This window comes from Erpetoichthys calabaricus, chromosome 11 (genome assembly GCF_900747795.2).
Source record: "Erpetoichthys calabaricus chromosome 11, fErpCal1.3, whole genome shotgun sequence".
Taxonomy (NCBI): domain Eukaryota; kingdom Metazoa; phylum Chordata; class Cladistia; order Polypteriformes; family Polypteridae; genus Erpetoichthys; species Erpetoichthys calabaricus.
In genome coordinates, this window is record NC_041404.2 from 23,010,449 (window position 1) to 23,082,537 (window position 72,089).

The 72,089-nt window shown below is 37.3% G+C and overlaps 1 protein-coding gene across 1 annotated transcript; it reads left to right on the forward strand.

Moving 5' to 3' along the window:
- Positions 1 to 7,402: 7,402 nt before the first annotated feature.
- LOC114660243 (solute carrier family 22 member 4-like) lies at positions 7,403 to 58,249 on the forward strand. The gene is made up of 10 exons (XM_028812802.2): positions 7,403 to 7,974; positions 11,993 to 12,096; positions 13,232 to 13,386; positions 21,662 to 21,833; positions 48,824 to 48,950; positions 53,179 to 53,279; positions 55,866 to 56,080; positions 56,331 to 56,513; positions 56,961 to 57,096; positions 57,496 to 58,249. The coding sequence occupies exons 1-10, from the start codon at positions 7,579 to 7,581 to the stop codon at positions 57,569 to 57,571; spliced, it is 1,665 nt and encodes a 554-aa protein (XP_028668635.2). The 5' UTR covers positions 7,403 to 7,578; the 3' UTR covers positions 57,572 to 58,249.
- Positions 58,250 to 72,089: the final 13,840 nt, after the last annotated feature.

The following is a 72,089-nucleotide window of genomic DNA, read 5'->3' on the forward strand; positions in this document are numbered from 1 at the left end:
GACCGCATGGATAAAAAGAAACAAAAACGAGATCACATGGATGCGCCCAAACAACACAACCTGTAAGCTAAACTTGCTCTAATCCACTGTGCCAGCAGTCAGTGTGGCATATTTGAATCACATAACGGTAATTCAGTATTAAAAGTAAGAGTTGTACCTAATGACACAGCCACAGAGAAACAAAAACGAGACCGCATGGATAAAAACAATAAATGGAGGCTCCTACAACGCGCTTCAGAAACACCAGAAGCAAAGAAGTCATGGCTCCAAAAAGAAACAATTCAATGATTAGAAATACAAAACCGAGCCCGTATGGATAAAAACAACGAACGAAGGTGCCTATTAATATATGCACAGACAGCGGACGCACCGAGGCGCATGCGCCAGAGCGCCCCAGAGTCAAACCCAGCGGCTTCCCAGAGTCTGATTAACTATTTTGGATTTACCATTTTATGAATGTTTTGTTTCCAATTTACTTCATTTAAACCCTTCCACTCCGATATTGTTTGTATTTATAAGTACAACAACTCAAAGACATTTTGGACTTAAATGATGTAACAATTAAAATTCAGTTTTTGTTTTAATAAATTGATTAATTTTAGTACAAATATATGTATTTAATTCAATGAAAACTTGACCAGGATGCTCCCACCCTCCATCACTTGTCATTCCTCCAAATATCGGAGGGAATAGAAACTGATTGCCATTCTTGCATTTGCGATTCTTTAGAGAATCGGGGGTTTACTGGTATACTGCTAATTGGAAGTCAACCAATGAGATGAAGATGCATTTGTTATTATGACTTAGGTACTTCAAAGTTAAACTTTTTTTCATTTGGAGTTTGTTTTTTTTCCCTTTACAATGGCACAATTGATTCAAACACATCTTAAGAGAAAAAATCTTTTTCTGGAAATTGTATTTAGTGATGCTCCTATCTAAGTCAGCCAATTTTCACTATAAGCACTTGATCACAAAAAATGATCTGCTTTTATAAGCTTTACATTAATTTAGTTGTAGTGTTCCTTTACAAAAGGTAATACAATAGTTGATCCAGCACACATATCTTGTTTTGCTGTGTACTTCCTATAAAGAAAGAGCAACAAGGCAGACTTTATCAGAGGGAGAGCGATGACTGTAATATTAGCCTTTACATTAAAGAACGTGGAGTAGTAAAATGAGAAAAAGGAATTGGAGGAGTTTTGTGCAATTCAGAAAAAGGCAAAAAAAAATTAATGAATTCAGACCTTTTTATTTTGTCTTTTAAATAAAGCAGATACTGCTTATCTACATGTGGACAATGGGTGAGCTTGTGTTAATTACAGCAGTTCCCATTAGAAAAGGAAGAGATAAGAAGAATGTGAAATTGCTGCTTAGTAAACAATAGCTTAACAGCAAAATTTGTTTACTTTACTTGTAAACTTGTTAAGCATGTTAGGCTCGTATGTGTAGCTCCTTAATAAACATATTCTGAGCACTTGATAGATTTGCAGCTTTAATAAAGGTGTTAACTATTCTTGTTATTTGTTTGTGTGTACCATACCGTAAATGTTTTGGTAAGAAACAAGTATTGCATAATTAAAATGTTAATCCATATTTATAATTCCTCCTTAAGAATTAGGAATGTCTAACTAGTACTCTGCAAGAAACACTTTTATAAATATAGTGAATGCATATTTTAACAAAAAAAAGCTGATGAAAAATGATTAAAACCTAACAATGCATGTTGGACCGCCAATATCAATTAACTGAATCAATGTGTGAGAATATATATATATTTTTTTGTTAGACAAATGGTAAAAACTGCTTTTTTTAAATTAAGCTTTGCTTCAGATAAGCACATTACAGAAATGAAATAATATGACATCTTACTAGTAGGAGAAGCATTTTTATCTTATGGCATATGTATTATGGATGAGTATTTTCTGTACAAATTGTATTAGTTAAAAAGTATGTATTTTAAGGGAATTTTACTTATTTTAGTATTTTTATGGACACTGAACAATAAGCCTACAGAATTTCATTTTGTTAATAAAATATTAACAGGTAACACCTGTGTTCTATTGTTTACAGAATAGTTCTAACCCGCTATATCCTAACACTGGGTCACGGGGGGTCCGCTGGAGCCAATCCCAGCCAACACAGTGACATGAAATCCGTGATCAGCATCAGCCCTAAAAGACCTGACCAGAACATCCTTTGTATTATTTTTTTTTTGTGAAATTGTCTCAAGACTAAGGTGTTTTACATTTCTGATCAATTTTCTTTTCCAGTGATCTTATCAAATAGCATGCATTTAGATCATTGTTCCACCCACTGCCTCTTGTTTTGCTTTACTCTGATCTTTATCAGTATGGTAAAATTATGTTTTTGCAGAGCTTGAAGTTCCATCTGTGTACATAACTAATTTGCAATCAGTAACGAGAGCACTCATTCTCATCTTTATTCAATAATATGCTGATTTATAATCTAATGATATTTTCCTAGGTTAATTACAGATGAAACGTTAGGTTAACAGATTGAAATCCTCTGAAACTGAAACACTTGTCTGCTGAATTATCTTCAAAATGGGTTAGGCTGTTCTACCAGAAAAACAAGTTATTTAGGACAAAATGTATAATTATTCTCTCCCATTTCCCTCTCCCTAAAATGATTATTTTGTCAATTTCAGACATTAAAGAAATGTTTTATAAGCCCAATTTTATGGACTTACTCTTAACACCTCTTAAGTTGCTAAGAGCTGGTGATATCATCTGATCTGCTATGAATGACTGGGGAATTTAATTCCTTCTTACACCTATTTACTCAATAATTATAAAGATAAATAAAACAAATTTAAAAATAAATATAATCCAATCATTTTTTTATTTAACTGCACAAAGTTTAACAGATCAGACGGCAGGAAGACTTACAGTCACCAGGAATAGCCAAGAGCTTATAACTTATACGGACTCTTCTACAAGTATGTTAATTTTAAGTCTCAAATTAAAATGAATGACATGCACTATTTGACTCTTTTTACAGAAAATATTTCCACATTTTTTGCAGGGACTTTCTAAGGACTTTGAATACTCCCACTTCCTCATTTCATACCTTTGTAGCAATGACTTCTAACCACAATAGATACACCCGTAGAACAAAAAGTTACCAAAAAAATCTCATTACCTATCAAAGAAAGTTTAATTACAGATTAATATCTGGTGAATCAAACATGCTAATATGTTTTTTTCCAAAAAGAAAACAAACATACATGAGATTATTAAAGTATGTCCTCAAAAAGGTAAACAATATTGTATATTTGACCACAATATGAAAACATACAAGCAAAAAAAAAAATCACATTTTATAATCACATGATTAATGAAGATGTGTGTTGCTTTTGAATTCTTTTTTGCCTATGCATTCTCACTTTCTGGCACCTTAATCAGGGTTGACAGGCATGATATCCTTTGCTTATAGGATGAACATGTAGCCAATGAAATTCAAAACAAAAATTAGGAAAAAAAAATTAACAATGCAATTCAACATAGGAATGAACCAAATTATTGGGAACTATGAAATACAATAAGATAAAGTGTTTAGTATTAAAGCTGAATAGTAATTCACAAAAACCATAACTATATCCAAACATAACAGCAATACTGATCTAGCCTGATTAAGAATACAAACTTTCGGAGTTGTATTTTTGTATTGATAACTACTCATAACTTTAATGACACAAATACTTTTAGCAATTGCTGAATGTGTTTTATCAGCTTGACTGCCTTACAGATGAACACCTTTAATTAAACTCGAAAATAGCATCACTATCACCAAACACAAACAAAATGCCATACTGTATACGATAAAAAAAAAAAAATCACTCGGCACATCCTAGTCTTGTCATATTGAGTCATCTTTGAATGCATTCTCACTTACATTGGTGTCTACCAACATAAAGTGCAAACCACATACAGACTCTCACTAAATCCAAGGAGCAGGTCATTTCAAAGATTCCTGGTACCAAAATTCACCATACAGAAGTAAAAAATATCTACTGTAGTTCCCTCATTAGCTGGTGTTTGTAGTTGTATCAATGTAGCTGTACAGTACATCGCTCTACATCCCTTTTTGAAAAGTGTGATTACAAAAAAAATATATTTTATCATGATCTATGGACTCAAAGTTACTATATCTTATTTTTTTCTTAATTTTTCTGTCTTTTTTCACATATATTGTATACGTTGTACAATTTGGTATGAATATATACATTAAATAAAGTTTATGTCCTTCAAGGATTTCTTTCATTTTCTTCCATTTTGTACTTTGTTCTACACAGTTGAATCAATAAATGTATAATATTTTGGCATGTGACTGATTTTGTTTCTTTAGTTTTCTGTGACTGAGTGATATTTGCTTTTGTTTTGGGTACATACATACATACATAAGTTTTCCTGAGGCAATTGCCCTTTGCTTTGGTGTCTGTGCATCTGCTACTTTGAAATGGTCAAAAACTGGTTTTCTTAAAATGTATTATGTTATGCAAGTTAGGCATTCATGGATCGATTTGACTACTGTATGCAAATGTCCAGTTTTTGCTACTAAAAGAAAGCTACATATGAACCATCAAACTATAAAGTGGAAAACTGATGAAATCATTAATGTTAAAGAGAATAAATGAGTAAAATAACATTTATTTAGTTTCAGTGCTTGATGCTCTTATCCAGGATAACCTATAGGCAGGAATCTCTTCAGCATAAAAAAGGACACATTTAACATATTTCCAATTACATATAAAAGTAATATTTGTATGTTATTAAAAAAAATTCTTCTAACACTAACATGTATATAAACATATCAAAATGTTATAAAAACAGGTTAACAAATGTAAAATAACTTACATACGCATATAACCATATTTACATTTCTAGTTACTTATGTCCCTGAAATGAAGAATGCAGTGCTCTACAGAATAGGTCACCCTGAGAGTACCCTGGGATAGCATCAAAGTTTATAACATTTCATAATATTTACTTCATAAAAAAAACCAAATGAATTTGGCCTGATTTAAAATTATATGTACTACACTATATGTACTTGGTATAAATATAATTAATATGTGCAAACAAATGAAATGTTACTGCTTATGAATATGTTGCGAGCAGTTTCAACACTGACACTAATTGGGGCAGTATCTGTATGAAAGCTGGTCTTGGGTCTGTATTTTTTAGTTATAAGGGGCATGAAAATTAGATCTTTAATTAGGTACAGCTAAGGAGCCTGGCTAAATCAAAAGCAGTTCTCTATGTTTGTAGATATCTATGGATGGGTCCTCAGTCACTGGCTACTACCTATTACAGAAATTTATCTTAAGCAGACACAGTGCTGGTCTATTTGAACCAGAACAAATTGAAACCCAAACTGCTTCTTTACCAACAAGAGATCTGTCATTAAATGGTTCTCCATGCAGTGGAATTTCTTTCTACTCAATCTCAATTTTGCACATTTCAACAACACTAAGAACAAGTAAATAATGCATGTGCACTATGCCAAACACCTTGTGATAAACACACCACTTTTCTATGGGAATATTATTTATTTATTATTTCTTATTTGGCATATATATTTAGTTTAAACACAGAAATGTGTTACCTATAATGCATTATTAACAGCACCTATTACTTCCTCCTCATGCACAGTAGAATGTAAAGATCCGTCTACATAATGTATAATGATTACTAATGATTACTACTGAATTAAGGGTAGATGCATGTACAGTTGTGTCCTGCAATGGATCGGTAGCTTGTCCGCACTTCACAGTCCTCAGGCTGCTTGAATAGCTACATGCTCTCTGTAATTCTAACCTGGATGAGCCAGTTAGTAAGGGGCAATGCATCCAATATACACTCCTAGTCAAAAGTCTGGACATATCCAGATATTTTCATGTTTTTGATATAAATTTAAACCTATTTTTATCAAGGTATTAAATTGATTTAAAAATACAGACATTACATATGTTGCATGTTGCAATTACTGCTTGAAATTACCTTTTTTTTTTTATTTATTTTTCACATACAACTGCAAAGCCCCATTTTCAGCAGCCATTCCTACAGTGTCCTAATGCTTAATTCCCTTAGCATATCCTTAAATGGTAATTTTAAATACTAATCGGTTATTCAAGAAACATATATTTCAATCAGCACTGCGGATACCTGTTATCCTTTTCAATTGGTTTGCAAGACAATGGCATTCGTAAAGTTCAGTTCTGGGCTTATCAATGGCCAAAATGAAACACCTTTCTCAATAAACGTCAGTCTGACATAAACATTTTGCAGAATGAAGGTTATTCCTTGTGACAGACTGCCTAGAAAAATTCACGTAAAGGTGCCTATTACTGTGTTTAGAGGGTAGGGCAAACTGGTTCTAACAAGAACAGAAAAAGAACAGGCCTGTCCAGATGCACAACTGCATATGAGGACAAGTACGCCAGAGTCTGTAGTATGAAAACGAAACACATTACATATCCTCGGCTCATTTCTACCATAAACACACGCCAAATACCACAGTTGACAATTAGGACAATTAGAAGTAGTGGCTACTGAAAATGAGGCTTTGCTGTCATGTTAATTAAAAATAAAAAGCAATCATTTCAAGCAGTAATTGCCATTAGCAAGAGTAGTAATCTGTGGTCTATATTTTTTCATAAGCTTAATGGCATCTGGATAAAAAGGCATCAATTTCTATCAAAAACATGGTAATTTCTGGGTGTGTTCATTCGTTTCACTGGTAGTAATTGCACATAAACCAGCTTCTGTTACATGTTATAATTGTAATAATTTTATAACACGTTATAATAATTAGCATTTAACAAGCTGTTTTTACTATTTTGTAGCATAAGTTGCCATAGATGCCTTCCTTATTGAATTGCTAATCTGCGGAGTACCTGCACAAAATATTACATGGGACTCAAAAATTAAACTTTTCAAGAAAGATGCAAAAAGTTTAAGTTATTTTCCCGAAACAAATACTTTTTAGTACTGAAAACCTTGGGACACAGTTCACTTTTAACTGGGTTTTAAATAAAATGAGAATTACTTTTCAAATGACTGCGAGCGAGAAATCTTGTGGCCTACGACTTTAAAACAGAGGTTCACGTTATGCAGCCATGCTAAATGGGAGCGCGAGTTCTAAGTGGAGTGGCAGTTACCGCCTCGTTTTTAAAATCACCCTTATATCAGGAATAAAATATGGCGAGGGGGCGTTATAGTGTTACAGTAAACATTTGTTTGTTTTGGCTTTAGCGACATAAAAACTGCAGCAATATGACTAAATTATTCTTACTGCAAATACTGGTGAGTGGGAGGAGTGTTTTATTATAAAAGTCTGGTTCATTATTAGGTGAACTATAGTTTAAAAGATAACCGAGCTCCTCCTTCGGTGGGTGGCATAAATAAAAGTGTCAACGATCTGAGTTGACAGGCATTAAGAGTTAGGAGTAAAACGGGCACCAAAAGCTTTTTTTTTACCTTTCAAGTCTCAGGTTAATGCTGCGTTTTCTTTTTCTGTCTTCTTCTCTCACGTTGAAGGTTTGCACAGGCAGTCATGAGAGACTACGATGAAGCGACAGCCTTCTTGGGAGACTGGGGACGCTTCCAGCGACTCATGTTTATCTTTCTTAGCGCCAGTACCATACCTAACGGCTTCTCGGGAATGTCAGTAGTTTTCTTGGCCGACACGCCTGAACACGAGTGTATCGTTCCTTGGGATGCGAACATCAGTTTAGCGTGGCGGAACGTAAGTATTCCCCTGGAGTCAATGAACGACGGAGCAATGAGAAGAAGCCAGTGCACGCGCTACAACCTGAGCGCGCTTCGTGACTTCACTGATCGGCAATTCTTGCCCGGCGTGGACGTAAATGTGAGCACCATCGCTCGGGAGCGCTGCCTCGACGGTTGGGAGTACAGTCGGCAGAGGTATATATCAACTATTGTGTCTGAGGTAACTTTACTTGCTTCTCAGTTTTGGCTCATCAAAAAAGTGCAGCATACTGTATGCGGCACCCGGGTTCAAGTCACAGTATAATTTGTGTGTAGTTTTGGACGTCAAAATGAATGGAGAAGTAGCAGTGTATTTGACGAGTCATGCTGTTATAAAGCAACTGAGTTTAAGTGCAGTATCGCCCAGCTTCATACGAGGAAAGGCGCACATGTAATAACATGACTGGAAAGGTTCGCCTACGGTAGAAATGAATTCAGAGCGCCTCGCCTTCTTACTCCAGAAGCAATATATCTTTACAGCCTTAAGAACCAAACGTGCTGTTGTGAACAGTAGTAGCTTAGCGTCAAGCGGCTGGCACCCTGAATTTGTTTCTCGTGACTGGGTGTTTTTTAATCAGGGTTACCGTCAAAATCCCCCAAAACACTGTTCTATTGTAAGGAAAAGTTTTGTCATTTGTACAAGTAAATTGTTATGCCAGTGCTATTGTAGTTATTAAGTTAGCACTGGCAGCAGTTGTTTTGAATTTATTTTAATTATTCTGAAGAAGAATCCCTTCCGACTTTTCATTGTGCGTTCCTGTACACGATCGGCAAAAGAAGGGCAAGTTTTGCACTACATGAGGGATATTAACAAAAGAACACCTTTTGTTATCCAAAACAGGTTAATGTGTTTGAGTTGATAAACAATCTCCCTAATGAAGAAACATAGTTTTTCTTTACTTATACTAAAGTTTAATGACCTTACTACATATAAATATTTCAAAACATGTAAACTCCACTTTAAAATTGTAAAGGAAGTGTTCTGCGCTCTGATATGACCAATTTCATTTTGAAATGGGAGAACTCAAAATGTAATCAGTTTCATTTACAAGCCACAAAATGTAGAAAAGCAAAGGTAATCATTTAAATAATACATGTACTACCTATAAACTCTGGTTCTGTACTCTGTTTACTGCTGAATATCTACCAGTAGCTGGATGCATTGGGATTTGTCATTGCAAATGGTAATTGTTACAACAATACGAGTACAGGTGGGAGTGGCCCAATCCATCCCAGACATCTCTGATGCCTAACCAATTATACACGAGCTTTGAGATGAGTGGGAGGAGCAATGATAAGTGGCTGGTTCAGTATGTGAGCCTAGTATCTATGTATCCCAGAGCCATCACTCTAAAGCACCAAGTGAAGCTGACTTACTCTATAGCACTTGGCATTACTTGAGTCTGATAACCCTCCCACAACAAAAATCTTAACCACAGTGTAACCGAGCAGGGCTCTAAAGGTATGTACCTACACTCTTTGGTGGCCATTGGAGTCAGCTCCACCTTTGTGGAGTTCTAGGGTGGAGGCTCTGGGCTGCAGAGATTTAATCTGGCGGTATGTTGGTTATTGGTAGTTGACTTCCCCCTATTTTTCCCCCATTGTCCCAGATTTCCCTCTAAAAATGGCATGAGTACACCTGACTTGGCAACCCTGTTTTGTGGAGTTTGCCAGTTCTCATCGTGCATGATTTTCTGCCCAGCACTTTTCATATGTTCCAGATGTGAAGGTTAGGGAAGCTAGCAATTCAAAATTGACTGCACAATGGTCCTTCAGTATACTTGGAGTCTTGTCAATGGCTGCAAGTATAAGATCCGGCTTTCCATTACCCTGAAGTTAGATTATGCGGGTGTGAATGTTCATTTTTTTTAACTAGATTATGCAGATTTTATGAAGTATATTTATTTTATTAAGTATATTTTTATTAAATATATTTCAGCCTTCGTGCAGATCTGCCACTAAGTCTTAGAGGCTGCAACAATAAAATACTGAATTTAAGGGATAATGCCTTTGGATAGCCAAGTTTCAAATTTGCATTCCGAAAATAAGAGGAGTAACAGAGGCACCTCAGTACATGAGCAGCAGAAGTGGACACCTTTTGGGTAGATTTTGGCACAATACCTATTAGACTACAATCTGGAAAAATGAAATTATGCACTCTTACTGCAATATCTGTTTTTATATATACAGTTCCTTTTTAATAACTAAAGCTTGTTTTGGTCTCTAACTATCAAGAAACTGGCTTTTATTATGCTAGTTTTATGTTGTTTTATTTTGCTGGTTAAACATATAGCCCTAGTACAAAGCACTACTGTAAATGTTTTTTGTTTCAAAGATTGAATTCTTTGTTACCTGTTAATTTTGTACTTTCTTGCCAATTACTCCCATATGTCTGTAAGCTCTTTTGAAATATCTTAGACAAGTAACATCCAGCCATCCATTTTCTAAATCTGCTTTAAACTGAGCAGGGTTGCTGGGAAGCTGGAGCCTGCCTCATCAAGTTTAGAGCACAAGGCAGGAACACTCTCGGAACAGGGCACCAGTCCGTTGAAGGGTGAACACAGAAATACACATGTATATGCACAAACACTAGGGCCAATTTGACACCACCAATCCACCTAACCTGCATGTCTTTGGACTGTGGAAAGGAACCAGTTGGACACGGAGAGAACATGCAGATTCAGTCATGGGAGGACCAATGATGTGAATCCCCGTATCCTTGTTGTAAGGCAACAGTGCTACTCTGTGCCACCCAAACAAGGAACAGTAACACTTACAAAAAAAAAACAACTAGTGTGGCAAATCAGATTAGTGGCTAGTTCTGCTTCCTCACAGCTCTCTTAAGTTTTCAGTTTAAATTATAGGTCCAAGAACTTCCTGTGGGGAGTGTAAATGCTCTCCCTGTGTTTCCATGGGTTTTCCTTTTACTTCCCAATCAAGTAAATTGGATATTTTACATTTGTCCTTGAATCTTTAAAGAGATAAATGAGTTAGAAAATAAATACGTTTTTATTTACAGAACACTGAAGGTCTTGCTCTTTAGTATTTACATATTCAAAATGTTTACTAAAGCAGAAAAAAGGCACCTGAGCTTAGAAAGTGAAACTCAGTGTTTTGTGTTATTTAGCAGCACAGATGCTTATTTTACCAGCATGTTAAAAAACAAAATTGTTCCCTGTTAATGTTATGAGTTATGGCTGGTAGAGTTTTGTATTTATTCCATTTTTTCAAAATGCATATACTGAAATTCAGTGCATGTCCTTCTAAATTGTCAGACACAACAAAGAAGGTCAAAATGTAGCACACTGGACTGTTTGTTAGCATAAAAAAAATGTGTTAAAAGAACTTGGAGTACTTGTTCAGATGTTCCCTTTACTTTTTTAACTAGTAAACTATTTTATGCATATATTTTGATTTGTTATGGCTTCTAATACTTATATAATACTTTATAATATCTACTCAGTTTTAGTGATTTGAAATGAAAATGTTTTGTCGTGGTTTTGTATATCATGCATTTGCTTAGTTGTTTTACACGAACTGCAGAAAAAAACTAAAGCTGCCCATGTCTTTGTTTTGCTTAGTCATTCTAGTTATATGTTTGTTCTTGACAGGATATCTAGAAATATAAAAAAACGTCTTTGATCTTTAAACCTTATACAGTATGTTTCTATTGGCTAACATATAGGGTTACACGAAAATAATAGCACATTGCATAACTTCTATGTTTGAAAATGCCTCACTCCTTGTTTTGAAATAGACATTTATGTATAAGATCAAATAGAAAGAATTTCGTATATCCAGAAAATTCCATTAACTTAATTAGTGATAGTAGAATAAAAATGTATTTTAACAAAAAGATTAGATTATTTAAGAAAGTCTGTATAAAGTAATTTTATTGCCTTTATTTTTGATTCCCCAGTTACTACTAATATCAGAATTGGTTCCTGATTTACAAATAAGGTTTAGTTCTGGTGTTGATATTTTCTGCCTGGAACTGTTTTTACATCATTAGCACTGTACTTCTGATCTCAGGTTTTGGATCAAAAGGTAATTATCCTACTAATTTAATTTTATTTGATTTCTAGACCTGTTTAAACTTAGCATTTGAAGTTGTATGACAAATAAAATAAAAAAAAAACATTGATTGTGCTTTTGTGTGTTTGTATGTTTGTAATTGTCATTTTCTGTTTGTTTTAAAGTGGGATCTTGTGTGTGAGAACAACTGGAAGGGGCCGCTTACAGCATCTCTCTTCTACTTTGGTGTGCTGACGGGTTCTTTTATATCAGGACAGCTGGCAGACAGGTACAGTCTTCACCATTCTATTTACTTTTTAAATACATATTTTAAATTGTGGGGTTTAAATCCCAATAAACAATTGAGGTACGTTTTTGTATGTATATGACATTTGGTTTTTGTTTTGTTTCATGTTGTTCTCATTTTACTCCTGCTGGGCTATTTACTAGTGTCATGTAAAGTAACTGCACAAAGTTAAAACACATATTACAGTAATGATATGCGGGTGTAGTAATGTAAATTGCAGTAACACTAAAACCTATAAGATCTCAATGAGGGTATTACTACATCATAAGTATAATAAGATGTTTAATCAAGAGTACAGGCCAATGCCACAGTGGTTAGTGCTGTTGCCTTACAGATTTATATAGCCCAAACTTTTGTTTGTACCTCAGCTCAGGCACTATGTGATATTTGTATATAATGACTACATATGCATTTAAAAGTCCCCAATGGCATATGAAATGCAATTAACTCCTTTTGAAAAGCATCCCAACAAGTATTCTATGTATGAACACAGGACTGAAGGGGTAGCAAAACTGACACTGATTCACCATATTATTCCTCATGTCTAAAATGTCAAAAAATCTTAAATCTAAGATAAGAATGTATCAGATCTACGAAAAAAAAAAATTTCTACTAGTTCAAAACTTACATTAGTTTCTAATGTCATTGAAGTTGTTCTATGATTGCTGCATGTTACAGTAAATTCTTTGCAAATAGATGCTTTATGAAACTAGTATGTGAAACTACCTACTGCTGTTTTTATTTAAAACAAGTGTACTAAATCTGTCCTGTCCTACTCCACTGACAGATTGAGGAGATCGTTCCTCCCCCAAACTATGCGACTCTTTAATTCCATCCGGGGGGGGGGGTGTAAACGTTAACATTTAACATTATACATAGTTATTGTCTGTTTTTCACCTGCATTATTATCATTCTTTAATTTAATATTATTTATTGTATCAGTATGCTGCTGCTGAAGAATGTGAATTTCCCATTGGGATTAATAAAGTATCTATCTATCTATCTATCTAAATATTTAATCATTTTTATAAAAAATGTTTTGTGATTAATTAGTGATGGATGACAAAATTATAATATTAACATAATTTATTTTATCTCCATTTTATTTTGTATTCAGATTTGGGAGAAAACCAGTTCTTTTTGGGACAATGGCAGTTCAGACAGCATTCAGCCTCATTCAAGTTTTCAGTCCAAACTGGGAATTATTCTGTATTTTATTTTTCATTGTTGGCATGGGTCAGATCTCAAACTATGTGACAGCTTTTGTACTGGGTATATCAAATTCCTTTATCATTTTAACTAATAATAATAATTCTGTTTTAATTTTGGACAATTTAAAACATTATTCATATATTCTAAGAACTTTTATGGTAGATGCCTGCACTTTGACATCAACAGTAGTAAGAGCTGCCTGTATGTCCAGTGATACACTCTGCAGTTTTTAAAAATTTCTTTCAGCATTTTGCGTTCTGCTCTCTGTTTGAACCTGTAAATAATAGAATGATTATTTTCTGGTTGTTTAGAGATCTTTTAAATCCTTTCCCACACTATCTGTTGCATCTATAAACTTCTTTCTGTAGGCCTCCAAGACCTCTTTCGAACTAGGCGTGGTGATACCACATACTTTAGTAACAAAAAGAAAACCAAACTAAATGTCATAGGTTTAAGTATAATGGGTTCAGACAAGACCCTTTGATGTTTTAATCATTTGCATCTGATCTTGGTTTATTATATTCTAATTCTAGGTATTTTAGGTAGTGATAAATTTGCGGGGTGTATTTACTTCTCCACATGCGAAATTCTGCTTTATGTGTAGATATCGTTTAAATGGAAGATCAAATCTTGATATGTCCACATATGTTAAAGATAAAATATTTCATGGTGTATCCTTACTTTTTCACACAACTATAGTGTGTGTATGTGTATGCTTGAAAATTGGCTGAAAAAAGGCAAAGATTTGATCAATTGGTCTTTACGGACATTAGTCCAAAACAAAACTGAGGAGATAGACAAAATATGGCAGTGACGTCATCAGGCCCAGGTGAAATTTCCTGTGGTTGGTCTGTAGAGGGGAAAAGGAGAAAGGATCAGTGCACTCTGCCACCCCCAGGTCCAGCATGGAATTACCCTCTTGAGCCCCTTAGCTGCCTCCCTTAGCTGTTAATGGCATTTTCATTAGAGAGCCACGATTTAGTCCGCTATCTGGCAGTCTTAGTATTGGCCCTGAATTTCAGAGTGTCCAGTTAAACATGTGTCTGGTGGGTCTTTCCTTCTGATGGCTTTGCAATATTCCTGTACAGTAATCCCTCACCTATCACGGGGGTTACGTTCCAGAGCCCCCCGCGATAGGTGAAAATCCACGAAGTAGCGACCTATATTTATTTTATTACTTATACATATTTTAAGGCTTTATAAACCCTTCCCACACTCTTATAAACCTTTCTCACTCTCTTGTTAACCTTTCCCATGCTCTTATAAACACTTCCTGTGCTCTTAAACAATTTCTACATTCTTAAACACCTCAGACCAACACTGCACACTGCACGCAGCGATCAGACGTCTGTGTCTGCACTCGCTTTGTAAAGGGGGGCCGCTGAACTCATGCTGAGCAGAAATGGACTTTGTGCTGCTTCTGCCAAAATGCCTGCTTGTCGCTCTGCGCGAGGAGTGTGTGTGGGTGTGTGAGAGCTGAACGCACCTTCGCTCAAACCCCCCTCCCCGGAAGCGCAGTACGCTCCTGCCACTTCGCATTGTCAAGGGGGTGGGGAGCTGAATGAACGCTAAGGAGAAGTGGACTTTGTGCTGGTTGTCGCTCTGCGTGTCAATAATTTAAAAGCCTGTACATCACCAATTTTCCTGTCTCACTGTCTTGTCTTGCGTGAAGTTAAAATGTTTTATAATAGTGAGATGTTACTCATATCCTTAGCCCGACATCCACATATCATATGTGTTAACAAAGTGTGTTTTATAAGTTTACATGTGTTTAAAGCATGTGGGATGGGTATTTTAAGGCTTAAACTAAAAAAATGTTTATTTATATGGTCTTTCTATATCGCGGATTTTCTCCTGTTGCTGATGGGTCTGGAACATAACTTCCGCGATAGGCGGGCAATCACTTGTATTTAAAAACCCGCGAAGTCGTGAATCCGCGAAAAGTGAACCGTGAAGTAGCGAGGGATTACTGTATACGTGTTGCAGGTCTTTTAGATGTTTGTTCCACGTATACCGCTGGGCATGCATTGCATGGTAATGCTGTAAACTGCATTTCTTGTCTCCATGGTTGACCTTTTGTTTTTGGCATTGAAATGGAAAGTCCATAAAGTGTTTGCTGGTTTGTGTGCTGTCTTAATCCCAGATCTTGATGCTTGCTGTACTTTCTGACATGCCACAATGATAAGGGAGGGTGTGGTACATGCAGTGGGGGACAGAGTTGGAGTGTTTAATAAATGTCTTGGGGTAGCAGATTGATGTGAATAGATGAAAAAGATAATGTCTTTCATTCTTTTTTTGTGTCCATTGTGTTACAATGGGTGTTAATCCTTTTGAACAAAGTCATAACACAACACCATTTATGTGATGAAGGGTGGTTCCTGGAATAGTGTATTATTTTTTTCAGCATTGCAATCCTTGCGATAAAAACGTGTAATTAAACCAGTGTGGTTACTTCTTTCAATAGAAATGTCAAGGAAATTGATGTGTCTGTTTGTTTCTTTTTCCATTGTGAATGGGATTGTGGGGAATACTTAGGTGATGTGATTGTAGAATCCATTCAGCTAGTTACTTTTTAATATAATGAATGTGTCATTGATGTTGCGTATCCAGAGTTTAAGTCTGAAATAAGTTAGAGCCGTGCTTTCAAATCACTGCATAACATGTTCAGCTAAAAGTCCTGATAACGGAGATCCGATTAGCATGCCTTCTTTCTGACTATAGTATTTTCCATTAAAATTGGAAGAGGATGTTTTGGCAGAGTGATATTCAATGCATTATGTCCTTAGTGGTTAGCTTTGTTTGTGCTGTTACAGTGGGGTCATTATTTAGTTTAGTTTTGTAAGTAAAGTCTCTGTGGCCAGATAAATTGGGATCATTGATCTCATCACCAGCAATGGATATATTCTTCAGACGCTGTAATGTCATCTCAGTACAATTAACGGAATAATCTGAGTCATATGTTAAATGTTTTGAGTATATGAAAAAGTCTTTTGGATAAGTTGTAAGTTGGTCCACCTGTTAGGCTGACCACAGTACTGAATTTTAATGAGGTCTTGAGGATTTTTGGGAGGCTGTAAAATTCCAGGTTAATTTTACATTAACCTTGTAAGTTTAAATGCTTGTTATTTCAGAGTTTACCCAGTGTGGTGTTGATTTTATTTAAGGTGGTTTTTGTATTCTAAAATTTTATTAATTGGATCCTGCCAGGTTTCAAAAAAGTTTTGCACATCGATCCTGTAAGTGCAAATTACATTTTTTCCAATTTCAAATACAGTAGACCCCTGCGAAGTCGCAGTTCAGGGTTTGACTGCTGCCATGTGACACGTCTCCTGGTGAGTGGGTTTACCACCACTGAGGGAAACGCGGTTTGGGATGGTGAAGGTAGCCAATCCGAGAGCGTTATTCATTTCTCCTTGCTAATGATTGACTGCTGCTTTGTGATGCGTCTCCAGGTGAGTGGGTTTACCACCGCGGTTTGGGATGGTGAAAGTAGCCAATCCGAGAGCGTTATTCATTTCTCCTTGCTGATGATTGACTGCTGCTTTGTGACACGTCTCCAGGTGAGTGGGTTTACCACCGCGGTTTGGGATGGTGAAAGTAGCCAATCCGAGAGCGTTATTAATTTCTCCTTGCTGATGATTGACTGCTGCTTTGTGACGCGTCTCCAGCTGAGTGTCCTCGTGTTTTCCATTTTGTTATTGTTTTGTTATTTTTAAAACGCACATGATGTCGTCGAACTGCTCTGCACCTTCTAAGGCTTCTGGAACTGAGCCTAAGCGCCAGAAGAAGTTTAAAACACTCCAGGAGAAGGTTGATTTGCTCCGGGAACTAAAAAGTTATGCTGCAGTAGCGCGCCACTATGGCATTAATGAAAGCACCGTATGCTACATAAAGAAGAACGAAGCAGTTTCTGTGATAGTGCCAGAAAGGAAAAGACCGTAAGGGATAAAAATATCGTCAGGATGGAACCTGCCTTGGCACTTTGGATCACCGACTGCAGGAAGACGGTAACATCATCCGTGAGAAAGCACGGAAATTGTACCAGCAGTTCGCTACAGGAGACAATGTAGAAACTTCCTATCACAATGTTCCTGAAACCTATAAAGAAAAGCAAGCACGAAACCCCACCAGAAGAAGGCCCATACAAAGATACGACTCCTCCTGAAGTGCCTGAAGAAGAGGCGCCACCCAAGGAGTTTTAAATCTACTAAAGTTTTAAAGCTACTTCATCATCATCATCAATATCATTCATCATTGGTGAGTACCTGTACATTTTATTGTATTTTAATTAAATGAATTTATTATGTATTTACTCTACTTATAACCAAAAAAATGACAGCGCATACCAAAGAAAACGTGCTTGTATGAATTACAGTACGTATAGCGGTAACATCGGTATTTTACATTCTACAACCACGGGAGACATAGCAGTACAGTACTGTACAGTAGACGGGTTTACCTTTGCATTCTGTTTTTAGGTAATAAGGTAATTTTTTAAGTAATGTGTTAAGCTGAGTTTGCAACGAAATTAAAGTGCTTTGGGGGCATACTGTATTTAGGGTTGAAACTATAAAAATAGGCATTTAAAAGGCATTTTTTAACCACATCCAAAAGTCTTGGTTTTTCACACTTCATGGGTGCTCTAGGAACGTAACCCCCGCGAATTTTGGGGGTGTACTGTAATATATAACATCAGTTACCCACTGACTTAAAAGAGGTGAGTTAGAATTCTTCCAGTTGAGCAAGATAAGTCTACATGCCAATGGTGAAGTAAAGGCAATTACAGTTTGTTTGTCCTTCTCCACTTTAAGCCCATCTGAAAGTACACTAAACAGAGCTGTTAATGCATTTACATCATTTAGCAGACGCTCTTATCCAGAGCGACTTACAACAGTGTGTGTTAGTTTTTTTTCGCATACCCCTTGGGGTCAGAGCGCAGGGTCAGCCATTGTACAGCGCCCCCTGGAGCAATTACAGGTTAAGGGCCTTGCTCAAGGGCCCAGCAGAGTAGGATCTCTTTTGGCACTGACGGGGATTCGAACCGGCAACCTTCAGGATACCAGCGCAGATCCTTAGCCTCAGAGCCACCACTCCGCTCCGCAGCATAATGCATTAGGAGAGATTGTAACCTCAGTTTAACACAGTATGTTAAGGCACTAACACTTGGGGATGTGGGACAGGATACCAGTCTTGATGTAGTATTTTGTAATAACTAGGATAGAAGTGAGGGTGTAGAGGTGCTTGTACTGCCAGGGTCCAGTGACCATAATATAAAACAATTTCCAGTGTTTTGGAAGAGCGCAGATACAAAAACTAAAACTTAAGTTTAACTTTGGCAGGTGAAATTTTGAAAACGAAGTATTAAAGGGATAAATTGGGCTAAGCTTTTAAATGTGAGGATGCTGAAGGAGATGTGGAACAGGTATAATCAGCGGGAAATAAAAAAAAAATGCAGTGGGTAAGGAGATAAAATAAAGAAGTTGCAAAGGAAAGAATAGCTGTATAAGGCGTATAAGACTAATAACTCTAATAGTAATCGTAGGGCATATAAGAGCATCAGGGTAGTCATTAAGAAGATTTAAAGGCATTTAAAAATGGATATTGCATATACGGTGAGATTCAGTATTTTATTAGAAAAAACAGTCAAGAAAGATGTAAAGGGTACCAGGAATAGTGAAGGGGAATTAAAATATACAGGCAGTGACATAGCAGATGCTCTAAACTTGCATTTTTCTGAGGTCTTCACAAGTGAGGAAGTAGATAACCTCCTCGGGGTAACGGACTATTAAGGAGGTACTGATTTTTTGGAAATTATATGCTGAAATCAAAACATGTATGATGTTATCAAATGGTTTCTGATAATGAAGATAAATAAGGTTCCACATGAGAGTTTGGGCATCAAACTAAAAGAACTAGGAATACTGTGTAGATGGGTACAAGGAAACTTATCAATCTGGTGAAGGTAGAGTGACTGCTACTATTTTTAAATATATAAATGATTTTGACAGGAATATAAAAAACAAGCTGGTTAAGTTTGCAGGTGATGCCAAAATAAGAGGTTTGGCAGGTAATCTAGAAGCCATTGAAACATTACAGAAGGACTTGGACAGCATACAGGCTTTTGTGGATTTGTAGTAGATGAAATTGAAAGTAAATGTAAAGTATTACACATAGAAAGTAAAAATGTTAGATGTTAATATACAATGGGAGGACTGAATATTGAAAGTACACCTTATATATAAGGTGTATATAGGAGTCATATTGGACTCGTCATTTTCATCTTCCAGACAGTGTTCTGAAGCCATTAAAAAAGGCTAAGAGAATGTAAAAATAATTGGGAAATTTACCTTTCCCTCATTCTGTCACTTTCCTGAATGTATAGTATTGTGTAAGATTTTTTTTTCACTATCTATGTTAATCTGAGAGAACCTGCTTTCCAGCAATTTCTTACTAGGTTAACACACTTTCACAATATTTAAATAATTGATATTTTTAATTCTGGATTATACAATCTTACTGTCAAGAAAAGCTGAAATTTAAGTAAGGATTTTAGGAATTACGTTTCCATTGCATATGTACTAATTGAGGCAAATAAACTGACCGGATGATGTGATTGTTATTAACCAGGAAGTTCTTTAAGTGGTATCAAGTGACAAAATCTGAAAAAATATACAGTAGTCTATGTAGGTAAGCAATAAAATAATGAAATTTAATCAATGCTAACTGAATGTGGTTCATAAGCCTTGAGCACCTTTATTCTTTTATAACATTCTATATCTGTGCCTTACAATTCCTGTCCACAGTCTGTGATTTTTCAAACTGTATACCAAGTGTGACATAACCTACACTCAGTGCATTTAGACATTGTTTTTTTTAAAGCCAGTGTTTTTATATGGAGAATACTTCAGGTATTATTATATATAGCCGACGCCCGCCGGAGCATATGGCGGTGTAAGAATAGGAACGGAAAACGGTGAGAAAGGAATTCAGAAATCAAGAAGAAATAAATACTTCTTGAAAGACGCAGTGTGCATGTAGAATTTCCGGCCAAGCAGGATTACATGTGAAAAATAAATCAGGCTTACAGAATTTACGTACTATGGCCATGGCATCCTGATAGTTTTGTTGCATGTATCTTGGACTTCCTGGAAATGTGGATGGTAATATAATTTTTCCTACACGTACATTATTTTCAGCGTTTGCTTGCAGTGCGTCTGATAGCCCTTTGTATTGTTCCACGCGCAGATCTTGTTGATATAATCTGAGATAGTTGAGATGCATGCCCTCTGTTTTAACATACGCATCTACGACGTACTGTTGGAATAGTGTAAAATTGGCATTGAGTAAGCCTTATTTGCTTGGCGCTTCTTTTATCGGGAACATGTTGTAAATCTTTGTGCCAGTCAATGTCTCCATAAGGGAATAAAAGTGGGTAAACTATAGGATCGCAATTCATATTGAGCGTGGAAATCTGTTTACAGGAGTTGCCTATGGGATAGATGCAAATGTCCCTTTCAGCAGGCGTTTCGCCATCTTCTCCGACAAAAATCGCTGCAACATCGGTGTGACATGTCGGGGCATTGTATCGTCGTAAATCCTGCCCAGGGTTTTCCTTGAAAACCATTCGTACAGATGCTGTTGGATTAGACTGAGCGATTTCATGCATGTGTTTGTATGATTTAGCGAAGGGGTTGATGGTTCTGAGCATGGAATCTAGCTGGAGAAGTACATTTTGCTGCATGGAGCAGAGTTTGCTTTATTTTGTAAGCGTACATCAGTAGCTTGCACTATGTCAAAAACATACAACTGTCCATATCCTGGAGAGGTAGAAGTGTTAGCGTATAATGGAGAGATTTGGTGATTAAATTTGCCCGTGTATTTTAAAACGGTATGGTCCGTGGCCAGGAGGTTGAGTTATCTGTGCACCCATGGAAGCAAACGCTAGAGAAGAGTTGTATTCTCGAATGTGTTCATGATAATTTTTAACTTCTGATGTTTGCTGTGTAAGAAGCTGTTATAAAGACACAGGTGGCTCCCGCAAAGGTGGTAAAGCTATTTTACCGTTGTGGCAGCACCTCGAGTACTTGTTGGATGTATTACGCTCAGCCGGCCATTATAGTGCATGACATGGAAGAGGACGAATAGGAATCGAGAAATGCCGTGTCAGCTGGGTGTGGGCGGGACCAGTTTTGAAGTGGAAGCAGGACGAACCAGAAGAGAAATATATATATAAGAGATAATAATATAAATGTAATGAATTATTATTATAATGTTTAACATGAATTGTGCATATTTATTGTGTTTACTTTGTTACTACCTTTTTATCTTATAATAGGAACAGAAATTCTGAGCCCCTCTGCCCGCATCATCTACTCTACGTTGGGAGTGTGCCTGTTTTTTGCTATTGGTTATATGATACTTCCAGGCCTTGCTTTCTTCCTCAGAAGCTGGAGAATGCTTCTCCTGGCTTTATCTATGCCTGGGCTACTGTATATTCCCCTTTGGTGGTAAGTATGCAAATACATTTTAACTATGTTAATTGACACTTTTTTTTGGTATTTTTTAAATGTAAATGTTTTAACTTTTTACAATAAAACACCTGCATGAGAAAACCTTAGTCAGCTGAAGGACAAAGCTTTCATTGCACTAGAAATTAATAAATAAGACCAAATGAATCCTCTACATTAATATGTCTCAAATTATTAGCTGTTAGAAACTATACATAAGTAAACTGGAAGATTTTCATAGATATATTGAAGCATATTTAATTAAAGTATTTCATTATAGTCCTCTCAACAGGTGTGTTGTATCACTATACAGTATGTACATTTATATTCATAATTATTCCTATTAATTTTGTTAATTAATAAGAGGGATATTGAATGAATTGTGCAAGTCAAGAGACATGTGTGCTTTTTGCATATACAGTGTAACAACATTAGTACTGGTTTATAATTAATCAGGAATCCTGGCTTTTACATTTTGATGTTGAAATAATTTGAAGTAAATTTAATACATTACCTTAGTGACCCTAAAATCTGCATTAACTGAGTTCAGTAAATGGATGGATGGATGGATGAATACATCCATCACAACATTGACTTTGCAGTAGAATGGCATATTGACAATGTAAAATAATGTGTGATCATAACATTTTTGAAGATTTGTGCATAGTGGTTGCTGATAAGCAGTTGAAAAATAAAGTATGTTTTTAAGAAGTACAGGTGTAATTTTAGTAGCAAAAGTAGTTTTTGCATTTCTTCATATGCCAATTGTGAATGATGTTCTTCAAGACAAAGTAACATAAATGACCACGGATTTGATGAGGTCAATGAGGTAAACATGCTATTATTATTTTTTATATTAGCCAGGTAGCTTTCAAGAAAAGATCAATTAGTATTTACCTACTCTCTAATTTTATATGTTTTATAGGGTTATCGTTGTTAAATATACAAAGTATAGTGAAATTTTATACTTGCATATACTAATAAACATGTAGCATGATGCCACTCTCCAGTGCAATGGTTAGTGAGTACAAATACCTTACCTTGAAACCTCAGTCTTCCATACCTAAAAAATCTCAGAACACATGAAAAGGTATTGGCAGATTAATATATTTTAAATGTATTAGCTAAGGTACCTATAAAATGGAAAGGTGAAAAATAATTTGAAATTGCAGGTATATAATACCAAACTTTACTGCCCTTAAACTTCTTGCTTTTACTAAATATTTTTTGTAAGTATTGTAAAGCTTCTTTTTCGTAATAATTTTAGTTTTTTTTCTTATGCTTCAAAGATCCCCCCTCCCCCCTCATCATCTTGCAATAAAATACCCTTTGGGCGATGACAAAGATGGGGAGTGAAATGCTTGATTAAATTTAAATGTAATAGAATCAAACCGGGGTTTCATGGTTGAAAATACAACAGAATATGATGGATAGCATGTTTGCCAAAGTGGAAAAATTGAGTACTTTAACCATAAATAATGGATCTTCTCTTTTTGACTGACTGAATTTCTCAGCTTACTCAAATAGCTACTCAATTCACAAAGTAAAAGGAAGCTGCAGTGCCAAGACTGAACTCTTGACCAGCGAATGAGGGGGAGAAGTTGAGTTTTCAATTCAAAAAGTCATTCCCTTGAGGCTTTAGGTTTCCTGTTTATGATATCTGCTGATAATTCTGGAAATACCAATAAAACAATAGTGGCTTCATGTTCCTTGACTTTGCAAAAGGTTAAGGACTACGGATTACTGGATACTGGTTCCAGCACCCTGAGCCGCATTGTTGGACTTGTCCCTCTGGTACTAGAGGTGCGGTGAAAGAGATCGATCACATTCTCGTGGCCAGACACTGAAGGCTCTTACAAAACTGCAGGGTGTACAGAAGTGCCCAGTTTGTGAGTTCTGACCATAGATGTGTTGTTGCTACTCTAAAAATCCAGCTTAGGTCCAATACGCTACCACCTACTAGGAAAATGAGGCTGGACCTGGCCACACTCTAAGATCAGGCTGTTTGCATACAGTTTTTGTGAGGAATTTACCGACTTGGGTGTGACTGCCGATCCTAATGTGATGTGGGTGACCTTCCGTGACAAGATCCTGAGGGTTGTTGCATGCAGTTTTTGTGAGGAATTTACTGACTTGGGTGTGACTGCCGATCCTAATGTGATGTGGGTGACCTTCCATGACAAGACCCTGAGGGTTGTGTTATTGTTACCAGTGTTCTCAGAAGGAGGCATTTCATCTCACAGGGCACTCTGGATATCATCAAGACAAGACTAGTCACAGCGCACAGCTTGATGGCAACTCCGGTCTGTACTGGGAACTGAGAAGGATGGCTGCAAGGGCTCTGAGGGCAGATGAGGCATTTGTTAGAGGAATCTGTGAGCTAGTGATACACCATTTATGGTCTAGTGACCAAGTCCTTCCAAGGAATCAAAGCATCATACATATACGAATCTGTTCCTCGGAGAGTTGCAGTCAGGGCAGCGGCTGATGGAACGGTCCTAATGGGTGACACTGCAGTTGTGACCCAGTGGGCTGGCTACTATGAACCCCCCAATCTCACTGAGATTACACAGGGGATGAACCAGCAGTGGTATCCGGGGTGAACTTCTCCAGGCTGGTGGCTAGGTTGTCCTCTTGGCATTCCAAGCAATCTTTGCTTCCATTTGGTAGATGGGCGTCATCCCAACTGACTGGTAAATGGGACTTGTCTTCCCTATCAGGAAATGGAAGGGTGATCGCCTGGATTGCAGCAACTACTGGGGGATAACACTGCTCTTGGTGCTGGGTAAGGTCCTTGCTAGTGTCCTCCTCAATGGGATCTGTGATCACTCGCTCACCTACCATCGACTGGAGCAGTCTGCTTTTATGCCTAAAAGTCTACCATTGACTGCATCCTGGCATTAAGGGTTCTCATAGAGCGCAGATGCAAATATTGGCAGAGTTTCTTTGCAGCCTTTGTCAATTTTTCGTAAAGCGTTTGACTCTGTTGATTGAGCTGCCCTTTGGGACGTTCTGAGACTTTGCGGGATCCCCTCCAGGTTGCTGGTTATCATGGCCAGCCTGGTGCTGTGAGTGCTGTGCAGAGTGGAGGCAGAACCTCTGCGTTTTTCCCAGTTGATTCTGGGGTTTGTCAGGGTGGGTTCTTGCTCCTACTCTGTTCAATGTTTGCATGGACTGGGTGTTGGGCAAGGTCTTGGGGTCCAGCAGCTGTGGCGGATCCGTTGGTGAAGAAAGATTCATTGATCTTGACTTTGCTGACGATGCTGTGATCTTCAGAGAGTCAGGGGAGGCTCTAATCAGGTGCTATCAAGAAACTGAGTGAGAAGTGTGAGTGTCTGGGCTTGTGAGTGTCCTGGGTAAAAACCAAGATCCAGGCATTTAATGACCTCTTAGGCACAGCCATCAACAGTGTGTCTGTCTGTGGAGAGAGTGTCAACCTTGTCGAGAGGTTTACTTACCTCGGCAGCGATATTCATGTTTCTGGCGACTCTTCCTATGAAGTCAGTAGATGGATTGGAAGAGCATGGGGGGTCATGAGGTTGCTGGAAAGGGGTGAGTGTTGCTCCCGATATCTATGCAAAAGAATGAAGGTGCAAGTCTTTATAGAGTCCTGGTGCTACCTGTTCTGCTATATGGTTGCGAGACATGGACGCTATCCAATGACCTGGGAAGAAGACTGGACTCCTTCACTACTGCGTCTCTTTGGAGAATCCTTGGGCACCGCTGGCTTGATTTTGTGTCGAATGAGCGATTGTTCATGGAGCCCTAAATGAGGCACAGTAGCTGCATTGTGAGGGAGTGTCAATTACTGCACTACAGTCATGTGTCATGAATCCCAGAGGATGATCCGGCTCACAGGATCCTCATTGTTGAGGACCCATATGACTGGACCAGGCCAAGGGGACACCCATGTAACACTTGGCTGCAGCAGATAGATGGTTATTTTCAGAGAATGGGACTCGTCCATGTGTCTGCCTGGGGGGGGTGTGCCAACAAGGATCCCAAAGCGGTTTCATTATGTGGTGGGTGCAGCAATGTACTGTACCAGTGTATGCTCCCCAACTTAACCTGAGCATATGCTAATAGCACGTTGGCGCACCCACCACATGACGAACCACCTGTATTGGGACCTGAGTGCAGTAGGTGAAACCTCTGCACCACAGTTGAACGGTGTGAGGTTTTTTATGGTGGATGGAGTGCCAATCCTGCCACCAACCCCAAAGTTTTCCCTGTAAGTTGGAGAACCTGCGTGCAGGGCCATATGCAGATTGATGTCATACTCAGGACGGAGCAATTGCAGGTTAAGGACCTTGCTTAAGGGCCCAATGGAGCCACTTCTGGTGTTTACAGGATTTGAACTGGCAACCTTCCGATTATCGGTGCAGATCCCTAGCCTCTGACCCACCACACCGTTCCATATAGTCTGAACTTTATGTAGTGCTGCTATATATAGTTTGTATTACGGAGACCAAAACTGCAAACAATGTTCCAGATGAGGTCTAACAAATAGGTTATAAAGCTTTAGTATAACTTCTTACTAGACCTCATAATCTCTTCTACACACTGTCCACTATGACTCCCAGTTTCTTCTCATAAAATTAGTTATGATCAGTATCATGATTATAGGTGCAGTAGGTGAGGTAAAATGGATGCTCATGGCCAAACGACTTTGCAGGCCAACAGCCTCTGCTCTTTGCCATTTTACACGAGTAACCACACCTTTTTTCCTTTCCTAGATTTCTCTTGTTTAATGTTACTAGGACTTAGGAAAGAATAATGGAATGTAAAATGAGGTAAGGCCTAGTTAAGATTACAAGGGCCAAACTAGTTACACATGAACCATACACAAAATTGATTATAAAGTAGGATGAAAAGCTCTAGGATTCAGCAAAGGATCTGTTTCCCATTAACTGTGCGCAGGGAATCGAAGGAAGTAAATTAACCTTTTTCTTTCAAATAAAAAAAAATGTTGGGCATTTAAAATACATTGGCATTATCGGGGGAAGGAAAATATGTGAAGACTTTGTAAGTTCAACACCTAAATAGTATATAAAAAAGAATAATCAAAAATTGTATGATTAGAGGAAGTACTGGACTTTAGTGTCAGTTAGCATGAGTTCTGTGTTTTTGCCATTTAATTTTAAAAAGCTGTGCTTTCTCCGGGAATATATTTCTTCAAGATAAGACATGGGCTGTGAGAACCCTGAACATCCACTTTTTACAGCAAATAATGCTGTGGCCACTATGGGGCACCCAGAGCCCAAACACCAGACACAACTCAGCCACACACCAATAAAACACCTCCTTCACTCTGTGTGTCTCCTCTGTGAGTACTGTCCAGTTTCCTTTTGACTCTGACTCCCCACATGAGGCGAGATGCCTACTTTTATGTTGGACCTGGGAGCACTGCAAGGCATGCTGAAAGCACTTCTGGGTCATATGGAAGCTCTCCAAAATAGGGAGGTCCATAATTCACAGCGACCCCCTGCTGCACCTAACAACATTTATTTATACAGTAATCCCTCGCTACTTCGCGGTTCACTTTTCGCGGATTCACGACTTCGCGGGTTTTTAAATACAAGTGATTGCCCGCCTATCGCAGAAGTTATGTTCCAGACCCATCAGCAACATGAGAAAATCCGCGATATAGAAAGACCATATAAATAAACATTTTTATAGTTTAAGCCTTAAAATACCCATCCCACATGCTTTAAACACATGTAAACTTATAAAACACACTTTGTTAACACATATGATATGTGGATGTCGGGCTAAGGATATGAGTAACATCTCACTATTATAAAACATTTTAACTTCACGCAAGACAAGACAGTGAGACAGGAAAATTGGTGATGTACAGGCTTTTAAATTATTGACACGCAGAGCGACAAGCAGCACAAAGCCAGCGCAAAGTCCACTTTTCCTTAGCGTTCATTCAGCTCCCCACCCCTTGACAATGCGAAGTGGCAAGAGCGTACTGCGCCTCCGGGGAGGGGGGGGGTTGAGCGAACGTGCGTTCAGCTCTCACACACACACTCCTCACGCAGAGCGACAAGCAGGCATTTTGGCAGAAGCAGCACAAAGTCCATTTCTGCTCAGCGTGAGTTCAGCTGCCCCCCAACACAAAGCGAGTGCAGACACAGACGTCTGATCGCTGCGTGCAGTGCGCAGTGTTGGTCTGAGGTGTTTAAGAATGTAGAAAGTGTTTAAGAGCATAGGAAGTGTTTATAAGAGCATGGGAAAGGTTAACAAGAGAATGAGAAAGGTTTATAAGAGTGTGGGAAGGGTTTATAAAGCCTTAAAATATGTATAAATAATAAAATAAATATAGGTCGCTACTTCGCGGATTTTCACGTATCGCGGGGGGCTCTGGAACGTAACCCCCGCGATAGGTGAGGGATTACTGTATAGCACATTTTCATACAAATTAATGTAGCTCAAAGTGCTTTACATGATGAAAAAAAGAGAAAAAAAGACAAAGTAAGATTTAAAATAAGACAACACTAATTAACATAGAATAAGAGTAAGGTCCGATGGCCAGGGAGGACAGAAAAAACAAAAAAATTCCAGACGGCTGGACAAAAAAAAATAAAATCTGCAGGGTTTCCAGACCATGAGACCGCCCAGCCCCCTCTGGCATAAACTTAAAAATTACCTATGTAATTATATTCTGAAAAATGGTTCCAAAACCATTTGGGAACTATTTCATAAAAATTGAGAAGATGTTGTTAGAGTCTGTGATGGTCATCACATGACTCTGTTAATGTATCCAGCCTTTTTTTTTTTTCTGCTTTTCTTCCCTCCTGCTATTTTATTTCTCGCACCAGAGGACTGTTCAGTGTCATCTTAATTTTTGCCCTCATCTCGTGGCCTCTTTCTTTTTTCTCAATAGCCTCTCTTAGCTCAATCCATGCAAATCTCTGTGCTTCACTCACTCACTCCACCAGTAACATGACTTCTTCCTCTTGTGTTGGGAATGCAGGCAGTTTCTTACCAATCAGGTGGTCTATTCTCTGGAACAACTCTACATCATACTGAGTAACAAAAGTGATTGATTTGCCTGATCTTCCAGCTCTTGCTGTTCGTCCCACACTATGGATATAGTCCCAATGACTCTGACAGGGTCTCCCCTCCATACAAAAATTCCCAGGCAAACCTACTGGTTGCAAACTGGGATCAAGCTGGGGGACCAGCTGTTCAAAATATCCATTTGTCCCTTGTCCATCCATTATCTGTGGAGTGTTTCGTTATAAATAGATTGTTAGTTATTCAAAGAGCAGAGCAGTTTCACAGCTATGCTGCACCCTAAGGTCAGGCTGAAACAGTTCCATAAGTTTATTAGAAGCTAAGTAACTAGTGAGTTGAAAAGTTATAACACCATTGAGACCTTTAGTAAGTAATAGATTGGAAGAAAATAATTCAGAATTTTTGTTTGAGGTTACAAAAGCAATTTTGCTTGCATTGGTGGTGTTTTATGGTCTATGTATGTATTTGTTGTTTCTGTAATAGCCAGCATTATTGTATGAGGGCACGATTTCTTAATTGTGACGGGGGTGCCATCCCCTACACAACTGGTAGGCCACCATTTACAGATCAGGTTATTGATGGATGTAGATGAAATTTATGAGAGTTTTATAAAAGCTGAACAGGAGGGAAAATGGAAGAATGTAAGAGAATGACTTATTGGAATCAGTAGATTATTTAGGTTTTTATCATAGAAAAAAATGTTTTTTTCTTATATTCTGTTGTGGAAGAATTAGTAATGGAAGGAATGGCAGGTTAAAATATAGCTTAAGTGCAGTAGTTTTATTAGAAGCAGGGCTTGGGTTAAAACTGACTGACTTACCATGGTCCAACTTCTGCCTCCCCTCTGTGAGGTGAATTGCATCTACATCTGTGCCCTCAATTCTGGGGTACAGGAATCCTCTGTAACTTCTGATTGAACCGGTATTGTCTTGTTTATCACTTCAGCTGTGTATTACTCTAGAGTAGAGATCTCCCAAGAACCGATACTTTGGTATCGAGTCAATACCAAAATACTGAAAAACATAATAGTACTCCCCCCCCCCCCCCCCCCAATGAAAGTTGGTAGTGCACTCATGCGTGACTGCAAGTAGATAAATTACTCCAGAAGGCACAATAGTACATGGGGGGGGGGGGGGAAACATGAGTAAAAACTACACATGAAAATGGTTCACAGTGCTACAGCACTGCATTAGCAAATCTCGAAAAGACAAAACACAGATTTCACATCTAAAAATTCTTTGTGTTCTATGCAGGAGAATTTCATTACATTATTTCCAGAATCATGTTTATAATTTTTTAAAAAAGGCAAAATACACCAACATAAGCTTTTGATTTTGCCACTTTTACTACATTGCAGAGCTAAAACAGAAATAGATTTGTGTATCCTTAGAAAATGCAGTGAAGTGCCCAATTAGATGGGAGTTGTAACTGTTTAACTTGTAGATGATGAAATTAATCACTTTTTAATACAGTGTCCTACACAATCCCGACAATGGAACAAACGCTTTGCATTCATTCTCTGATTGGAAATCTGGAGATGTCAGTCCAAACATCTATCCATTTTCTAAACAGTTTATACAGTGCAGGATTGTGGGGGAAACCTCACATACAGCCACAATTACACATATAGGACTTTCGGGCATAGGAAGAAACTGAACACCATTGCTAACATCAGTTGCAGCCAGTAAAAATCAAAGTGGCTGCTTGACTTGTGTCCACCAAATATGAAAAAAATTGTTCCATTTGTTATTAGCAAAATATTATTTATTTAGTGCTTCAAAGCACATCACTCTAGTAACATGACACTGCTTTAACAGAAATGCATCACTGAGACACACAGAGATACAGCAATGTAGGCAAAACAGCATACTGAATATGAATCTACAAATGCTAAATTCGTGTCACTTGTTTGGTTTCTGAAGGCAAACGTATGGTTATGAGTACACCCTCTAACATGTCAACGACTATAGAAGGTGCACATGTAGCTTGTCATATATTTGAATGGTATGTTGGTGAACGTAATGCAGTCTCTCAGTTGCAATTAATTGTAAAAACAAAGGCTCTTTTTTACAAGAGGTCTTGAATAGTGAATTATCGTAAAACTGACAAGTCTGATTTCACACAGGAAAACCTTGGAGTTGGAACAAATATGTTAAAAAAAAAAAAAAAAAAAAGAACAGATTTGGACAGTTAAAGCACCAGGAGTTTGTTAAAATAAATTACTCATTAGTAAGTTTTTTTTTGCTAGCTGATGATGCAAATATAAACCGTACAACAGTAAATGCTAAGATACCTGATGGAGTTTATAAGCATGTTTTTATAAAAACAGCTTTCATTTAAGCTTAAATTTAAATTAAATTATCATGAATTGGAATTCACTAATTCAAAAGTAAAAATATAGCAATAGTTGAATTTTTATTTTTAGTATTACCTTTTAAGCAGTGTTTTTCAGTTACTGGAGAGAAAATATCAGAGAATAAATTTAAAATGTGCATATGGTGAGATAGATCTGGTACTTCACAGTGTTGTCATTCTTTACAGTATAAATCTTATGCTGAAACTCCCCCATGATTATAACATTCCCTCAGTTTGTTATGTTGGAGTCCCCATGGCCATCACAAGTTAAATTCAAGCTTTGCATTGTAATTTGATATTTATGAATGCCAATACTAGTTTATTTAAAATGATATCTAGGCAAAGATTCTATTTTAAGTTTCCATCTGCCGTTTTTATTTATATATTTTGTATTCTAGTACAGAAAAAGGCACAATATTGTCCACTTGAACAATGGAGGTACTTTTACAGTAATCCCTCGCTATATCGCGCTTCAACTTTCACGGCTTCACTCTATCGTGGATTTTATATGTAAGCATATTTAAATGTATATCACGGATTTTTTGCTGGTTCGCGGATTTCTGCGGGCAATGGGTCTTTTAATTTCTGGTACATGCTTCCTCAGTTGGTTTGCCCAGTTGATTTCATACAAGGGACGCTATTGGCAGATGGCTGAGAAGCTTCCCAACCAGAGCACGTATTACGTATTAAATAAAACTCCTCAAATATATTGTGAGCACGGGGGCTGTTTGCACCCCTAGAGGACACGGCCGCTGCTCAAAAAACGCTGAAAGATTACCTTCACTGTGCTCCCTTCTTTGCTGGGCTTACATGTGGCTGCTTTGCAAGCGATATGCTTCCAGCATGGTGCTTCCCATACTTAAAAGATCAAACAGCACGTATTGATTTTTGATTGTTTGCTTTCCTCTCTCTCTCTCTCTCTCTCTCTCTCTCTCTCGCTCTGACATTCTCTGCTCCTGACGGGAGGGGGTGTGAGCAGAGGGGCTGTTCGCATACTAGCCTAGAGGATACAGACGCACCTCCAAAAAATGCTGAAAAATGCTTGCTCCCTTCCTTGCAGCTACTTTGTCCGGCGGTGCTTCGCATACTTAAAAGCCAAACAGCCCTATTGATTTTTGACTGTTTGCTTTTCTCTCTCTCTCTCTCTCTGATGCGCACTCCTTTGAAGAGGAAGATATGTTTGCATTCTTTTAATTGTGAGACGGAACTGTCATCTCTGTCTTGTCATGGAGCACAGTTTAAACTTTTGAAAAGGAGACAAATGTTTGTTTGCAGTGTTTGAATAACATTCCTGTCTCTCTACAACCTCCTGTGTTTCTGTGCAAATCTGTGACCCAAGCATGACAATATAAAAATAACCATATAAACATATGGTTTCTACTTCGCGGATTTTCTCCTTTCGCGTGGGGGTCTGGAACGCAACCCCCGCAATGGAGGAGGGATTACTGTACCTTGTTTTTCTCTGTCTCACTCTCTCTCTGTCTCTCTCTCTGACATTCTCTGCTCCTGACGGAGGGGGTGTGAGCAAAGGGGCTGTTCGCACACTGGCCTAGAGGATACGGACGCTCCTCTAAAAAATGCTGAAAGACTACCTTTACATTGTACATCCTTGCAGCTGCTTTTTCTGGCGGTGCTTCGCATACTTAAAAGCCAAACAGCCCTATTGATTTTTTTTGCTTTTTTCTCTCTCTGACATTCTCTGCTCCTGACGCACACTCCTTTGAAGAGGAAGATATGCTTGCATTCTTTTAATTGTGAGACGGAACTGTCATCTCTGTCTTGTCATGGAGGACAGTTTAAACTTTTGAAAAAGAGACAAATGTTTGTTTGCAGTGTTTGAATAAAGTTCCTGTCTCTCTACAACCTCCTGTGTTTCTGTGCAAATCTATGACTCAAGCATGACAATATAAAAATAACCATATATACATATGGTTTCTACTTTGCGGATTTTCACCTTTCGCGGGGGGGTCTGGAACGCAACCCCCGCGATAGAGGAGGGATTACTTTATTGTAAAAAGGTAGCAAAAGAGATTTCTGTTTTTGCTATGGCGTCAAATACATATCGCGAATTGTGAAATTTCACTGGTATTGGTATCAAATATAAAAATTCTGGCATTGTGACATCTCTTCTGCTGAGAACAAAGCATTATCATGTGCTCTATGCCATCCTGTTAAAATCTTTTTAAGAAGACTTGGAGTTTTTGCTTCTAGCTATTTAAGAAATGTATGTAATATAACCTTTTGCAGTAAATCAATGTTATTCATTCAGGAATATCTATTAAAAAAGATGTAAAGCTGTCAAAATATTCACTTAAATCTTCTTCAGGTTTCTGCTTATATTGTTCAAATTTTACTCAGTTAAGTTATACAGGATATTTAGTTTCAGTTTGTTTTACAGCTTGGGTAAATCATGGATTGCTGTTTTATATGCTGGTTTAATCCTTTTTAGTCATATTTTTTGATAGTTTTTATTTTAGTCCAAGTATATTTACTCCGCACACCCTTAAATATGCATGACTCTGCACAATATGTGTCGGTTTTAAAACAACTAATTTCCTGTGTGCTGGACTCATCCTCTCAAACAAAGTCTCCGACATATTTAAAAAGCTGACCTAATTTTAAAATCTATAAGATTATATTACCATATTACCAGGCCTGCCATAGCTTTATTTCTCCATGTAATTAGGATACAAGTCAAAGAGTGTTAGATTGTTTAAAATCAATTCATTTAACACATCTTTGGTTGTGTGTGTTATACTGAAGAAACCCAAAAATTCATCTATCAATCACAATATATTGCCCTTGCAAAGCATCTGCATAGTACAGAAACAGCAACTTGTTCGGTATTACTTATGCTGACATTTTTATCAACTGTCAATCAGAACCAACTGGAGTTTTAACATTTATGTAGAGCGTTGTCCTGTATTTGTTCAGTGAATTTATTATGAAATATGGATGCAGTGGTTAGCATTCTTGGGAGCTACCACACTCTGGTTCCTCCCTTTTTTGTTTAATCTCCCTTTGCTCAATATTCCAAAAAAAATTAATAAATACTTAAGTGTCCATGTGCCCACATACTGGTAAATTCTGTTTATCACAAACTGCAGTTAAAGGATAAATTCCACATATGTTCAACTATATTTCTTCACAAACTTGGTATATATGCATTTGCCACACAAAATTGTTAAGTTAAGCGGTTTCTATAAAAAATAAAAAAACATTTAGCCAGTCCTGGCATTTTATAATAGAACCTTATAGGGCTTGGGATGCTCTGAACACAAAAGCCTAAAAACTTACCGACACCTCTTTGCCAAGACACTAAAGAATGCCCAGATAGCTGACATGGCACCACCCTAGCTGCCATGGTGGCAGCAGCACATCCTGGGCTTTCTGGCACCAGGCTTCCTGCTGACCTGTTGAACCCTACCCCCAACCCTTCCCAGCTGCTGCCTCTTTTCCAGTTCCTTTACAAATGGGTAGGTGGCCCCAGTGTCTTTCACTCTGCTCCTCTTCCACTGACTCAGACCCCAGGGGCTTCATGCATAAGGCCGTGCGTAGAATTCGCACTATAACATGACGTAAGCACAAAAGCGGAAATGTGCTTACGCACAAAAAAATCCAGATGCATAAAATCTGTGCGAACGTCAACTTCCACGTTCTTCCGCTCCATAAATCCTGGTCAGCGTGAAAAGTAACGCACATGCACACGCCTGCTGTCCTGCCCCAAACTCCTCCCAGAATTACGCCTCTTTGAATATGCAAATCAATATAAGTAGCCCTTAAGCTCAGCCTTCTGTGAAAAGGTAATGGCAAAAGCAAGAGGGAAAATAGAAGAATTTCAGCGAATACCAAGTGCAGGCAAGGAAATACTTACTGTTTGTTGGTTTAAACAGTGGTATAAACAACAAAAGGAAATTGATCGAATGACATAGCGTGTCGGAGAAACTCGAAAGCTCACGTTCACACAGTCGCACAGTGCCCGAAATAAAAAAAGAAGTTGTCACATATCAAAGTGAAAAGGCGAGTTGTAGCCCACCATCTGAGTGTCATATGAAAACTTATTAGGGTACAGAGAAAAAAAAAAGGCAGACAGTGGGGGGAAAAGCATGAAATGTCAACTTTATTCTCTAAATTTCTACTTTAATCACGTATTTTTATTTTGTCATTAAAGTAGAACATCATAAACTTCACCTTAAAATCGTTTAATATACTAGTTTCTCAATCCCATCGTAACTAAAGTAGCACGTTAAATGCTTTGTTTTGTATTTGATCTTCTATGTGCTCTGTGTGTGAATCACTACATGCTTCTGGGCTTTCTCTTCCTCTGACAGGACACAGAATCCATTACATTCGTGATATTACAGCTCTCTGAATAATTAAAATACTAAGATGTATACATGATATCATTTTCATGATGATAGGAGTTAAAGCATGTTATTAAACATGGGAACACAGTGGTGCAGTTATTGTTAATGTCTTACGCAAGATGCTTGCTGCGCCATGCGCGATCTTCGATGAAATAATCTACTGCAGCAGTACTGTCTCTTTCAAATGTACTAACCTCCAATTCCTGTCCTTACTTTTCTTTCTCCAAATACCCATTCGCCACATAATCGGCTCTGTAATAGACGTTAAGCCATCTGTAAGCTTAAAACGCTGATTCTTCAAAACTTTTAAGGAACATCGAAATATCTTCGTAGTATGTGTTTAATTATTCTATCCATCTGTCCTTCCAGTGTCGCGTCAGCATCATTAAGAATACAGCGCGAGGCAGGAATAATCCGTGAACTAGCTAGCGCTGCTGCTCAGTGAGTGGCTCACTGGCACATCCCTCCTGTGTCACTGTGGCTGCTGGAAGCTCCTCACTGTCCTTCTTTCCAAGTGTCCCTAGCACATCCCCGAACAACTGATTTCCATCACTTCACAGGTCTATTCCTGTTTCCTATTGGAATTCTTTCCTGAGGTTCCCAATTGTGTAGTCAAAGTGGAGGGAGGATTCCTCCTCAGGGGTATGTGTTGGGGATGTGGTATCCTTGGCTGCACAAAAGTGCTCTGGCTGTACAGCTGCTTGTTATCGGCCACTTCAGGAAGATCACAAGGCCTTGCTGCTCATGGCTAACAGATTGTGAATAGGTTGTTGGTACTGTGCCCTTGACCAGCTCCATGGCCATGATCACAACCATAACCAGCAATCCTTCCTTGATTATTCATTTTAATTTATATTAAAAGAAAACACAATGAAGAATACAACACTGTTGTAAGGGGTAAAAACTAAGGGAAAAATTAATGTGAAAGTAAAGTATAAAATATACAAGCACAGAAAACAAACAAGAATCACAGAGAACAAATACTACTATTTTTAACCCCCACAGAAAAAACACAGTAAACATCCACAAACTTGCAAAAAGTACAAAAAAAAATCTGAATGTTGCTCCAAACAACAACTAAAAACGAAATCGCAATAGCACAGAACAATACCTTTGTCTATCTGCATCTCTCAATCCAGTAACACTATGACTGACTGAGACCCACAGACGGGATCAGCATTATATACTTGGAGGGACTTGGAGGGCTGTCCCATTCAACTCGAACTGTTGCTGTTTTATGATGTCACACTGGCCTCTTTATCTAAACCAGATGCACAGCGAATTTCTAGGAAAACACCCGGAGGACAAGGTCACTGGTGGAAACAACATATTCGCTTTGGTGGATTTCATCAATGCTTGTAACCAATTAAACAAATGCATTTGCACCTTACACTTGTATAAGCTTTGTAAAGAATTAAATGCTATAAAGACATGTAACACTTGTTATACAAACATATACAGTATATAATTTTTAAGGTTGCTATGGCAATTATATTTTTATAGAGTACTCCGCAGGGGATGCCACCAACCCAGTAGAAATAGAAAGCACAACAGCTGAGAAGGAGACCGCAGGTGGAACATGAACTTATGCTGGCACTGGACCAGAGTGCTTGAGTAGGCTGCAGCTGACGGCCTTGCTCATGTGTCAGCTGCCTACAGCCTTTTACAGTGCTTAATAGTGGGGCAGATTTCTGGACAAATAATCACATTATTCTTCTAATCTTTAATCATCATCCTCTTAAGTCATCATTTACACTTTTATTACGTTTCTTAGTCTCTCTGTGATGGAAATTTAAAGTTCTTAACAAAGGAACCATCACTCAGGAGAATTTAGATATTTAAAGATTTTACTCACTTTATGTACAACTTGTGAACACCTCCACTATAACAAGTAAAGATTTCCTGCTTGAGACATGCAACAGTAAAAATTCAGCCAGTATCAGAGCACAGTTCCAGTTATTTATTAACATTGAATGGAGCAGTAAGATTCTCTCTGTTTGTTACATTATTGTATTTTTCTCAAATAAAAATGTATTCAAAAATTAAAAAATGCATTAGATTGAGCAATGGTGCCAGTTCAACTAGCTGACGAACTGGGAGAATGAAAGGTGCAAATGGCTGCAAGTGATGTATGATGATGCTTTGAATTAACTGTTTTAGGCATTGTTTTGGGCATTGTAACACTAAAACAATCTATTGAACACATAAATGAGTCAAATTTTCCCTCACCAACCCAATGGCATGGATTTTATATCCATTAATGGATGGATGAAACATTAATAATGTACAATTGCACGGAACATGCAAATCACACACACTGTGTTATTTAAATGCAGATCTCTGAAGCTGCGCAGCAGTGGCACGAACAACTGCACAACCAAGTTTTTGCAGGACAGCAAGAGGTTGTTAAACAAACAACAGTATTTCCCCTACATTCCTTTTCTTTTCTGTGTTAGGATTCTGTGCTTCTTTAAAAGAATGGCATTGTTCCAAGAGACCTTTTCTGGGTAACGTGCCCTTCTTTTGGCTTCTTTTCCACAAAGTGGAAGGAGCAAATGCACACCATCTAATGTGGCTTTTCCAAAGTTGGCACCTTCAGCCAAAAATGGAGGCCTTCCTAATGTTTTAATGCTGGGTGCACAGAAGAAGGGTGCTCTGCAATCAAATTCTGTTGCCTTATGCAAGATGTGTTGGTGATTGTGATGTCGTTTCTCTCTGTCTCACAAGCTGATAACACCATGACTGACTAAAACCCACAGAGTGTGTAATTGGCAGGATCATTGTTATATACTTGGAGGGCTGTCCCATCCAACTCTAAATGCTGCTGTTTTATGATGTCACACTGGCCTCTTCATCTAAACCAGACACACAGTGAATTTCCAGTAAAATATTCAGCAGACAACGTTACTGGTGGACACAGCATATTTGCTTTGGCGAATTTTACCAGTCAACAGTAGTAACCAATTAAACAAATGCATTTGCACCTTACATGTGTGTAAGCTCTGTAAAGAATTAAATGTTATAAATACAGAGAATACTTGTTATACAAACACGTATAATTTTTAAAGTTTCTATGGCAATTATGTTTTACCTGTATCAGGCAGTATACTCTGTATTCAATTATACTGACACTGAACCAGTGCGTTGGGGTAGAGTGCTTGTGTAGACTGCAGCTGACGCCTTGCTTGTGTATCAGCTGCCTAGAGCCTTTTACAGTGCTTGATAGTGGGGCAGATTTCTGGACAAACAATGACCTTATTCTTCTAATCTCTCATCGTCATTCTCAAAATCATCATTTGTGGTTTTATTATGATTTTTACTACCCTTTCTGTGATGGAAATTAATGTATAAGGTGGTCCAGATCTAATTATGTAATTTTCATTATGCTATAACTTATTACGTAGAGAATTCACAGCACCTGCCCTGCACATAGAGAATTCATGTATAGTACTTAACAAAGAAGCCATCACTCAGGAGAATTTAATCATATGGCCACAGAGTGTCCCATAGTGGCATTTCAGGTTGCTCTCCCAGTAGCCAGGACGTTTTAAGATTGTACTCACCTTATGTACAACCTCTGACCTATACAGTACCTCCATTATAACAAGTAATGATTTCCTGCTTGAGACATGCAGTAAAACATTAAAAATATAGCCAGTATCCGAGCACAGTTCCAGTTATTTATTAAACCTGTATGCAACATTTTAAAGAAACTGGAAAATTACGACAGCCTTGATCAAGTAGGGAAATGCAGCCAAGCCAGCCAACTAAAGACCCATGCATATATATCATTTCACCAAACCATTAGTGTAACATCTGTTGACATAACAAACATATTAAACCTCAAATGTGACAAATATGATGTATAGACTCTGTTTTAGTTCCCTTTTTAAGTGGGCAAGTGTTGCATATTTGCACTGAATAGGTTTTTACTTTTATTTTGTCCGTTTTATATCAGTTACATGTTGTCACTTCTAAGAATTAGAAACAAAAGTGTAGTGTAAACACAGGCATGATTAGTGTTTTGAGTGGAACCAAATTACTGGTGGCATTCCATTTATGGCAATGAAGTAACAATCGATTGAAGAGCTCGGGAAGTGGGAGAGGGGTGATTACAGGGAGCTCCATGTTGGTATGCTAAAGAAAAGTACCAGTACTCTAGATAGAATAGAAACGTTTATGCCCCAGCCTAGGTCTACTACTGGGGCAGGTCCGCAGATTATTTCTAGTCAGTAATGATCTTGGGAACTCATCAAGCCATCCTTTTAAAACTCTCTCTAGCAGTCCCAGGTATCCATGCAATCTAGGAAACCATGTCTCCATTAATGGGCTATGCTATTCCCTGGATACTTAGTGCCCAACTGTCCTCCATTCATATTTATTTACCACAAGTGATTAACTCCTGAGCACCATCCATTTTGGTATGGTTTACTGTCCCCTGTTGGTGGTGCCACTGGCAGTGCATTTACCATCATATGATTATATGTCCTTTATTATAGTAATTTGAAGTCCCTATTGGACACTCCAGCACAGTCCTTAATATGCATTTTTCAGAAATTACTACAAATCCAGGAAATTCATAAATAATGGAAACTTTCAGATATTGTTCCATTATATATAAAAATGATGATCAGGCTGATTCAAGAAAGTGTATCACATGTAAATGATTTTAAGCAATTATTAAAGAAAAGAAAGATCGAGCATCATCTATCAACTATGGGCATATTTGTGAATAGTCAATATGAGTTAAGATGAGGAAGATCAAATGTAATTTTTAAATATGCTACAGGTCTATTGGGAAACAACAGTTCTGGGGTGCTTTTGTGAGGGACTAATGATCAACTAAAAAAAGTTTCGGTTTGAGGTCTGCTGTGGAAGGGGTGCAAAACTGGCTGAAACACAGAAAGCAAGGAGTTACTGTGCTAAACTCTTTTTCCAAATGTGGCTATGTTAAAAGCGGTATTATTCTATCCTCCCTCAAAGCTTTAAATATACTAATGTCTCTGCACGCCTCAGCCATTAGACTGCCACTATAAATTGGTTAGGCAAATAAAAATGATACTTAAGAAGCCTCTCATGTTTAAAGCATCCTGAAATCTGAAAAAACAGTATTAATATTTTTGTTATTCATAAGTGTACAACAAAATAGATTTCAGTTCTAGGCTGAGATTTGCAAGATATATTGCAACTCTTAATGGATGTCATGTAAGAATAACTTGCATGCTGCTTAGAATTAAAGAGATGATTGTAACTGGTCAGAATAATGCACTGTATATATTGTAAGCTCTGGTTCATCGCCACAAGATGGTGCTGCCATCTACTTCCAAATGTGCCACTTTTTTTTTCCTTAAATATGCATACAATCTGTTCTCTGAGGAAGTTGCCTTTTAGTTTATAGAACACCTGTCATGGCTAACATGATCTCAGGATGTTATTCAAAATATAATAACACTTTCTAAAGCCTTACTACAAAATACGAAGTGTACTGTAGAAATATCAAGAAGTATTCTTCATTCATTAACAAATGTTCTTATTTGTGTATTGCTATGCTTGAAGTTGGGGGTAGCCCATTATTCCACTCATACAAGATTTCTTATCACACTAATAATTTTGGCAGTTTTAATAATCTGATTAGCTAAACAGATATTCCATTTTAACAAATAGAAGTGTATTTCCACATTTCATTGTACCAACTAGGGATGCAATCCCCTTTTATTGATTAATAATAGTTATACAGTAAAAGCAGTAATTCTGTTTTTTATAATATGAAGCACACAAAAATATTTTGTTTTCTGAAAGCTATCAAGTGTACCTAAAAATGTGACAGGGACATGATGGAGAAAAACTACTTGAACTTAAATCTCTCAGCACTGCTCTATGAGCATGCTTTGCTCAACTGTCTCAGAGCAAGGATAGCCTCTACAGGCACAAAATAAAACAAAAACCTTACCATGAAGAAAAACTAAGTCATTAATACAAAAGGTATTGATTTGAAAACAGTTTATGGCTCTTCTAAAAATATCTAAAAGCAAATTACAAAACTGTGTACCTCTTCTGGTTTTATTTGATAACAATAAATAAAGATTATACATAAGTATCTGTACTTCCCAATTAGTGTAATACTGCAATGGTAATATCTTAGCAGCATCTAATAGGCTGAAAGGATAGTATAAATGTACAGTAAAGAGCAAAAGCACAAACACAAAACAAAGATAGTTTTAATATTAAGTGAAGACGTATCACACTTTTTAACATTCCTGAAAAGTATTATTTTGTTTAGGAATAGGAGGATATCAACATTAACACATTGCTGAGACCATGAACTCTAAGGTAAGAAGCTGAGAAAAGCTGTTTACACAGGACTGATGTTCTAAGCATCCTTAGGTGGTATCTGTGTTGCTTACCCATAATTAAGATACTGTATATGTTAGATTGCAGTGCATGAGTGAAATGTGTTGTCATGCCCCAGTTCATAAGGTGGGTGAATTTTTGATTACCCAGCAATAGTTAGCTTGTGGGCAAGGTTGCCAGGTATATGTTTGATTGGACATTTTTGTCTCTATAGTACCACTGATTTTCTTTTTCATTGTTCATCTATGTAGTGGCACAGTATTGTGATACAACTTTAGATATAATGTTATACTCGTACACTGGTTCAGGATTACTGATTAGCTGCCAAAAGCTTTTCTTGTCAAACAAATGACTGGCAAAATGTCTTCTTTTATCATTATACATACCAACTGTGTTATATCCTTTGAGCACTGGTCATCATGTTTTCATATTTTTTGTCAACAATTTTGTATTATTTTTAAAGACAAAAGAGAAAAGGGGGGCAAAAAGATAAATGTTCAATATCAAAAAATTGTTTTGTATGTAGTAAACACTGTTGATATACTGTAGTTTAGCACAGTATTACTGTACACAGTTTGGAACAAACTTTGTAACCATTTTGTTGGAAACACTCCCAAGCCAATCGCCATTTAGCATGCTTAATTGCACTGTAGACATCTGCTCTACTTCCAGATGTAAAACAATAAGGTTTGTTGCTTAAGTATTGCCTTGATGTGCCCATGTAAATGAACAGTCTGTCTCAAAATGAGTCTTGATTAGGTGCTACAAGCAAATAAATAAATATTAACGAAAAATTTGAATTATTGGAATATTGGAAATTAGTTTAAACTTTAAAGATAAGCTAATAATCAACTGCTAATCATTCACATCCCTAACATTCCAGGAAATCTGTACATAAATATTTATGCTGCTATTGGTTCAGGGATGTCGAACTCCGGGCCTGGAGGGCCGCAGTGGCTACAGGTTTTCATTCTAACCCTTTTCCTAAACAGTGAGTAGTTTTCACTGCTAATTAACTCCTTTTCCCTTCATTTCAATAGCCCTGTTTTTAAGGATTCAGTCTTCTGAATTGATTTGTTTCTTCATTAAATGGCAGCCAAACAGAAATGAGACATGAAACGAGCCAACAGATGACCAGCTAAACTGGGATTTCAAACTCCAACCAATTTCACTCCAACCAGTCTCTTAATGAGAAGCTGATTCTTGCTGTTACGTAAGCCCGTTATTTAATTCAATGGCTTGTTGCTGCTCTCATTCTTTCACAGCAGACATTTCCAAATCTGTTGATTTTTCAGTTTTTTCTGTCATATGGTGGCTTGTTTGATGTCTCATTATTGTTTGGCTACTAATTAAGGAAAAAGAGACAATCAAGGGGCCTGAGTCAAGTTCATTAAAACTAAAGCAAAAGAAATTACTTAGCAGTAAAAACGGCTCACTAATGAAGAAACTGGTTAGAATAAAAACATGCAGCCACTGCGGCCCTCGAGGACCGGAGTTCGACACCTGTGGTTCAGGCCCTTTTGGAACTCTCCTTAGAGGGCTAGATCAGTTGGATGTGCTGCATGAGAAACACTGGACAAAAGTGTGGAGAACAAAAATGCATAAGGGGGAAAAATGCAGATTAACAAAGGATAGGTGTTTGTGATTGTGGTCTTTTTGTTTTAATTTCATCATGTGGTAACATTCTTAGTCGACAGTTGGTCTCTGTGCTGTAGTGGTTAAGGCTTTGGATCTCAAACCCTGAGGTTGTAGGTTCAAATCCCACTACTGACCCATTATGACCATGAGCAAGTCACTTGACCTGCCTGTGCTCCAACTGGAAAACCAAAAAGAAATGTAACCAATTTTATCTTAAATGTTGAAAGCTGCTTTTGATAAAGGCATCAGCCAAATAAGTAAATGTAACACATGATATATTCTAGCCAGTGACTTTGTCCTTTATTGCTGTGCCTACAAATTACCTTCTTGTTAGGCACTCATTTAGCTTTGCCTTTAAAAAGGCTGAATGAAGTGTAAACATATTGATTTTCCATGTTAACATAGAAGGAAGAGTTACAAGTAACTATGCAATAAGCAGCAGAGTTATGTTTAAGTATGTTGTTGTGAATCATGCTTTGTTCAGAGTTGCTGCTGGGACTTTTTTGTTCTTTTATTGTTATTTTGTTTTAAACTGAGATTCATTTCATCCGTTAAATTAAACTTTGACTGCAGCAACTGTTATCTTTCAGTGCGATTTTTAATTGTATTCTCTATGGGTGATTACACTTTAACTATTGGAATAATATTTGTTGGTTTTAATAACTTGTTTTGATTGCATTCTTAGATACATTCCTCCAATTTAAGAGATTTTGCTGAAGGAGTGCACTTTTTAAGCTCTGCAACAAATACATGGAATGATACCTATAAAAATAAAATTTCTGTTTTTTATAGGTCCATCCATTATCCAACCCGCTATATCCAAACTACAGGGGGGGGGGGGGGGGGGTCTGCTGGAGCCAATCCCAGTCAACACAGGGTGCAAGGCAGGAAACTGAAAAAATGCATTCTTGCACCATCATAAAATTGTGCTGCACACGGTTGCAGTCAGTTGAATGGCAGCACAGTGTTATGTTTAAGAAGCCCTTTCTCCTCATTTCAAAAATGCTTAATAGGGTTGAGATCTTGGGACTATGCAGGCCACTGAAGTTATGAAAATTGTCACATTTCTAGAACCATTTGGTGACTATACATGCCTTATGACATTGAATGTTATCATATTGGAAGTGTCCATCTGAGTTAAGAAAAACCGTAATCATGAAGGGATAAACTTGGTTGGCAAGGATGTTCAAGTGCACTGTGCCATTCTGATGTTCTTCAGTGGATATTGTGGCCCTAATGTGTGCCAAGTGAACAGTATCCACATCATCACCATGCCATCACTGTTAAAGCCAAACACAATGGACTCCATAGACCCATGTTTTTACATCAATTTTTGATTCTTCCACAAGCATGATGCAAAAGGTAATTGGATTAATCTGACCCAGCATCTTTTTACACTCCTGAATGGCCCACTTTTGTTGCTTCTGTACCCACAGGGGACACACATTAGCCTCCAATATAGGTGTTTTAGCTAGTGATACACCTAAATGAAAATTTTTGGCTGAAACCTAAACCAAAATTCAGAAAATAAAGTTATTAATGCCAAAACCAGGTGCCTTTTTTCAAATTTATGTTTTGCCCATTTGTTTTTGTGCCTTTGCATAAAGCCAAAATTTACATCACTTTCAATTTTCATTCATGCCTTTTAGTTAAAATTGAACTATGAAACTACAAGTTAATGAAAAATACTTTTATTTTTGAAGGCATTCCTTTCAAAGAGGATATTTAAAAACTAAACTAAATAAGTAAATAAATAAAAACAAAATATCTCTCTCTATTATAATAAATAATTTGCAACGAGACGTAATCTGGAAGAGAGACAATTTCACTTCCCGCAACACGGTCAAGTCATGTCATACTGACATCCGTTGGAAGCATATTCCAGTGAGATGGTGACCTATGCAAGAAAAGTAAAAATCAGCCCGGAACAAGTGGAACTGAAAACCTTTCAGGTCTAAACGGGCTCAGAAATAAAAAAAGGCAGGTCCAAACATACACATGCAGAGCAGGTTAGATTATGGCAACAGTGGAATTCGAATTCAAAACGAACCTTGGCGCGATACACACGCAGAGCAAGTTAAAAATATGACAGTACTACAATTTGAAGGTGTCAAACAGAGAGTACAGATCGCATTTGTGCAAACAAACGGAAATTATTACTTGGTGAAATAACGAGGGTCAGAAATAAAAGACAAAGGCACGTTCAAACATACACATGCAGAGCAGGTTACAGATTATGACAGCAGGGGAATTCGAAAGGCTCAAAAATAACCTTGGCGCGATACACACGCAGAGCAAGTTAAAAAAAATATGACGGTACTACAATTCGAAGGTGTCAAATAATAGAGAGTACAGATCGCATTCGCGCAAACAAACCGAAATTATTACTAGGTGAAATAACGGAACAGCAAAAAGAGATCGAATATATGGACATAGGTGATATGTCGGAAGTATGTAGATATTGTAATGCTGTATAGTTTAGGTTGGAGAATTGTACATCGTCTAATTCGCATTGCCATCAGAGAAAAGTACCATATGCTATGAGAATCTGTGTTCCCGCAACAATTACAGCTACGACAAGTTTAATTTCGAAAAAAACACAATTTGGTCAGGTGTATATTTATGATCATGGAGGAGCAGATGCAACATAGAATCGAAGAAGTTAAACGATCTGACATAATAGAAATTATACTGCCAATAATGGATACACATTCATACGCCGAAAAGTATCGCACTTTACATGAAAGTTATCAACAAAACACGGACAAGGAAATTATCTTGGATGTCTATATGAATCTGAAAGATCACAGTCGCATTTATAATAAACCCACATGTGAGGAATTGTCAGCAATAATACTTTCGAAAAACAGAGATATCAAAGACAGAGTAGATATTCGTGTATATCCAAAGGCAAAGCATGATTCGTCATGTATGTCAAATACATCACCACATGCCGACCCTGTACTCTTTCCTTTGCTTTTCCCAGATGGCAAAACAGGATGGTCGTACAATATGAAACAAACTCATTCAGAAAAACGAATAACACCCACACAATATTTCGGGTAAAAGTCGCACCTTTATTAAATCGAATCACGCTAAACTCGGAATGGAACATATGCAAGGTCTCATTGATCACGTTCACAATTCAAATATCAGTAGGTCAGACAAATTCAAAATCGGTAAAGCAGTAATATAATAAAGCATCATCATATTAAGGTAGTCCCAAGAGCATTGCAACAGTTATATCATGATGCAACCACAACTATTGGTCGGCCAGCTTCTTTTATTACAATGATGTGCAATCCACAATGGCCAGAAATCTGCAGCTTCTTGAGAACAATGCCACCTGCTACATCGGCTCTGGATATTCCCACTTTCGCAATTGTTTTATCAGAAAGTCTCATTTTTATTGAATGAACTCAAAATGGGAATATGCCATTCTTATTAAACCATTTACAGTTTTCCCGTGAGAATTGCTTTTGCAATGACAATTAAATCACAAGGACAAACATTTGAAAAAGTCGGTTTATTTATAAGAGACAAAGAAATAATATTCACTCTCGGCCAGTTATACGTTGCATTATCACGCTGTAAGACCAAACAAGGAATCAAAATTCAATGCTAAATTTTATTTCCACAGGACTAAACCCAGGGGTTGGTGAGCGAAAAGAGCAGGGGGCGGAGCCCCCTAGTTTTTGTTAATAATGATGATTTATAGTATGAGACCACTTTTCCTTCATTCTGACAAATAGGGAAAAAAATAGCTTAAACTGTAATAAGAAGGTGTGTGAACATGTGCTAACAGCTTGACAGACTCACTTTGACTAGAATGACTGTGGTTTTACACTTTGTAGCTTGTAAATTTGAAGATCTTGCACCAAGCAAATAATTGTAAGCTTAAAATAATTTGTGGGTTTTTAAAATTGAGCATAATATGAACTGAATCCAAATAATCCATATGTTTTTTAAATTCAACTTGTTTTAACAGTTTTGCTTTGAGTTCTAATTGAAATTGTCCTTCTCCCATACTTTGCAACACCTTTACAAAAGCAAAAGCAATTGGACGGTCTCTGGCAGTATGTCATTAGTACTAGTGTTTTGTCTTGTTAACAAATCTGTATAATCATCTAAAGATGGCATCCATACCCCATGAGGTGACCTATCACTCAAGCCCTATAAAATAGCAGGAACTGTTTGAAACTGTCATCCTGGGATTAATAAAGTATCTCTATCCATCCATCCATCCATAACAGGAGAACAATAGTAACAACGTCATATATTTGACCAAAAACTTATTTGTACTCGTTTAGCTGAATACTGAATGTGGTATTGTTTTGCTGTTATTGGCTGAATATTTTCAGGGTCTGAAAAATTTGGTTCATGTCTAGTTGCATCCTTTTTTTGGACATAGTCTAATAAGTGACATTCTTCACAGTAGTGTTGAATACAGATGTGATTTTCCTGGTTGTAGTCCATCTTTTTTCTTGTACTTCACCATTTTTTTAGCCCCTCTCATCCAAAAGCTGTTTTCATCTACAGATCAGCAATCGTGTAGTTGTTTGCTTTTAACACCACTCTTAGTAAACCTTTGAAACTTCTCTATGAACAAATCCCATGATGACAGAAGTTTGCCAGATACTAGAATTGAGTTACCTTGTACCCACTTTCATGCCATGTTCAGTGTTAATACGGTCCCTTATTTTGCCAATTCTCATGCTTAATATAATGCTAACTAATGCTAGAAATGCTGGTCTGCCAAACCTATTCCATACATTCCTATCATATGATGTATGACATACTAGAATGTAGAATTTGTGTGAAGGTGGAGGGTGTAACTAAAAAGCTGTCAACTCTGTATGTAATATTCCTAAAAGGTTACTTGGCAGTTAGTGGTGTGATGCCTAGCATATGTTGTATAAAGAATAAATTTATTTTAAGTTAACTTAGAATATGCAATTAGCTTCCAGAAAAGTATATTAAATATGAATTATACATGAAAATATTTTTATTCATGATCTCTAAAAGAATAAGGTCTGTTTTGTAAAGCGGTACTTACAACTCTGTCAGACACTGGGTGACATTGTCCGTTATAACATTTATAGATACTGTACTTGGCAAGAAATTCAAATTTCATACATTGAAAGAAAGAGTATAGTGAGTTAAATATACATTGTTTTTTGTATATTTGGGTTTGGGTTCCATGGATTTCAGTGATGTTCCTGTTTGTGTTCTAACAGATAATTTGTGATACAGGTTCGTCCCTGAATCTCCACGGTGGCTGTTGAGCCAAGGAAGAAGAGAGGATGCAGAATCAATACTGATAAAGGCTGCAAAAAAAAATGGGATTTGCCCACCAACCCCAATATTTGAGTCCACAGAGGTACTGCATCACACTTTGATTTTTCTGTGTATTCCTCCTAAGCAACAACTTAACATTTTTTAATAACAGTAACAAAACACTATATCCGGATATTTTATGTTGTTCACTATTTGTGAAATTTGTTGTACAATTCTCTATAGCAGTGCTTAGTTATTACATGAATCCATGAATGTTTTCCTATTGTTTCTAAAAAATTTAATTTCAGTATTGATCAATTTCTCAGTGGTATAATAGAGTTAATTGTTTTGCAATGACTATGAGCTGGCAGAAAAAAGAAAGAGGAGGATAAAGGCAAAGTCAAGGTCAAAAAACAAACATAGGTCAAAGGCAAAAAGGACACTCGAAATAGACAACTAAAGCCCAAAATGTTTCCTGAAAATTAAAGTCAAAGTCACACAAAGTTCTGATATTCTGAAAAGATTAAAATATTAATAAACGTTTTTGCACACAAATCCAAAATTTTAGGCACTGCTGCTAAATACAGTACCCTTTCGTGACAACATCACTTAATGCAGCTTCTGGGGGCCACATGGTACCAACGGAGCAGATGAGTGACTGGACATCCTTTGCAAGAATGTTCTGAAACTGAACAGAATTCATGGTTCCTTCCATTATGGCAAGTTGTCCTGGTCCTGAGACAGCATCACATTACCACCATTACCTTATGTTTTACTGTTGGTAGATACTTCTACTGTGGAATGCTACTTTAACTTTTATACCAGACATAATAGAACCCATGTCATCCAAAAACCCCTATGTTTGTCTCATCAGTTTATAGAACTTTCCCCCAAAGGGTTTGGGATCATCCAGACAGCAATGAAAATAGTCAAATGCCTTAAAATGAAAAAGCTCTGTTCTTTCAAACACAAGGGCAGGGGTAAAAATTGCTCCTAACATTAACAGCAAAATGAATAATAAAAGGTACAGTATGTCCATCATTATTGTACCAAAGTACAACTTTGACACTACAATTCCATGTAATATTATGTTTTTTTTAGCTTGCCCTATTCTGCTCTTACACGCTGACTTTGTAAACTCTCATTTTTGATAGCCTTTGTGTAACTGGTTACAAACCTGATGCAAACACAAATGATAGTATACCTCCTCCAAAACAAGAGCCCATAACTATCATAGGTCGATCTAGCAGAGTGTTTTTCAAAGTGGAGTCCATAATACATGTCAAGGGAGTTAAAAAAAATTACTGGTGAGTTTTGTGAATGCTTCAGTGATAACATATCCCACAAACACTGTTTTCTGACAACCAATTAAAACCCAACAAGCTGTCACCCTGTGCTCCTCTGCCCTGCACAGCATTGTTTAAAGGAGTATACCGTAAACTAGAAGACTGACCTTTTAACACATGCTAAGACCCCTTTCACCAAACGTGAGCAAAAGCACACACGCTTACGTTTGTGCCAGTCACTCCCATAATGTTCCGAGCCAATAAAAACATTGGGAATCCTTGCATCACTCATTTTTTATATACTACTGTCAATCACTCATTACTCTGTTTTATTCAGTCACACTAAAGCTAGTTAGCTAATTTGGGAGACAAAAAATCTAGATTCTTGGGTCAACTGTACAAACCATCAAGTGAAAATAAGCCAACTTTATCTAATAAAGGAAAATCTGATAACAATTATATAGAATTTGGCTTTGTAAGCCCTCATTCTTGGCACAAAACAGGGATTTGTTTGTTGTGGAGGGTGGTATCAGAATCTGCCGGTCATCCATCACTCCCAGAATTGAGAAACTATGCAGTCAGAGACATACATACCCATCTCACATACATACACAGATGTGGTCTAGTGCAGTTATAAATCTAAACAATCTGAAAAGGTATTTTACTTTCAAGAATTATATGCATTTTGTGATAATAAAATGATTATTTGGTGTTTCCTTATAGTGGGGGTCTGTAGTTTTTTTTCCCTCCCTTTTAAGGGGTCCTTGGGCTGAAAAAGTCTGAGAACCTGTGATCTAGCAGTCATTGAAAAAGAAAAGTTATATTGGATTGAAATAGAAATTTGTGCTTATAAAATACCTGAAGTAATTGCAAGGTTTAACGAGTTTGCCCCTCATAGTAGCTACAGTGCTGCTGGTGATTTCTTGAAGGACAGAGAAAACTAAAAAAAAAAAAACAAAAAAAAAAAAACGGGTGTCTTTAGGTATGGCACAAATTGACCAAGCCTCAAAAGTCTGCATACAGTGAGTGACGGTTAATCACTATTTCCTTGAAATTCACTGTCCAACTTTCTTGCACATGGTAACTGTAGTAGTATTTTGTGAGCTTTGCTGTGTGTGGGCATATGGCAAAGATTTCTGGTGAATTATTCATCAAAGTTCTTACTTGTTGTTCATTAAACATGGTGGCACACTGTGAATATTTACCATGTGCCCAGTCACAAAAAAGCATGCTTCCTTCACCATTTTTGCACACAGACATGTGGGGTCATTCCCAGCACTGTTCTTCATTACCCCTAATTCTATTAATAAGCTATACACTATTTTACTGGCAGTATATGCAAATACTGTATCAAACAGCTCAAACAGGGCTGGATTAGCTTCAGGTTTTCATTTTAGCCACATTCTTAATTTGTAACTAATTACCAGTGCTAGTGAAACATACTTTTGTGCCTTCATTTAAATGGCTTGCTTTTTTAAGGTTCATAATCCTTACTTCTTAATTTCTTGACCAGCAGCCAAACAAGAAAGAGATGCAAACTGGAATATTATTTGTATTATTGCTTTTCTTGACACCCACAGTCTAAACTGGGATGAAAACATAACTGCTGTTCACTAAAGCTTGGCAGCACATGTTTTTTCTTCATCAATTTAAAAAGTTTAATCTGTCACAGTCCGTGCTGGTACATTTTTAGAGCAGTTATTGAAGGCATCCTCACTTTCTCTATAGCATTTTGGTATGGAAATGCATCTGCTCACTCAAAACAAAAACTTCAGCAAGTTATTTGGACAGTAGAAATGATTGTAGGCCTGAAAGTGGACTCCATTGAAGTCCTGCATACATCATGGGTGAGGACACATGCCAGAAATATAATCAAAGACTACGCTTACCCAAGCAATCATCTTTCAGTTATTATTCTCGAGGAAAAGTTACTGTTCTCTAAAGGCAAGACTAAGTAGACAGATAAACATTTTCAGTACTACTATAGTACTAAACTATTGCTAATTCACATCCTTTTCTTGATTTCTAAACTCCTCCATGCATTCAAAATTATGTTTATTTTATAATGAAATACTCAATATTTTACTAGGCAGGAATATAATTCTGCATTACTATATTGTTTTACTTATATTGTGTTTTGTGCAATATATTTTTCACTACTACTGTTAAGAACTTGATGGTGACATTTATTTTATATTGTGTTGTTTAATTATATTTACCTTGTTATGTGTGTAGATGGAATGCCAAAAGAATTTCCTAGAAAGTGTGTTGCCTGGAAATAAAGTTAAAGTTAATACTTTTAGCACCTTATATGCTGTATAAATGATAAAGAAAATTAACAGTGTGTTATGAAAAAAATGAGAAATATTATACATTGAAACACAGTGAAATATAATAGGGTATATGCAGTATAAACACAGTTTCAAGTTAGAAGTCAATTTTTAAATTGATCCCTGTATTTTTCTGAACAATTCCTTTCAGTACAGTGTCACAGCACACTGTCTTAGAAAAATGGTATGTAGGGCAGAGATCAAGTCTGCAAGAGACTATTTACGTTTGCCTGCCATCCTATCCACATACTGTATCTTTGGAAGTGTCTCTGTGCATTTACTTTTTAAATATTTTAAACAATAGAAAACTATTTACTCAGGTCCTGTTTTGCACAGAATCACCATCACTAAGATTTCTTGCATTTCAGAAAGTATTTAGTAGTTAGTAAACACTTACTATAGTAGTTGGAAGATATTCAGGAATCAACAAATTACTTAAAAACAAAAAACTAGAAATTTACTATTAAGTGGGTAGATTCACACTGCTGGGTATTATGAAGATAGTGTCTAGTTCTGTTCTTCTCTTCAAAAGCTTTGTATTTGCACCTTATACTCGGTTTTCACTGATCAGCATACTACATGCATGTTTAAATGCGCAAATGAACAAGAACAGACAAGTCATAAAATTATTATACTGGATCTAAGTATAGTTTAAACAGTATTGAACAGTTGTGTTATTAAGTTACAATCTAAAAGTTTGTTGTTTATTTTTAAGTTTCAAGATGGTTTACATGAGGATACACATTTCCACAGTATACTGGATCTTATAAGGACTTCAAATATTCGTTCTATTACCCTTGTGTTTTTATATATTTGGTAAGTACATTTTTAAAAATAATGCTATTATAAATAAGGGCTAATTTCATATTTTTATAAAATATATTCCATATTTAATTCATGTTAAAACCTGAAATGGCACATCTATATGGTTTGTTTTGGAAAAATTTTAATGTACATTACCTTTCTAGTTTTCTTCTTAGCCAAAATGCTTTTTTTGTTGCTTTAATTTTAGTAGCAGGCAATGTTAGTTAGTGTATTACTTTACAATTTGTAGCTTTACTATAAGCCCCTCTTTGGTTAAACTTATAAACAGAAATATTGTAAAAGATTAAAGGGTAGACAATTGAAGTCAAGGTGAAATTGTCTTCAGAGTTCTCTTGCATGAGCTCCTGAGCCACACATGCCATCAAGCGTAGTTAACACTTTAGATCATTGTCACTTTATTTTAGTACCATTTGATAAAAGTATACATTTTTCCAAATGCTTTACACGATATCTCAAGTAGATGAATTGTTTTATTCACATTCACATTTTTAGTTTGGTTTGACTTAAAAATATTTAAAAATTAGAAAGCTAGGTTAACATTAGCATGTTGGAATAAATTCACTGATCAACACATGTTTTGATTCCAACAAATCAGAATTTGTAAAAATTACTTAATATTTGTGCAGAATACCTGCAACCATGTACCCTACAGTCATATGTAAATGTTACAAATAACAAAAGATGGCCTAACATTGGTTAAAAATGCCAAAGTGTACCACTTGTTACTATGAAAAATCTGGTGAGAACACTCACTGTAGAGTAAGATAATAATAGCTTTATCTAACTATCCATTTTCAGAACTTTTGTTTTTTTTTTAATTTGTACTTTTTTGTAACCCAAAGAAGACATAAGCAATACATTCTAAATTTGTATAAAGTGCCATTGGCCTTCAGAATTCCTACAAAAATAGTAATGCACTGATCCACTGTCCGGAGATCAGAATCCGCCCTTTTTTACTCTTCATAGGAGATTGACAATGACCTCATAATGGCCAACCTCCACTGATTTTTATGAATCAAAGTTTACAAACCTGCCAGGTGATTAGGTGCCATCTGGTTGGTGTCTGTATCATTAGAAGACTATAGAAGGCCTTGATAGCTGTACATTACTTTAACAATACAATGCAAAAATCTGCAGCATATCTTTTTAAAATCAACTGATTATGCTACTGTGCTGTTAACTATTAATGAATCAGCAGGAAACTAGTATAAGTTTTATTAACATTTCTCCAGTGTTTCAAATAATAATAATCATAAAACTTGGGCATAGCTAATATTTTTATTATTTTGTTACTGCTTGTATAGCTGGTTAATTATCAGTATTGGAAGACAGAGATATATCAGATGTGCAGCCCAAGTTTTCCCTGTTTGGTATTTTGCTGCATACAAGCAATGTGAATATTTTGCTTCCCTTAACAACCCTTACCCCAACAGCAGTTGAAATGCAGGATGACTGTGAAGTGGCTTGCAGACACCTGAACATTTTGTCTATTTCAGTTTCAGCTGCATTTGGTTATAATATTAATTTCTTACAGTTTTCCTAGGTCTTCTCTGTTATATGGGGTTAAATTAAGTTAAATGATTGTTTGATGATTTGAAGTCAGCCAAGTGGATGCTTTGAAGCAGTTTCCAATATGCCGCTGATTTGTTTGTTTTCACTTGCCCTTTAGTCTTATTGCAGCCTTCGAAAGAAAAAAAAAAAAGTAAACAAACTTCAATTGTAGTCTAGTTCAAGGTTTACTCAAACAGATCAATGATTTGTACAAAAAATATGGAGAGAATTTTACTATAAATTCATGTTTATTCACTACCCATTACATCCTAATGCTGGGAGGTTGCATGATCTGAGTTAGTGGGAGTTACACATGCATAAACAAGAGAAGTTTGCTTTGAAATGTGACATGTATGAAAGCAAACAATAAAGACTCAATGCCAAAAACATTGTTGATTTCAAATTAGTATAACTGAACATGAAAGTCCCGACATGCTGAGATAAGCAGTTTGCCGTGATTCTTTCATCTTGCAGTTTAATTATGAAAATACTTTCTTCCAACCTTGACTACAGACACATTTAGGAATGTGAACATGTAAATATTTTAGTACATAAAGCATGTTTAAATAATGCATAATGGAATGTGTGCAATACCTGAAACTGAACAATATGTACGCACTAATTTTACATAGATTTTGCTAAGGTTCCTGATTTGTGCCTCATCAAAGATCAGCTGTGGCACTTGTGACCACGAATTGGACTAAGCTAGCAAGAAAAGTGATTGAAGAAAAAAGTTTGCTACTTTATGAATAAAATAATGGAAAGTGCTAAATTCTAATGTAAATTTTTGTTGAAATCAACAATTGGATTGAGAAATGGCTTATTTTCTGTCAAATTGGAGAGCAAGGACAGCCATAAAAATTATGATCTATGGACCTCTGATTACAAACATACTGATTCACCAACCAGCTTACTGTCTGAAATGTGGAATTTTTAATAGACTTCAGCAACCATAACTTTAAGGTTTAAGTAAGTGAAGATCAAGGCTCTATTCAGCCCCATTCTGATCAGTGTAATGTTTTATAGGATGGCGGTCTCAATTGGCTATCATGGTCTTTCCCTGAATACATCCAATCTACACGGAGATCCCTATCTGAATGCTTTCATCTCAGCTGCTGTGGAGTTTCCAGCATATCTTGCAGCTTGGTTCCTTCTCAAACTCCTCCCAAGGCGGATGTCAATGTGCCTTACGCTCTCTTTAGGTGGAGCTTTACTTATTTCAATGTTGCTTATTCCTGAAGGTATGAATAGTATTTTTTATCTCTCTGTTTTTCCTATTTGATAATGATCGTTTTTAATTTGCCAAGTGATTCACACTATACAGACCTAATCACTATAGGCTTTGGTTTTTTAGTGAGTGAGATATTGATATATACTGTATGTTGAAATGTTCTCCAGTTTTGTTTTTCATTCCCATCTTGGTCTAAAAATACAGCTTGTTCTCCTTGCACAACTGACAGATGTATTTTCTTTCTGTTTGTTTTTCCTCAGATTTAACTGCTGTTTCCATTTCATTAGCAATGCTGGGAAAGTTTGGAATCACAGCAGCATTTTCTATAGTTTACATCTTTACAGCAGAGCTTTATCCAACAGTTGTAAGAAATATGGCGGTTGGGGCCTGCTCTACATCTTCACGGGTGGGCAGCATCATAGCACCTTACTTTGTGTATTTAGGTAAAATAGCTTGCATTTTCATATGATTTCACCACTTGCTATCTGATTTATAATCCTATTTTTATTTAATTTTTTCCTTAAAATTCTAAATGTTATTTGTTTATTATATTCCATTTAATGTCTCTGTTGCCCTATGGTTAGATCAGTCATATTCTTATTATTCATTGTGAAATGTCGGTTCACAGCAAGTGTTTCTTACCAGTATTGAAATGGAATTAGTGTAGGAACATCTATTTTTGAACAACTGGATTGTCTTTTGATTGTGCATGTTTGTTTTCATTTCAGTTTGAGGCCTGTTTTAAATTGTAATTCAAAAAATCTAAATTTTGTAATTATTAAAAAGCAGTGCATGTAAGGTAGTTTTGAATATAGCAATTGATAAAAAGCAAGTTGTAACTGTAAGAATGCATTTAAATGAGACAGTGTTATTTTTTTCTGTTGTCTTAGGTATATTTAATAGGATCTTGCCTTACATGGTAATGGGAAGCCTCACAATACTTGCAGGAGTTATTATTCTTCTCCTTCCTGAAAGTTTTGGAAAATCTCTCCCCGAGACCATTAATCATATGGAAATAATGAAAGGGTATATGTTCTGTTTTATTTTTTTTATATGATCTTAAACTCTGTAATAATTCCTGTAATGGTTCATAAATGTTGCAGTAATACTTAACATTAAAGGTGATATTTGATTGTATTCAAAGTATACCTCAAGAAATGGTCTTGGTCATTTTTTACTGCAATAATAACTACATTTTTGTGAAAAAAGATGATCGCATTTTTGCTTAAATGAAAGTTCATAATTCTAATGACATATTTGAAATTTAGTTTGTTCGTTATTCAGCCAGAGGTTTGTCTTTTAGACTTCTCATGTGATGGCAGGTTGGTCAGCAAATGACTGTTCTGAGTGTTATAGTTATTGATTTGCATATGTATTATAAGAGCAAAAGTAAGTATAATATTTTTATTTTCATTTTTTTCTCAGATTTAAAAGGAGAAAGTCATGTGATATCAGAAGAGGTGGAAGAAGCCCTACAGTTTTAGCATCAACATTGTTATAGTCTATCTATAAAGTATTCTTTTATCGTGTGCAACATTTATAGAGCAAACATTCCTTGGTAATTATGTTACCTAGTTGAGTATACACTGCTTAAAATGTTGCATTGTGGTCCCTTTTAAAATTTGCTTTATTTTTCCTACAAGTCTTAGTAATATTTGGGTCAAATATATTTTATCATTTCTTTGGTGTTGGTAAAATGAAAAGAATGGTCTGCACAGTATACTAAACTATTATTTAACCATGTGAAAACAAAAGTAAATGAAAATATTTTATAGGTGTCTTGTGCATAAAGCATAAAACAGTCAACGGGTAAAGAAATGTGCCTATTGGGGGTTTTCTGAAATTGTGTTTTATAAAAGTTTGGATTGCCTCTTAAATCTGTTGCTAAGTTTATACTTGGTTTATTTTGACAACTTGCGCTGCCATTTGATGTAAACATACTAAAATATAGGTTTATTTTAATGTTATTTTCCTTTTTTGTAAATGATAAAACTACATTTGTAAGTATATATGTATAGCAGTATGTTTAAACATGTTTTATGTCATTGTCTTATACTTTAAAATACTACAAAGTACACTAAATCTCTCAAGTCTGGAAATAAATGCTTTATTACATGTATACTTATTTACATACTACAGTGCAACAATTAAATTGATTTTGTAAATGGAGACTTTATATGTTATTTATTTACTTATAATTACACTTAATATAAGTGTTAAATATAATTAACTCATGACAAGCTTTATTATCTTCTCTTTTGAAAATGGTTTCAAATGTCAAAAGATGACCTATTGATTTAACCTACTTAGCATTAGACCTGAGCATCACTTGGGCTATAAAAACAGTACTAAAAGCGTTAGTCCCGAATGTCACAAGGGTAATGGTATAGACACATCTCACCTATGACCCGAGGTTTGCTCGAGCTGTGAAAAGTGCCAACAGCATTAGTGCCAAGTGTTACTGATCAACAGTATAGCCATGTCTTTCATAAACGTCAGGCCCAAGCTTTACCAGGGCAACGGTATAGACCCGCCTTCACCTAACCTCATAATGGCGTCTCATAACAAACACCTGTCATCAGCAGTGATGACAAAGTGAATCTGTCTTCAGGTAGTTTAATTGAAACGGACAGTGAAACTGAAAGTGATTCTGGGATTCTATTATTATTATACTTTCTACACTCCTGACTTTGTACTTTTAGTGTTTTGCATATTTACAGTAGAAAGATGAGATTTAATAAAAATGTAATTTTTTCAAGCCAAAAAATGCAATGCTTTTTACATGTTGAGAAAAAAATGTAACACTAAGGAGGTTTAATATCTATGTCATATTGTGCTGGTTAATATATTTTGGTGCAGCAAACTTTCTTGAAGCAAAAGCATGTTGAAATAGTTTAATAAAAACTATCAATAAAAACACACAAGTCTTATTTTTACCTTAATCCATGTGAACACTAAACCTGTTGTTTATAATATTCTCATAACTTTCCTGTGTCCTTCAAGTAAAATGTTCTTCTGGTCTTACAGTATCTCACAAAAGTGAGTACACCCCTCACATTAGACATTAATGGCTGTGTGTTGAGTTATTTTGAGGGGACAGCAAATTTGCACTGTTATACAAGCTGTACACCGACTACTTTACATTGTATCAAAGTGTCATATCTTCAGTGTTGTCCCATGAAAAGATATAATAAAATATATTTTAAAAAATTTGAGGGGTGTACTCACTTTTGTGAGATACTGTATGTAGTCACTTTCCTGTAGCTGACTTAACGTCTTCATTTGTAGGCACAGGTATCGTGTACCACAGAAGGTAGCCCTTCAGATTGGGGAGCAAGTGGTAGGTCACATTATGTCAGGTCTGTAGAATAGGATGGGTACAGCATCACTTCAGATCTGCTGTTTAACAGAACAGTCTTTGCAGCCTATGCAGTGTGAGCTGAGACATTGTTGAGTATCAGAATAGGGGTGGTCAACAGCCTTCCTTAGTTTTTCCCTTATTGAATACCATACAGTAAATATCAAAGAATCTCTTTTTAATATTGGCTGTGTATGTGGGCCTTTTGATGCATTTAATGAACATAAACTACACCCTGCCTTGGACCTTGAATTATTTCTGTTAGAGGATCACCACCCACATATTATTTTGATTGTTTTTTGGACTCTGCTCATAGTGATCCAAGTTTCATCCCCATTTCTAAAAAGCTTGTTGCTTTTATCCCTGTCTAAATTTTCTAGCACAAGATTCTTCTTGGAATATTGTATTTATGACATCACATTTCTGGAATCAATATTAAGGGCACCTTCTGTGCACTAATCTTGTATGTAAATGTAATTCATAGAGAGTGAATCATAACTGATACATACAGTATGTGTCTTTTATTACATGCACCATCACTCTTCGATTTTTCTATTACAATTCACTACAAGGTTACAATACTGTTTTCTGTCATGAGTGTTGAAGGCCAGCCAGATCTTGAGTTACCTTGGAGAGTCGTTATGCCACAATGGACTTCTGTAGCTCATCTCTTGACTATTTCATATGTTGACTAAGGTACATGTTGACTAAGCAGGAACATATTTCTGAATGCATATTATTGTCTGGCAGTACAAGTGTAATGTTAGCAGTATACTGTACTTGATTTTGAAGTTTTCAGCATCCATGTTGAGCTGGTTATAAATAAAAGAAACATACAAATTTCTAGTATTTGTGATTTACATATTTTAGTACGGTGGCACAGTGGTAGCGCTGTTGCCTCGCAGTTAGGAGACCCGGGTTCGCTTCCCGGGTCCACCCTGCGTGGAGTTTGCATGTTCTCCCCGTGTCTGCGTGGGTTTCCTCCGGGCGCTCCGGTTTCCTCCCACAGTCCAAAGACATGCAGGTTAGGTGGATTGGCGATTCTAAATTGGCCCTAGTGTGTGCTTGGTGTTTGTGTGTATCCTGCGGTGGGTTGGCACCCTGCCCGGGATTGGTTCCCTGCCTTGTGCCCTGTGTTGGCTGGGATTGGCTCCAGCAGACCCCCGTGACCCTGTGTTCGGATTCAGCGGGTTGGAAAATGGATGGATATTTTAGTACACAGGAGCTAGTCTTTGGCCATTTACAATAACAGCACCACAGAAACAAATCTTTTATGTCCCAGCCCGTCATGGGTCAGCTCCTTCCTTGTACCCATTGCTGAATAATGCAGTGTTTTTGTATGAATGGACAGAGAAGCAGGTAAAAGAATTGGGATGTATTAGCATTTAGCACCTAGGCCACACTATAGCAGAACAAAAGAATATATTTTTAAACTCTTCTTCCTGTTTTAATAAAAACTTACATTAAGAAGTTTAGCACAAAGGAGTAAATGAAAAATGTATTGAATAAAAAAGAAAACTTGAAGATAACAACTGATTTATCATTTCTTTTGTTTATCAGCTAAGGCAAGCTAAATTAATATTTATAAATTTCTTGGTAGAAATTTCAGACTTTTTAAAAATGAAACCTCAGCTTTTCAGATATCTGAAACACATATCAAGAAGCCCAAAACACAGTCCTCTAATATTTTAAGATATCTGCAGTATATTTTGAGATATGTCGACCTATCCACTTGTTCATTTCAAGGCATCTTACATTGCCCTATTTTAAAATCTCAAAATATATTTGCGATAACTTTAAAAAATTAAAGAAGTTGGAGATCTTAAAATGGACGTGAAGCTATTTAAAAGTACTTCAAATAAAGGAAAAAAGAGACTTTATGGCAACCAGGAAATTACTTTGGGATTTCTAACAATGAATTTGATATCTGAAATATGACATAGTATAAAGATGTCTTGAATGTACTTTGAAATAACTGCCAGACTAATATGAGATATCTCAAGTGCATTTCCAAATACAGTATATTAAAGTAACATTTTTACACATTTTGTCATTTTTCAAGTACATTTTGAGATATTTTTGATTATTTTTTGTTAGTTGTTTTGGATAAAAGCTTCTGCCAAGTAAATCAAAGTAAATGTAAATATTTTAAATTAACTTTCTGTGCATTTTGAGAATGTACATAAAAAGACTTAAAAAATTTCTTCATGTGCTTATTTCAAGATATCGCAAGCATTTCAAGATATCTTTAAATGGCAGGAAGTCCTACTAAAAACATAAGATTTACAGGAAATCATCTTGCCAGATCTCAAAATACATTTCAAGTATCTTAAAATGCACACAGAGCTGTTTTAGGATATTTCCAAATGTTCTTGAGATATCTTTACATGGACAGGAAGTTATTTAATGCATGTGAAATTATCTGAAAGTAAGCAGGATGTCATTCTAAGATATTTTGAAAAATACATGCTGTTAGATACCAAATAATCATCATGGTATTTTAATGTGTATTAGAAAAATATTTCTAAATGTTAATTTGGCTTGCTATAAGTATGCAGTTTTGATCAGGCCAGCTGCCAGATTATTCTGCCATTGTCTTTCTTCTTTTTAACTGCAAGACCACAATCACAGAGTTACTGAAGGCAGCTGTACATTTGCTTTTCTTTCTATGGCTTCTTTTAATTGGAGACAATTTGTGATTAGTTCCACCTCACTGCTTTTAACTTTAGTTATAAATAAATAAACATCTGCAGGAGATCTCGTCTAAAAAAGCCAAGTCTTGTTCATTTCTGCTAATGCCTTATGTGTGGTGCATTTTCTCTTACGAAGCATTGACTGAGAACTAGGTAATATTTTAATGTGAATGAACCAGCATATGGAGCTTGGTGAAAATACCAAGTAACAACAATAAAAACAACTGCTTATTTCTTACTAGCTGTCTCCTACGGCTATGCCCACATAGTAGTGAAACTGGGCAAACTTTAAAAATTAATAAACAAACAAGTATTGCTAGCTAAGCAGAGGCAAGGTACGCTCCAACACGTTGCAAGAGGTTGACCGACTCGAATGTAGGCTCGCGCACGAGTGAGGATGGCCTCTCCCTACTCCCTACTCCTTAAGTCACCACCATACCTACTGTGAAACATGGAGGAGACTTGGTTATGTTTTGTTATGTGAAGGGAACAATGAAATCTCAAGACTATCACTACATTCTGAAGCAAAACGTACTGCCCAATGTCAGAAACATTCTGTCTCCGTTGCAGGTTATGGGTCCTACAACAGGATAATGACACAAAACAAACTAAAAGCACCTTAGAATGGCCAGAAACAAACACATTTGACTATTGCGAAGTGGCCTTCTATGAGCCCTGAATTGAATCCTATCAAACATCTTTGGAAAGAAGTGAAACAAGCAGTTTGGAAAAGGCCCTCTTCAAACCTGGCACAGCTGATGCAGTTTGCTCAGGAAGAGTGGGCTAGATGACCTGTTGACAGTAGCAGAAATCTCATTGAGAGCTCCAGGAATCGCTTGCTTGCAGGAATTGCCTCTAAAGATTGTGCAACAAAATATTAGGTTAATAGTCCCATCAGCATGGTGGCACAGTGGTAGCGCTGCTGCCTTGCAGTTTGGAGACCTGGGTTTGCTTCCTGGGTCCTCCCTGTGTGGAGTTTGCATGTTCTCCCCGTGTCTGTGTGGGTTTCCTCTGGGTGCTCCGGTTTCCTCCCACAGTCCAAAGACATGCAGGTTAGGTGCATTGGCGATCCTAAATTGTCCCTAGTGTGTGCTTGTTGTGTGGGTGTGTGTGCTGGCGCCTTGCCCTGCCCCGTGACCCTGTGTTAGGATATAGTTGGACAATGACTGACTGACTAGTCCCATCAGTTTTGTCCATACCATTTTGATTTGTGTTGTTATTTAAAGTATTCTATCGAATCAAAATTTTAAAGCTAAGTCAGTTTCAAGTTATTTCAGAGACAATTGTTGGTTCATTTTTTTTCGTGGAGGGGTACCAACAAATTTGTCTTCGTCTCTGTAATAGAACTGGTGGGAACGTCGGATAGAATGATGGATGGATTTTCCTCACCATAAACTCATTTCCAGTATACTATTCAATACTAACATTTAAGACCAGTGTTACCACCGCTATGTTTTCCCACCTAGATCTATGTTTTTCTGTTTCTGTCTATGTCTCTTATGTTTTTGTCTCCTGGGTGTATGTTTTTTCATCACAATCATGTATTTCTTTTAGAACAATTCTTGAACTAGTTTCTTACATAAACATTGTTTCGTACATCTTAACAAAAACGTATCAACTCTGCACATCTGTAAAATGTAATGACTAGTCTGTGCATAACCAAATTAACTGGGTAATTGTGATTGGTGAGATGTGCCTTGACGTCACATCCTGCATAGTGCACATGCCCATAGACATAGAATTACTAGACGCCTCATGACCAGCAGCATAGTATGTCAACGTCGCCGCCGTATTGCGAGTGGCACTGCTGTGGAGTGAAGTAATGGATATGATGCCTCACGCATGTGCTGCTTGGGATTGTACAAACTGCTGTACGCTCCAAACCAGATCACAGCGATTACATTTCATAGGTAAAGCTGAACTAATTGTTTTGGTTATATTTGGCCATTAGAAAATCCCGTTTTATAATCTTAACTTTAGCTACGCCAGGCTAAACTAGCAAAGCTATGCATTTATGTGCTCAAGTGAGCCTCCAAACAACGTTTTGGCTAAACGTATTTAGTCACTAGCTATGTAGATTGTTGTTAGCTGTTAACATTTCTCTAACTTTGAAAGTTTCCCAAAGAAATCCACCTCAGGAAGCAGTGGGATTTTGAGAAAGCTGTCCTGTGATGTGTGCCGTGCTAGTTTGGTAACAGATGCTGTACCGGCATCACATGATCAAAGCTACTACTTGCTCACATTAAAAAAACAAAGGAGGTTTGATGATTCCTTTTGAGGGTACAGTCAAGGTGGTCAAAGTAGCTGAGTGTTTTCTCCGACAGTCGACATTAGGGCAAGCTGTCAGTGGATCTTTGATCAATCAGTTTGTTCGGGCTGAGATTGGTTCAGATGATGTGTTTTTTCTCAAGGAGCACATTGAGGAAACACAGTTTGAAATTGACAACCATCATTTTATGCTCATGTCTTTAGTTGTGTCTGTCTTCCATAAACTAAGGCTGCACCATATTGCCAGACTGAATACTCTCAAATTACAGAGTGGCAACACAAGGAAAAAGCTATAAGACAGTTCCGTTTCATGGATTGTAGATCCTATCCTGTATATATTTAAGTAACCACATTGTGTGTGTGTGTGCTCGTGTGTGTGTGAGAGAGAGAGAGGAATGAGTGAAATGTTTTCAGAAATTATTAAGCCAATTTGTATACAATAAAATTGTTTATTTTTGTCATTGAGTGTATCATTTCACTGTTAAAAGAAAGACAAACAAAGATAACTGGCAGTAACAGTGCAAAATTCACAATTGGTATGCCAGTTTGAAAAGATAAGTTTGTTGTTGAATCGAGCTGACGTATATGAGAGGGGAGAGAATTCCAGAGTTGAGGAGCGCTATGAGAGACGCTCCAGCTCCCATAGAACTGAGTCTGATGTGCGGTACAGAAAGTAGAGCTGCAGATGATGATCAGAGTGAGCGAGAGGGAGTGTAAGTCTGTTGGAGATCAGTGAGGTTGTGGAGAGCTTTAAATGTTAAGAGCGGTATTTTGTATTGTATTCAGTAGTTAACAGGGAGCCAGTGAAGTTGAGAGAGAATAGGTGCAATATGTTCAGTGGATTTAGAACAGCAGGTTATTATCCTGGCAGCAGAATTTTGAAGAAGTTGTAAGTGATGGATACGTTTTTGTGGGATGCCAGATAGAATAGCGTTACAGTAATCTATACGTGAGGCGACTAGGGCATTAACCAATACTTGAGTACTGTGTTGCATAAGAACAGGACAAAGCCTAGAAATGTTTCGGAGATGGAAGAAGGCAGTCCGAGAAATGTTACTTATATGGGAGGAATTATTTAATAATAATTATTATTATTTAATAATGGTCATTATTAGTGTATAAATGGATATAAATAATTGCATTTAAATGATTCACCAATATCTGTTGTATGTAAACGATACTGTTTTAAACGTTATTGTTTGTTTTATCAGAAAACCCGGTTTCCACGTTTACCTGTATTGGTTTAAATGGCACTTTTGCCACTCGCAATATGGCGTACGCGCTGACGTATCGTATCGACCGGGTAACACAGTGAATGCGGCGCCTATGTCTATGCACATGCCTTAATGTCAGTCAATTAGTCAAGTGATAACAAAAGAGGTCCTTAAATATCAACCGCTACACTTGGAAGTCACCCAAACCTGCCATCGAGGACGTTAAAGAAGGACAGTGCCATAAACGATGTTGTTAGAAACTGAAAAAGTACAAACAGGAAAATGTAAACTTGTTGACTTTGAGTGAGGACGGGTCCTGTTTAATGGTCGGCTACCATGCTTGAATTTTGATTTTCCTGCTTATCAGGAAAATGGTGTTTTTGACATATTTATTTAGCAGACATATGCTGCTGCTGTATTTAATTAGAAAACTCCTTGTATACGGTATTAATAAGTATGTTTTTCTGTTTTTATTTTATTACATGATCTGTGTTTTTCTTAAAAGCTAGAGTGGCAACACTGCGGAAGACAGTAAGTCAGTAATACCAGGGCCACCACACAGTCCTCTCTGCTCCAACCCCCATTAAACCTTTATCAATATGTCCAGCGCCCATGGGGGAACGTATGTGGTGTCATTTCAGTGGTTTTGACGATTAAAGCAGAGATCAGAGGGAACATCGAATCAAAGGGCTCCTTCATCGCAGAAGGTACATCGAGCCCCTTTATGAGGCGTCATTTAGGAAAAGTAAATCGTATATTTGGGAGCAGCTGTACTGAAACGTTGTCGCTCGTACTTAATTCAGCCCAACTCGATCGGTTTGCGGGCGCCCCCTTTGGATTTATTAGCCCAATTCTTCGGTTTAGCAGACGTCCTCGCTGCTTCTGCAGACGTCGCTCAACACCTGCAAGTCTAGTCTTCCCTGCCCCCCACAGGAGGCGAATTCTTGAAATTAAAAGCGAAAGCTGCGCAAAAACGAAAGAGAACAGAAAAGAGGCGAAGCACTTTGTGACATAACGCATGGATTTTTAAATGTCTCGTAATGGATTTATTCGAGGTCGTTTATCTTGTTTGTGAGGGTCCACTGGAACGCAGCCCCGGAGGTGAGTACCGTCTGCTGTCGGCTTACATTGAAGCTTTAAGGGTACCCCAAATCTGAACGCACGGAGGCTTGCTGTGGCTTGTTTGACTTTTTAGCAAAGGTGGGGCGATGGGAAGGCCCTTAGCCGTGAAGAACTCATCCCTGATTCCCAATAAATTACGCTCATTCCGAAAAAGTATTATGTAGGTGTTAAATAAAATTACGAATTTAGGCGCATTTTTTATGGGTCGGGTCTCTTTCGTTTTCACTTTCTGTTTTGAAACGCAGTACAACCGCTACTCGGTGCTGGGACCCCATGCACCCACTTGAACGGATGACGCTCGAGTCTTTAGTTAGTGGGCACAGTGGTGGAATAGATCCTCAGTGCCACGAAGCCTTTCGTTTCGTCACAATTCCGCAGTGGTTGTGTTTCAACATCTTACCGTTTGGTACAACAGAGGTATGGTTACATGTTTCGATTATTTTTAGCAAAAGCTTTGAATTTTGCGCCTTGCAGTATGAGTCTGTTATTTGTTGTTTATTGTCATGTAAAGGTATAACGTTACTTTATTTGCACGATTATTTGCAAATGTGTGGTAAATCAACAGAACAACTGCGCAGAGTTCGCCAAAACCTTTTGTTCTTACCTCCCCTGAAATTTCAGATATAAAATTTAGCTTGTGCCGACAGCTGTGTTCACCTGGATGTCAAGTCCGTTACTCCGGGCGCAGCATTCTGTGGTTATCGTGCCCATCTTTTTGTTTTTGCAGCAGGCAGCCTTCATGATAAATGCGCAATCCGGTACTGACTGCCTTCTCAAACGTGCTTTTAATTCTAGGTGCGCAGATCAAGCCCGTCGAGTTGCTAAATGCGCATACATTCTATTTTTAAACTTTTTTTTTTTCGGACCAGCAAGGCATAACTGTTAGGGTTTGGTTTTTGGAGACTGTAAGCACTGCAGCTGATTGGAGTGCACTGTTACTGAATGCGTGCCAACTCTTTGAAAACAAGCCGATTGTTCAAAAAGATGTAAAGATACAGAACAACTTTATAAGTAGTCTTTCACATGTTTTCAAAATGCTTTTTGTTGACAACATGTCTTGTGTCTGGAAGCAATCACAGACAGAATTGTTAAGCACGCGGGCACAACCGAGTAGCAACAGACTACTTGGCAAACATGGATGAAGCATGCAAAATATGCCAGCCCCGAAATCAAACTGTTTGCCCAAGTGCTCCGAGACACTGCCTTATAGTCGAGCGTATTAAAAGGACAGACATACTTGAATAGACTGCATTGTGTGATAGCATGGCCTTCACAGTGTTGATTTTTATGATATTTAATAGTAATCGTGCATAGCAACTGTCTTTTCTTGTTCATCTTATTTTCAGCCTCAAACCTTGTGAGTCTCTCTCTGCCTTATTGCTTTGGAAACTGATACAAAAGTATCAGTAGTATAAAGTAATATGAAATTTGAGACGTTGACACTGATGATAGTGTGTAAGTCATTGCATTTAATAATATGGTGGCAATGTTGTTCTCAGGTTTTAAAGAGTTGGTGATTGTTTAATGTTGTGGTGTTTTCTATGTGTATGTAATCAAAAGTTCCTTGACACCCTGACCGATAAAGCTGAGAATTGTACGATCCAATTTCTTCACATTTCATGTTCCAGTGTAGTAAGATTGCTTGCTTAATGTATTTAGGCTGCTGTAAGTGTTTAGTTGTGCTGCCTTACAGCGCCAAAGTCCTATGTTCTAGTCCTGGACTGGTCACTGTCTACAGTGGTGTGAAAAACTATTTGCCCCCTTCCTGATTTCTTATTCTTTTGCATGTTTGTCACACAAAATGTTTCTGATCATCAAACACATTTAACCATTAGTCAAATATAACACAAGTAAACACAAAATGCAGTTTTTAAATGATGGTTTTTATTATTTAGGGAGAAAAAAAATCCAAACCTACATGGCCCTGTGTGAAAAAGTAATTGCCCCCTTGTTAAAAAATAACCTAACTGTGGTGTATCACACCTGAGTTCAATTTCCGTAGGCACCCCCAGGCCTGATTACTGCCACACCTGTTTCAATCAAGAAATCACTTAAATAGGAGCTGCCTGACACAGAGAAGTAGACCAAAAGCACCTCAAAACCTAGACATCATGCCAAGATCCAAAGAAATTCAGGAACAAATGAGAACAGAAGTAATTGAGATCTATCAGTCTGGTAAAGGTTATAAAGCCATTTCTAAAGCTTTGGGACTCCAGCGAACCACAGTGAGAGCCATTATCCACAAATGGCAAAAACATGGAACAGTGGTGAACCTTCCCAGGAGTGGCCGGCCGACCAAAATTACCCCAAGAGCGCAGAGACGACTCATCCGAGAGGTCACAAAAGACCCCAGGACAACGTCTAAAGAACTGCAGGCCTCACTTGCCTCAATTAAGGTCAGTGTTCACGACTCCACCATAAGAAAGAGACTGGGCAAAAACGGCCTGCATGGCAGATTTCCAAGACGCAAACCACTGTTAAGCAAAAAGAACATTAGGGCTCGTCTCAATTTTGCTAAGAAACATCTCAATGATTGCCAAGACTTTTGGGAAAATACCTTGTGGACTGATGAGTCAAAAGTTGAACTTTTTGGAAGGCAAATGTCCCGTTACATCTGGCGTAAAAGGAACACAGCATTTCAGAAAAAGAACATCATACCAACAGTAAAATATGGTGGTGGTAGTGTGATGGTCTGGGGTTGTTTTGCTGCTTCAGGACCTGGAAGGCTTGCTGTGATAGATGGAACCATGAATTCTACTGTCTACCAAAAAATCCTGAAGGAGAATGTCCGGCCATCTGTTCGTCAACTCAAGCTGAAGCGATCTTGGGTGCTGCAACAGGACAATGACCCAAAACACACCAGCAAATCCACCTCTGAATGGCTGAAGAAAAACAAAATGAAGACTTTGGAGTGGCCTAGTCAAAGTCCTGACCTGAATCCAATTGAGATGCTATGGCATGACCTTAAAAAGGCGGTTCATGCTAGAAAACCCTCAAATAAAGCTGAATTACAACAATTTTGCAAAGATGAGTGGGCCAAAATTCCTCCAGAGCGCTGTAATAGACTCATTGCAAGTTATCGCAAACGCTTGATTGCAGTTATTGCTGCTAAGGGTGGCCCAACCAGTTATTAGGTTCAGGGGGCAATTACTTTTTCACACAGGGCCATGTAGGTTTGGATTTTTTTTTCTCCCTAAATAATAAAAACCACCATTTACAAACTGCATTTTGTGTTTACGTGTGTTATATTTGACTAATGGTTAAATGTGTTTGATGATCAGAAACATTTTGTGTGACAAACATGCAAAAGACTAAGAAATCAGGAAGGGGGCAAATAGTTTTTCACACCACTGTATGTGGAGTTTGCATGCCCCCAATCTCTGTATCTTTTTCACTGGCTTTCCTCCATTTCCCAAAATGTGTGTGTGTGGCATATCTGTTCATGTTTGTTTTTAGGAGACTGAGTTAAGCATTGGAGCCGAGTAGAATGCACTGCTACTGAATGTGTGCCAACTCTTTGCAGACAAGCTGATTGTACTCAAAAGGTTTAGAAATATTTAAAGATACAAGCAACTTTACGAGTTCCTTTTTCTCATACTTTCAGTCCCAGTCTCTGTGGTATTTGCATGTTCTCCCCATGTCTCAGTAAGTTTTCTTTTGCTTTCCTTCTTTTCCCAAATGTGTGTGTTGGTCCAATCTTGTCTTCTGTGTGTGTGGTGGGTGCTCTGTGATGAGCTGCCAATCGTAAAATTGGATACAGTAGACAAATAGAAAAATGAAATGTGACAGACAAAACAAGGGTATGAGTATTTTTGGTTAAGCTGAATTTTATATATTACCTTACTCAAAATTAACATTTTTTCATTCATTCCTTTTTATTAATCTCCTTACTCCAATGCAAGGATTCAGGCAGAGGAGAGTTGGTTATTTCAGGCTTGATTTAGAAAGTGCTGAAAGAAGCAATTGAGATTATCGAGGAGTCTAGTGAAAAAGAGCTTCTTGTGATCTGTAGGAGAAACGGAGTCAAAAGAAGAGCCATGGCTGACATGCTGCTGCAACATGGTGTGCTTCATTTTGTGCAGATCCTGAGCAGAAACTGGCTGGTGCTTTTTGTAGTAATTCCACACAAGCACACACACATTTAAATATAGTGTTGTTTTAAAGCTCAGTCCGTTTAGGCTGTCTGTGGACTTTGCATGTTTTCTTTGGGTCTGTATGATTTTTCTGTAGTGACTCCAGTTTTGTTGGTTGCCCGACTCTAAACTAATCCAATGTTGAGCATAGATATGTCTGACTGTGCCCTGTCATTGATTGGTATTCTGCTCAGGTAGACTCCTGCGTCCTACCACACTATAATGGGATAAATAGCTACATCTATTGCAAGGGATGGCCTTGTTAGCAATGTCTTGTCAGGAACAGAAATAGCAACAAGATAGAACAGGCCCACAAAGTGCATGCTCTGGTAGGTAACATGTACTACAAGTGCCATTGATGCGCCAGGAATAATTATCATACAGTGAACCACAGGAGAGATAACACCTTGGAGGCTGGTAAGTAGCTAAATCAACTTCTCCAGTTTTCCAGGAGACAGCACAGAGTTCTTAGCTGAGGTAGCTCAAAACATGCAGTGCCTCGCTGAAGGAGCAGAAAGCCCAGAAGCTACCCGGTCCTTTAAATAATGATGATCGTATTTGGCGGCCCAGAAGCACAGAAACCACACCAAGCCCATTAAAGATTCAAAGGCATCTGTTGCCGGTGGATAACTGAGCTTAGAGTCTAGAGATAAGTGGCACAAAAGTTCATTAACGAGAAGTGGAGAGGACAGTGGAGTGAAAGAGATATGGAAGTGAGAATGGACAGTGTTTGGTGAGGTGGGTGAGCCACCCTATTAGTCCAGCAAGACACACAAGTGTGTATTGGAGTCTCCCTGTAATCATCCCCCACTCCATATGTGATTTTTATGGGCATAAATACTGGTGTGGAAACACTCCGGGGGCCCATTTTATCACAGGCACATATAAAGCATACTCCCAGCAGACTTAAGTTCATTTTAAATTAATAAATATGTGGGTCTTGTTATCATTTTTCTGTTGAAAGAGTAGAGTGTGAGCAGTCATATTTTAAGAAATCCTGTACAAATGATAGAGCAACCTTTCCAGCTGTGGTAAGCAGGCCACTCTGTTGAATGGTGCAGTAGCCTATTTATGGGTCTCTGGTGTACCTGAAGTGGCAGTACAGTGGGCACCAGTTTAAGTAATATGTTGGGGCCTGCTGATCACTCAGTATGGAAGCCAATAAAAAGAGATTCCCAAGTTCCTGACCCTGTAAATAGGATTCTGCTTTATGAATGGCAGACTGGTTTGC

What these genes read in the sequence shown, in the direction of transcription:
- LOC114660243 (XM_028812802.2), top strand. Translation starts at nt 7,579, where the DNA reads ATGAGAGACTACGATGAAGCGACAGCCTTCTTGGGAGACTGGGGACGC. An exon ending in CTTGTGTTTTTATATATTTG is followed by an intron (nt 53,280 to 55,865) that starts GTAAGTACATTT and finishes AATGTTTTATAG; the next exon opens with GATGGCGGTCTCAATTGGCT. An exon ending in CATATGGAAATAATGAAAGG is followed by an intron (nt 57,097 to 57,495) that starts GTATATGTTCTG and finishes TTTTTTTCTCAG; the next exon opens with ATTTAAAAGGAGAAAGTCAT.